This window comes from Festucalex cinctus, chromosome 13 (assembly GCF_051991245.1).
Source record: "Festucalex cinctus isolate MCC-2025b chromosome 13, RoL_Fcin_1.0, whole genome shotgun sequence".
Classification (NCBI taxonomy): domain Eukaryota; kingdom Metazoa; phylum Chordata; class Actinopteri; order Syngnathiformes; family Syngnathidae; genus Festucalex; species Festucalex cinctus.
The window spans coordinates 17,790,977-17,849,744 of NC_135423.1; the positions used below are offsets into that span (position 1 = coordinate 17,790,977).

The following is a 58,768-nucleotide window of genomic DNA, read 5'->3' on the forward strand; positions in this document are numbered from 1 at the left end:
TACAAAATGAAATGGAGCTCAGCTCAAGCTCCCGAATGTCGGGCCACTCTCCCGAACTTCCAAACTACACTAGTGCAACAAGAAATGAGTAATGGTAAACTAACTAACTAACTAACTGTTGAGAAGACATTTGTATTTGTTTAAAAAAATGCACTAAATTACTCACTCTGAAGAAGACACCAGTTTTAATATGTTTTTATTTTTTTTCAGTGATGGTATGAAAATAAACTATTTTGTCATTGAAAAAACATCAGTTTATGTCTTGAGTAGATTTATCGTGGACTTATTTCCTGACCAATATATATCGTCATATCGCGAGATAAGTCATATCTCGAGATAATCGTTACCGTGAGCCGCGTATCGTATCGTGAGGTGAGGTACCCAGCAGTTCTCACCCCTGCCAGTGACTACTTTCATTATTGTAAGCAGAAGCTCTCGCTTACCCACTTTCAACTCGCAATGCAGGCAAGTCATTCTTCCCCATGTCATGTACAATCACGGTGTCATGGCAAAATTAAATCACGATGTAGCAACAAACTAGAAAGCATTACCAAAACCAATACAACAAATAGACCACTAACTCGCAGAATAATTATCACAGAACTTGCATTTTAAACACCCTTTCAATCACCAGTGTCACAAAGCATGCTGGGAGCCCCTCCAAGCTGTCAGCGACGCTACACATGGTAGCATGCCATTAAAGGTATGCTAAAACATACGCTAGCACATGCTAGCGCTAGTTTTTAAAAAAGCAGAGAGCAATAACGATGTACTCACGTTGCTTTTGATCAATCACAAATCCCTCAAAGTCCTCGTCTTCTGTATCCAAAACAAACTGGGCAAGTTCTCCATCAAATACACCAGGCTGAGGCTCCGTCTCATTGTAAGTCAGTGTCGTTGACGTGCGCTCCTCGTTGAACGTCACCGTCCCCTCTCTCGCTCTCTCTCCCCACGCTCGCTGATCACGTCTTCTTCGCATATTAGTGTCAATCAAACAATTAAGTGGCTCGTTAAGCTCTAAAACAAGCAAAAAACAAAAAAACAAAGAGGACACATGCTCACTGAACATGCACACTTTAACCTAATGGCAGAAGTTCCCCCCTTCTTTTCCTGTATCCTTCCGCCAATGGCCTTATTCACAGTACAGAAAATAGATCCCCAAAGATATCAATGTGAAAATAAATCAATATGTCGATGGGAAATCCTCCCACACAGAAAGAGAAAAAGATCAAATATTGGTTCGCTTCCAGTGTTAATGTAATTAATTTTATGACTATAAATGCTTGTTACGGTTCAGGATGAAAAATTCATATATTAGCCGCATCATTGTATAAGCTGCAGGGTTGAAAGCGTGTGAAAAAAGTCGCGGCTTATAGTCCGGCAATTACGGTATCAACTTTACGTTCATGTTGTGAATTAAGCGCATACAGAAAACATTTTGTCAAAATTTTGGAAATTGTTATGAACTTATGTTCATTGAGATATTGAATAAATCTTTAAAATTTTCGAAGGGGTGTACAGTACTCATGTATTCTGAGCACTGTATATACTGTATGCAAAAAGGGCCCATGTATTAATCCTTGTTTTCATCCCACCACCATCACTTGACAATATTTCAGTGAATAAAATGAGAAAATTGAGCCCGAGGAGCCACTGGGGTGGGAGACATCAATCAATATGGATCATTTGGCGCTGATCCATCATTTAGAATGTGTGGCCTTGGATTGTGGTCTACACTTTGAGAATAATTCAGAAAACAAATGACATTTATCAGATCATTGTGGAAAAATCGCTTGTCAAGTCTATAGGATGTTGCATATACTGTATATGATTGATCAAAAATAATTAGTATGCAGTTGGAATATGCCTGTGTGTGGTCATTGATCAAAACCAGTATAGTCATTTGAGTGAAACAGGCCCAGGCTCTAGTTATTTTGCTTTGGGGTTTCATTGTTCCTTTGGCCTCACAATCATGCGTCGTTGTCACTTAATTGCTGGAGGTTGCAGTGTCACGACAGCCTTCCAAGCGGAGAAGCACGCCGCCGCCTCCCAACCCTCACACAGTCATCTCCTCTTACAAGCAATCAGACGCCTTGCCCCCGAATGCACCCTCATCATTTCTTTCACACAGGATACTATTGGCTCTTTGATGAGCTCATTACTGCAAAGAGTCACCAAAGTTCACATTGCATTGTGGGATCTTCTGCGTGTGAATGTGCAGCTATGCATTTAAATATGCAGAAAGTTAGCGTTTAGTTACAAATTACAAAATCTGTTTGTGGATTGTTTTTTGGCTTCACATTTGAGGCTGTTATATTAATAGAGGCCATTGCCCTCTTTGATGAATCTTTGGTCGATAACTGGACACCGAGCGATGTGGCCGATCACGACTGAAGTGGACCATTTCAAAAATATCAGTTCGTGACTCTTCGCTGCACAGCCAGAGAATGAGCAAACGCATTTACCGGCATTTTGGGGTTCCACAACTATCCATCCATCCATTTTCTTGACCGCTTGTTCCTCACAAGGGTCGCGAGGGGTGCTGGCGCCTATCTCAGGGCACACAGAGACGAACAACCATCCACACTCACAAGCACACCTAGGGACAATTCGGAGCGCCCAATTAACCTGCCATGCATGTCTTTGGAATGGGGGAGAAGACCCAAGCAACCTCCACCCAGGAAGGCCGGAGCCTGGACTCGAACCCGAGTCCTCAGAACTGGGAGGCGGACGTGCTAACCACTCGACCGCCGTGCCGCCCGGTTCCATAACTAGTACACTATATTTGATTTATGTTTTAAATTGAACCACAAAAACATGGTGCGATTGTCAAGAAAGAAACGTTTCCAAAAAGAGAAGAAATGAGTGACTAAAGGAAAAAAAATGTGGATGATTTGGCAAGCTGTTGGCAATGAACATTATTCGTTAAGTGCACTTATGCACAACAGCCAGTGATTGATCGCCATATGTTATTCAAGGTATTAGTTTAATTGCTCACAACACTGGAGGCTAGTTTACTTCATATTGTGTCTTTCTTTTTTTTTTTAAGATGAAAATTTACTGCTATAAAAACAAGACAAACCTGCTGTTTTATACTGAATTCATTGTCAGAAAAAACACAAAATGAAAGCGAAAACAAATTATTACTCTCCTGTACGACTTGTTTGATTGTTCTCAAATGATATAGTCCCTGAGGTAGGACAGTAATTAGCTTTCAGACAGTATGCGTAGCCTTTACCATTTGTAATCAAGCACTAACTTTGTATGCCACTCAAGTGTGCAATACTGTGTAATTAAACAAGGGAAGTCAGAGCACAGACTTCCACAAGGGCCAATAATGTTAGCTAGTGGTAGATTCCGCTCACCTGGTGTGAAGGGTATATAATACAGTAAATAAGACAAATGGTTCAGGAGAAAAAAGTGTACATGACTTTCACCCATGATGGCAGTTTCCTGTGGGAAAAGGACAAGATATTTGTTGTTTTGTATCAGTTTTCACCATGGTAAGACAAACTTGGATACAAAAATTCCCACAGGCACTCCTACAGCTTGTAAAAAGCCTTCCCAGAAAAACAGAAGCGATTATAGTTCTAATTCCATATTTCCTCCTTTGTGATAGGCCAACGTCATCATATTATATTGCAGACCTGCAGTGGTTCCCAAACTTTATTTAGGTTTTCATAACATGACCATACATACTGTAGATATTGATGGAGATATTGCCTCGATATTGTCAACAAACGGCTATTAGCAGCTTCAATCACGATAAATTTCCAACTTTCCTGACAGCTACTTCAAGAACACCAGACTTGTTTTAGCCATACACTTTCCACAACATTTAAAATTCCAATCTTTATTTGGTTTTCCTTTCTGAGATGTCTCCAGGGACAGTTTATTTATGCTGTACAAGTGCCTAAAAAAGATTTATTGCTAATAGTAGCAGACTGCCGTGGAGTGATGTGCGGTTATGGCCAATTAGGCTGGGTGTAGATTTATGACCAAGACAGTCGTCTCTCTTGCTCTGTCCTATCTCCTCCCAGTGCGCTCACATCTCTTGTGATATTTTGGAAACGCCCACACCGCGTTGACATTCTTTTTTTTATTAGACCTGCAGGACCAATCTGTCACTCTGATGCTCTTGGCAGAAAAATAGATGATAATGTGCATATATTGAGATCTAGTGCAAGGGAAATATGCCATTAAAAGGAGCTCATTGTCACGTATTGATTTAAACAACATATTTCATGTTGTTGTTATAATTGAACTACACACAATAGTACTAAGCAGTGTTTCCAATATTTTAGTTATTAATTTTTAATTAGTTATTAATTATTGTATTTTTTTTTTATCTAAATAATCCCCTATGCAGTATAATATTGATAGTATACTGAGGGACACATTATCTGTATGTCTGCACACTTTTCTTGTCTGACATGGCAAAACTTTTTTTCCTCCACATATTTTACATGCTTTGAACATGCCCTCTGGTGTGTGTGTTTTCCAGGCTTTTTACAAACACGTATAAATACTCATGGTATACCTGAAATGACGTTGTACTTCTTCTGCTCCTCGCATGACCATATAAGTCCGCACACTGCAGATCATGGATGTTTTAAATGTCGTATACTCATAAACAGTGACATTTTTACGACTTATATCTCTTTTAAAAGCATAACAGTACTGTCATATGCGTTTTAACACATGTAATATATCTTTCAAGTACTTGGTAATAACTTGCGTGCAACAAAAATCATATCACAACTGAAATTCGGTTTCTAATTATAGAGAATGTAGCTATAAACAGACATGCTTATTGCCCAGCCACTTGTTGCTTGGCAGAGTTCCTAGTGCTCATAACTACTCCGTTGGCCAATGAAATTATTGTCCCAAGCTAGCCACACCCACCACGCTGATGACAAACCAGGGACTGATGAAAGGGTCAATTCCCGGAACCTCCCCAGTTGACACCTCTTCAATTTGCCTGTTTTTTTTTTATTATTCCATTAGTGCTTTATGATGTCGAAAGAGGCCCACATCTGCTGTTTATTCCACAAATATTACATTTGTGGAATAAGAGTTATGAAGAAAAACCCAATCGTTTTTATCCTTTTCAGGGCGTGGCCATTTTGCTACTTGCCGTCGACTGAAGATGACATCACAGTTGCTCAGGACTCAGGCAACGACCAATCACAGCTCACCTGTTTTCTGACGCTGAGCTGTGATTGGTTGTTACCCGAGACCTGAACAACTATGATGTCATTTTACTCGACAGCAAATGGCAAAATGGCCGCGTTCTGATATTGATAAAAACTGCTGGATTTTGCTTCCTTATCTAATATTCTGCTAACGCAACATTAACCAGAATACTAGGGATAGACCGATCGGCCCGTCCGATTATCGGTGCCGATATTTAGCATTTTAACAAATATCGGCATCTGCCTTATTACCAATCTGAAGGCCGATAACGCTGGTATCTCTCACTGAGCGCCAAATGCTCGCGAACGTAGCAAAATGTAAGTTTTTTTTGTCAGGATTTTAAAAATGTTGACAGTTTTTTTTTTTTTGACATAACTGGGAGATATTTTAAAAATAAAATTAGTGTAATAATAATAAAATTAAGAAATTATGTTGAAATTTTGGAAAACTATCTCCAGTAGAAAACTTGAGGGAACTATTTAGTTGCTTAGTTTGTAACTTTGTGTAACATGTTTATGACTCTGGAAGCTACCTGCATTTTTTGTTATAATTTTTACAAAGCTGTAAATTCTTTGTAGCCATGTTTAAGATTAAAAGAAAAAAAACATTTAAAACATTTCAAATTTTGGCGATATTTTCTCTTTTACTGAAAATGAATATCGGGTTATCAGTCTCCTTATACTAATAATCGGTATCTGCATAGGCCTTGAAAAAAAACATCAGTTTATCACTACAGAATACCATATTGAGAATAGCGGGGCTGCATAGAACATATTGTCAAGATGTTTTTGCAAATTCCTTTATATATGTATAAATATGGTCCAAAATTTAGTGTGGAATTACGGGATCTAAAAAATGGGTGTGCCCCCCAAATTTTAAAGTACCATAACTCAAAAACTGCTCGAGCTAGGATGCTCAAACTTCACAATCAATATTTTGACATCATTAGGCACTAATGGAATAAAAATCAGGCAAATTGAAGAGGTGTCACTGGGGAGGGTGTGTGAATTGGAATGACTCTATATCTTGCCCCAAGGCGTGCAAATTTTATGGAACCAAGGCACATTTTACATGAGTAAATCAAATGGCAGACCAAAAAAATAATTAACAAGAAAGGGTGATCTCATCTCAGTGTACTAAAAAGACTTAGTATAATATTGGGTCCCATTTACTTGAACACAAAGCTATTTTGTTATACGAATTGTAACAGGTGGATACACGGCTAAATTGTACATTCTGCCCATTATTGTTATTAAAATCTGATGTCATCCCATCCAAGTCAGACGTTCCTATTGAATGAGACCACCAATGGCCAGAGGTGCCCTCCCGCTCTAATTCCATGATAGCACAGTTACTGAGCTATTGCCCAGTCTGCACTCGCAATAGATGGCCGACTGCCAGCCCAAGCCAGCTAGCAGGCTTATCTTCTCTGGGACATTATTTATTCCATTGTAGTGTTGGCTTTATTAAAAGCCTGTGTTATTACTGATGGATGGCTGCTTGATTGCAAAGTGCAAGCTTCCAGATAAGGAAAGGGAAAAGACTGTTACTGTGAGAGAGAATAGGCGCGATATAGTATGAGGTGTGTCGAGTTCACGCCGCTTCAAAAAGTCAAATGATTTAGTACCTTGAGGAAATTACCACGAGTTGTGTGCACGTGCGTGTGCGCGCATGACGCATCACGTCTCGTTCCTACTCCTCGGCGCTCGCTCGTCCCTTTGGGGCTCGTAATGAGCAGACGTGCTCTGCCAGTTGAGGTCAAGGTCGTGCTTGTGATTAGTGCCAAACACGAGCATCATCCTGTTCTCTGACATGAGGCAACAAGCGTGCACAATGACTTCCAGTTTATTCGCTATCTGCCCGGACAACCATTTTTACACATGCACAATATGAATTGGAATTACATTCGGATATTGGTCAGTAAAATAACACAGTAAAAATAAAAAAAATAATAATTTGGCTTTAAAAAAATCCATGAACCTCATCAGCAGAGATTGAGTCTGCCCAGTTGTCATGGTGACTGATGCGCTTGCATATGCCCGCTGGAGCTGGAACAATTTCACCCATTGCACTTTAAGGATTTCTCCTCCATGTCAGAGTTTGACGTCGGCTCTGGATATGCGCTAGCTTCTCAAATCCCGTTTGGGGATCCTTTTTGTATTCTTCTCACAGCCGAAATACTGCTGCTTTGCTCGGGCCTTCTGCGTTATTCAAATGGTTGGAGGATTTTTTTTTAATTTATTTTTTATTATTTAGAATGCAAAAGTATTAATCGTGCACATTCCCCTCACAAGTAGATGAGGGGTGGCTTCATGCAAAGGTCTACCAGTCTGATATACATTTCTGAATTACCAAATTTGCTCAAATGACCTTCATGTTATCATTAATGTGATGAATTGATGTGAAGACACGATCATGTTTATGATTTCTCATAATTACGAAACAGATAATCATGCAATATTTCTATAATTTTGCAAATGTTTACATCTTCAAATGATCACTTCTACAACATTCCTAGGAAATTACAATGTCCCATCACTAGTCTGCAGGCTGTTCATGTGGTGCTTGTGGGCGACGTCTGTGCTTTGTACTTATTGAGAACATTTCTGAGGTTACATAGTTCAAATCTCCTGCTGCAACAAACACGGTGTCTGGGTGTGCATTCTTGTGTTAATCTATGATGTCTTGCCGGCTTGAGGTTGGATGTGACCAACCTGCATGAACACAACACTGAAATAACTCCCTTGTTAGGTAGGTAGCCTAAATTTGTACAATCCTTCAATGGCCGTCGAGAAGTACTTTCATCTGTCTTGTTGTAATTGGGACCCCAAACATGAATGCCTTTTTGTGCTGTTGATTAATGTACATTTTCATAAAAAAAAGAGCGATAAAATGTCGTGCCAGCGGGCACAACATGATTAGTCCACGTCTGTTCTACGTAGTTTAACATCAATCAGGCATTGCGACTTACTACGAATTGAAACATTTATTATTCAATTATTTAAACATAACATGGTACACGTTTCTTAATGTATAGTATATTCCATATTTAGTTGAAATTTTTTAAAATAAAGTTACACCATTATATTCCCCATTTTAGTACATCTAAGGAGATTCAAATGTTTACAGTATCATATATAAGATTAGCAAATTAAGGTTATACAACAACAAACGAAATCCAAGACACTTCCTCCTGGACCTCCAACATGGTGGACAAAGCACACCGATCACGTGATCGTAAAGTGACTTGACGCGCATCTGCAGGTGTCTGGAAAGACGACGTTCGGGTGTCGCCGCTGATTGGCGGCAGCTTGAAGTCAGTGCAGCGCCCCCCCCCCCCCCCCCCCCCCCCCAGAACACCACCACCACCTCCGCTTCCTCGCTACATAGTCGGCCGCATTCCGATCGACGGTCGCGGGGACGAGTCGACGCAGGAGTGGAACATGTGCGAACCATGAGAGGATGCTTGCTCCGCAGACGGGAGCGCCACTGTCGCAGAGGGGAAGGGACGAAGACGAAGGGCCAGCGCGGAAAGGGAGCGCATCTGCCGTGATTTATTTTAGGGACACGGGGGGATTCTCCTTCAGAGTGCTGGGGGGGGGGAAGACTCGAGCTGCGACATTTGTTTGTTTCCCGAATAGGAACGTGTCGAAATTTTCTGGCGTGAGTCGACATGTGATGGATTTTTGTGGACGTTTTACTTCTTTTTGGGGAGATACTCTGGACGATATGACGTATGCGTATTAAAAAATAGGACGTCCACCATACTCAAGCGAGCTTCTTATGAGTAAATATTGAAATTGTTGCTCGAGCGGCTCCAGTGTCTTTTTGGAATCTCTCGAGAGTTTTGGAGGAGTAAAAGGGGGCTTTTTTTTGTGAGCGACCCCCGAACCTCTTACGTAAATGTTTGCGTGCAGTTAGGTTGCCGGTTGAATCCCCCCCACCCCTTCACCCCCTCGCTGAATCAGACACTCATCCTGTGCACACAGCGACTTACCTGAGCATACACAGCATGCATACATAATAGCACAGACAGACATTAACACCCCCCCACCCCCACCCCAATCCCCTCCACCAACTGATGAATCCGCGTTATATAGGTGGACGCGGCACGGACCCGGCTGTCGCATCCTCCTCCTTCGCCTCCTCTTCATCCTCACCGCTATCTTCAGCATTCTCTTCCTCGCCACCATGTCCTCGTCGTCGCGAAAGATCTCCTCGGAGTCTTTCAGCAGCTCGGTGGGCTCCGATTGCGGGCTAGAAAGCCCCGGTGGGGATGGCGGGGACGGCGGGCTGGAGGCGGCCGAGGAGCTCCGAGGATGTCCCTTCTCCTCCTTCCACAAACCGCTCCTGTGGAACGGCCGCAGCCCCGCCGAGAGGCTCGCGTGCCCGGCGGGTGAGGAGCAGCCAGGAGTCGGCGGGCCACACAAGAGGGTGACCAGGAGGAGGAGGGTGAACCTGGACTCGCTTGGCGAGAGCCTCAGGCGGCTGACATCCCCCACGGTAAGACCTTCATTAGATGGCATATTAACATTGTATGAAGCATTGACTTTGGCCTATACTGTATTGTGTGCAGTGCCTCAAAAGTTCAAGACATGCATATATTTTTTTTTTTCCACTGGGGGGAATCCCTTTTGTAAATCCTTCACAAATTCAGGATATTTGTAGCAGTAGGCGAGATCTCAACAAGATGCAGTCTTAAATCGGCGTTAATTCAAAGTCATTCCAAAGATATATTTAAATATATTTTTAACAAACTTTTTTGGGGGGTTTATATGTACGGAATCGGCTATTGTGGTCATCAACATGGGCCACTAACATGGTGAATGCAGCCCCCAAGGACTAAGGTCTAAAATTGTACACTAGTTATGGGACATTATGATTTCCTAGGACTGTTGGAGAAGCAAAGCGACAATTTGAAAGTGTAAACACTTGCAAAGCTGTGTGTAAATTTGTTGCATAATCTGTTACCTACTGTTGGTAACTTATGTGTTACTGTAATTGAAACTAATTATATATATATATATATATATATATATATATATATATATATATATATATATATATATATATATATATATATATATATATATATATATATATATATATATATATAAAGAGTATGAAGGTATTTTGAGCAAAAGAATTTTTAAAGTGCTTTTCAAAACTGGCAGCACCTTGTAAATTCTCACCAAGAAGAAGTAGCTCTCAGTTTAAAAAAAAAAAAAAAGAAAAGTTGGTGAGTCCTGCCTTTAGCATGTGGCCGATTATGCCACTCAAGTTTTTTTTTTTTTATCCATCCATCCATTTTCTCGACCATTGCCAGCCAATCGCAGCACTTCCAACATGCTTCCACAAAGTATACAATGACCAAATAAAATTATGAAACTTTGAAACTATTTACTAAGTTTTGCTATAATTTGAACTGCTGGTTTGATACCACAGAGCTTTATGTTTTACAAATGCACACCAAGGCAGTCTGTTTTTCAAAATTCCAAGTGAAAGTTTTGTAGGCTGAAATGCAGACATTTTTAGCTGTTCTTTTTCATAGTCCTCCATTTTCTATACCCTTATCTTCACTATTGTGACGATATTGCAACAAATTGTGATTATTTGTCTCCCAATTGATTTTCGATATGCCTACGCCAAGTATTGATATTTATAGTTAATGTACAGCCGCTATAACGGCTCCATTGTTCACTACTTATTGAGCAATTACTTGGCGGGCCGCTAGGGGGAGGACCTCAAAAGAATGGCGGGGAAATGTACGGAAGTCTTCAGTTGAAGAAGACTCATGAGTTTACTTTTACTTGTGTAAGACATTTTTATCTGTCCAGCAAATGACTGTGTTGCCTACGTTTCTATGAAAAATGTGTATTATATCTTCAATTTTTAAGTTTTAAAACATATTTTATCTTTCAACTTTTTGAAGCACACAATTTCTGAGGAATATTAATATTGATGGAATTTGATTTAATATTTAAGTAATCTTAATTTACTTTTGCAATTTTACACAAAAAAATCGTCAGTTTATAAAACGAAATAATTGACTGTGACTGACTGACGTTGCATGACAATAGTGTTTAAGAAAGAAACATTTGTTCATAGAAATTTGTCTCTGTTAAGAAGACATTTGTATTTGTCTTAAAAAATGCACTAAATTACTCACTGTTAAGAACATGCCAGTTTTAATATTGGTACAATACTAAACTATTTTCGCATTGAAAAAACATCAGTTTATGTCTTGATTAGTTTTATCGTAGATTATTGTGGACTTATTCCCTGACCAATATATCGATAATCGCAAATGTAATTTATTATTACCTACCATGCAGTACCCATCCCCGAGGCTCACCTCTGCATTTGGTACCTGGGCTTCAATCAGGACTCAACATCCCACCGCTGTCAAGTTGCAATAATCAACACCATTAATGTGATAGAGGCACACAACCGTGTCATAAATCGTGCCTTCTCCACAGCTTCTTTTCCCACAACCCAAGATATGGCATTTTTTTTTTTTAGGCTCCCTTCATTCCTCACCTCAGGTAACCTGAATCATCTGGCAGATTATATAATAATGTGCTTGACCTGCATTTTTGTACAATGTCTTTTTAAGTTTGCGATTATTTTTCTGTGTGATTATTGTACAGTAGTGGAAATCTATTTCTGTCCTTGCATGTACAGCCTAAGCTAACACAAAATAAATATTTGACTCCGATGTACCTTTTGTAGGATCAAAAACTTGCAGGTGTAAGTGCTGAGGCTTGCAAAGCATTACATACAGCATGCGAGTGGAAACCATTTGGAACTAACTACTAAGTATACGTCACTGTTTTGTGAAGGCATAGCAGAGGACAATTTGTTTGTAATACATAGCTGTAATTAATACTCATTACAAGAGATTTCCACAAGCAGTATAAATGTCATACAAATGAGCAGTTTGACATTCAGTGTTCCATATTGTCAAGGACATCTACACACTTAACAAGGTAGACTAGCTTAGAGAGATTGTTCAAAGCTCTTGTCATTATTCTGTTTGTAGTGTTATTAATTTCTCAATTAGCGTTTTATGAAGCTAAAAACAAAACAAAACAGAGAGACAAGATGCAAGTATCAGTTTCACTTGGTTGGCTTATAATTGGAAACCCAATGTAATGAAACCCAATGACAACTGTCACATTCTGTACTATGGTACTGCACCACATGGTGGCGCCTCTTTGTTTTATCATGCTGATGGGTCACTTTTTCTTTTTGCCTTTTTAGAGTTTTCCTTTTTTTTCTTCTTCTTTTTTTTGCTGTGGAATTGACCAGTCGTGCACCGAACTGTACACTTTATCGTAATGTGTTATAGCACAGAGAACTTCTATTTTTTGTTGTCTTTTAATAAAGCGAGTGCATGTGAACCTTCAGCCTATTTTTGCTCCCTGCTTGGCTATCCAGGAGAGCCTGTCCATGGCTATACTTGGGCCAAACCAATCATGCATTACACAATACATGAAACACGTGGTCTAAAAGAACAAAGTGTTAACCACATTTGCCTCATCATTCATGAACTCAATTATTGTATTGTATTTAGTTAAATGATATCATCCTGTTTATTATTATTATTATTATTATTATTATTATCTTGGCAACAAGGCTACCATTGGAGCCTTGTTGCCTGGTCACAGTCCTGCAATTAGTGAAACGGTACAATTACCATTACTGGTTTTCTAAAATTAGTACATTTCATTGAATGAAAAAAGTATTTGATTCACAAACAAAACAATTGATTACTTGATGGAGAAATGCTTGCTATGTCTTATAGTTTTTCAAAGTTTTCGTTTGAGTTGATGTCTCGAGACCGATTAGGCCGCTCCATGATCTTTTGCTTTTTCTTGAGCCGCTCATTTGTTGCCTTAAAGGGGCTGTCTGCCGGATTCACTCAGGAAAATGCACTTTTTAAATACAGGATGTACACACTTTAACTTTCTCTCAGTCTACACATCTGTGTTTTTGTTAATCTTTGGTCACTCCCGCGGCAATTTGAAAGCACGCACAGATTTTTTTTTCTTCACTCACTCATTCACACACGTAAGCTTCTGTGAGTGAGTGAGTGAGTGAGTGAAAAAAAAATAATAATCCGTGCGTGCTTTCAAATTGCCGCGGGAGTGACGTCACGCAGCTGACACGTTCGCCCGGCCCCGTTTGCGACACGCCACCCCCCCGCTCTGCGATTGGCTGGAGGGTTGTAAACACTGTCTTTCTACTGAAATGTCCCGCTGTTTACAAAACAAACACAAAATGGCAAAATACAGGCTGGGGAGGTGGGGGTTTAGGACGAAATTACCACAAAAGATTAACAAAAACACAGATGTGTAGACTAAGACAAAGTTAAAGTGTGTACATCCTGTATTTAAAAAGTGCATTTCCTGAGTCAATCCGGCAGACAGCCCCTTTAACTGGATGATTTGGGTCAGTGACATATACCAGACGACCCAGCTAGATCCATCTTCACTTTTCTGGCTGAGGAGAGGAGGGTTTAATTGAAAATTTTTACAGTGCTGTTCACGTCCTGCGCAATTTGTAGAAACTTGATGACTTGACTTGGGATTACCACATCTGCGGCCATATAAATGGCTATATAAATAAATAAACTTGATTTGACTTTGTGTAATACGAGGATTTTGCCTTCTTCCTCCAAAAAGAGCAGGTCGAATCAATGCAAAATATCTCAATTTTGTTCCCATCTGACCATAGCACTTTCTCCCAAGCGTTCTCTGAGTCATTTGGTAGCTCACTGGCAATCTTAAGGTAGGCCTGTTAAGGTAGGCAATCTTAAGGCCTGTTTGTTTGCCTTCATGTGGGCTTTACTAGATTTCACTCCATTTCGGCGCAGTATGTCTTTACTTGATGACTGAGGTCCCAATTGCCTTCAGGTCATTAATAAGTTCCTGCCTTGTACTTTGAGGCTGCTCCCATGTCTCTCACGATCATCCTCACCCCACAAGGCAAGATCCTGCATGCGGGCGCTGTAGCTTTCTAGTAAAACCTTTTGCAAATTAATGTGATCTTCGACGGGGAATTGAATAACTTTAATCATCCGTCCAAATTAAAATAACTGAATGATCATCCTCGGATACGACGGCCACGTATAAATATATATTTTTTTAGAGGGTGGGAACAATTTTCCGATAAAATAACTGTCAAATTTGCCAAATTTGCGGCTTTTATTATTATTATTTTTGCACAGTAGCTAGCTAGCTAGATTACAGATAGATAGATGGATAGATAGATATGGTAAAATGAAGCTTCATGAAACACTTGTGATATTTTTGACTCCTCTAAGTGGCATTTTGGGTTTAAAGATAAAAATTATGATAGTTAAGTAGGCAAACACTATGAAGCCAATTTTCCACTCATTTCCTTACCTTAGCTTTTTGTCGGAAATGCTACTAAATTCGTAGGTCCAAATTGCACATGCTATATCAGTGTGTGGCTCATAAGCAGGCAATTTCACTTACTCACTTGTGTGTTTTTATCTTTTTTTGTTCCCTTTCACACACCATTGCTGCTTGCATACTCAATAGCTGTGTGCAGCAGTAGTGTCTGTTGTTGACTGCAATGGACCGTGACAGAAAGAACAGAGCATGCTCTCTATGCCTGTCTTCACTCCCTGACCACGCTGACCCAGAAGCAATGACACACACACGTGCGCGCGCACACACACACTTACATGTGAGCAAACATTCATTTTCTCTGTCTCCCCTCTTCGTTTCATCAGCTTACTGATCCATGACACCGATCAAGGCCTCAGCACGTTGGCCACAAATGCGGAAGAGTGTGAAACAAGTGTGTGAGTTATAGTGATGCATACAGTGTTGTGTCATGTTCTGAACCAGGACTCTCACAGGTTTAATCCATGGCTCATTAAAAAAAAAAAAGTTATGACATTGTGTTGATACTTGCCACCCATTTAGCAACTTTTACAAAAACCAAGACAAATTATTTATCTGTACAGCATTAATGATCTCATGCTGATGTTTTTCTCAACCAAGCTAGAAAGCGCATGTTGGCTAATCTGATCCATTACTCAGCTTCTGACTGTAAACACTCCATGCGGTCATTAATTCATACCGTTAAAAACTCTTCTTTATGGTGTTGGTCAGTTATTGAAATCAAGTCTGTAATATCTATTGCACCATAGCAGCACAAATGAAAGAAACATAATTTTCCCCACATTATACGTGTGGTAACAGTTAGCATCTGCTGATTCAGCCACCATGTACAAAGTGCAACATTGGCTACTATTGATTCTTCTTTTGGTAGCCTGGAGCATGGTGATCTTTTTTTCCTTTTTTTTTTCCTTCTTCTCGATGTGCCAGCTGGTACACAACAGCTGTCAATCATCGTTAAAGTGTGGCGTTTGCAGTTTACTGAAAGTGGCAAATGTGTTTTCTATCATGCCAAAATGGCTGTGCCTATTTTAACGTCAGGATCTCTCTTAACAGTGCAGTGAAGTCAATGTTTTAAGTCTAAGAATCATGGGAAATTTAGCATTACTAGCCTAATGAAAGCAGAACTTTTCTGCAGTGTGGAACCAATGCGAGGTAAACGGCACAGCCAGCTTCTAATAGCTGTTGGGACCAAGCGAAAAGTTTGGATAATTGTGAGTGCATTTATTGTTTAGCTCCGTTGAACTGTCAACCAAGATAGCATTTAGCATTAGCTAAAATAATAACACAATAACCGGAAACCATATAGATTATTAGCAATTCCATTTATTATAAATAGTTTCTGGTGTGAATTTATTGTGTATTTCATTTTCAGAGAAATTGCAGTGTCCTGGTTTTGAATATGGGAAAATCTGGTCGCCCTAATTGCGAATATTACATTGTACAATGTCCAAACAATCACTTGGCAGCCACAAAAAGACATAAAAATCCAGTGGATGACCCTTATAGCTTTAGAGTTGTATATAAAAAAAGATGGATTCCAAATTGTACTACTACAATTTAGAGGTTGTGTTGTAGTGTAATGGCAACTTTATGTACAGCAGTGTAGTGAGTGCAGGAGGGGAAAGGGTAATGATGGGATTTTACCCCCCACTTGGCCTCTTCTCCACCCAATGTAAAGAGACTGAGCAAACAGAGAGAAATGTAGAACCAGATAAAGAAAATGGGAACTTGACTTCTGTTAATCCTATTTTTAAGGAAAGCTCTTTCCCTGTCAAATGTCTTCATTACACACACTTGTCAGTTTTGGCCTGGTTCTATAAACGTGCGCATGTTCTAGAACTAACTCAGTTGGGACCCTTTATTGGTGTACTACCAAGCAAATGTGTGAGCCAGACCCATAATGTGCAAGGGTTATCACGTACATTAAACAGGCAAGTGATGATGATATACAGTAATTTACTTATGTTTGATAACAATAAAACATTTTTTTTTTTACCAGCTGCCTTTGTTGTTTCTTTTTTCCTCTACTGCCCCATTGCTCACTTGTCCCCTTCTGCCGTTGCTTCATCTGTTTCTATACACACGCACACTTACACACACGCGTATGAAATCACTCCTGTAAATGTCCGTAGTGGGCGGAGGCCTCTGAATGACCTCTCCAGCTGGCACACTGTGTTCTAGTATTGTCACTATAGCCTCGCATTTGAGCTGCATCACACATAATCACATTGGGACCCGCCTTCTCGGGCCTTTTCTGTCAGATGTGCAAACTACGCTAGCTGTGTGGACGCACACGCTAGCCCGAAGTGATTAGTAGTTAGTTAGAGGAATTGCAAGAAAAAAATGTTTTGTACCCAAACTGTGTCATCATGGGCCTATCTGTGTTCACTTTACGACTTTTTATGCCTAGTGTATACGGTTCTATTAATGTTGTTGTTGTTTTTTTTAAACATGGTTTTATACTTGGGGTGTAATATGACCGGGATGCATTCAGGAATCCGAATGACCTCCTGATGAAACGTTTGTTCTTCTTTCAGACACAGACTGTTCAAGAGGCTCTGCAGAGAACTCTGAAGTTTTACAGACAACAAGAGATCAGGTAGATTGTTCCTTTTGTCTTGTCTGTGTCACCACGATCCTATTACAAACACAAAAAAACACAACAATTTTTCACATGTCATCTACATGTCAGCTCTCTTGCACGCTATACGTCAGGGTTCCCCAACTAAATTGGCAAGAGGTCCACTAACTAGATCAGCCCCATTGACCGGGGGCCGGCCATGAAAAAAAACAACAAAAAACAACCGCAAAAATTTCATTTTCTGCTTTTTTATTCAACTGTAAACATGTCAATTAATTGACAAAAACTTATTTAACAATATTAAATTGCTAAATCTTTCAAGGAAGGGTCTCCATCACTAGTTATGAAAACAACATTTTTTTACATTATTTCCTTTCTTTTTCAGCATTTCCTTTATGGCCAAATATATGTCCTCTCCTCTTGTATGTGTTTTCAAAGCTGTAATACCCCAAATGTCCTCTCTAAATGTTTTAGTCTCCCCCTAATAGAATCGGACACCAAAAGCTGAGGATTGTCACTTAACATCAGTTGATTGATATCTGGTGGTGCACATCCTCCGAGAGCAGCTCTGCTCATTGTTGTTGTGGATGACAAGGGAATTTGATGGACCTGAAGTTGCTTTCCTTTCTCTTCAAATAGCGTGTCTGCCATTGCTTCCAAACATTCCTCGACCACTCCGTAGTCAGTAAAAGGATTTTTGTGTTGCGCCCAAAATCCACTCCACGTGTAGTGAGCACTTGTAGGCAGGTACGCGGGGCTCGCAGCGCTCGTTACCGGTAAAATTAAAGCATACACCTCATTCTATTCACTTTTCAGTGTCTACTTTTCTGACTTTTGACAATGTCATACTTCATCACGTTTGTCGTGAGAATGCGTGTATGTGTACCCTGAAAACAACAAATCTGGACCGCGGTCCGCCATTTTTTTTACCCCTGTCCACTATGGTAAAAGTTATTGGGCGCATATGACAAAATGATGAACACTTGTTAAATAGGCACAGTCTTGTGACAATCTGTGCAGCGATTGCAAACACAGTTGTAAAAATCCAGACTGGTACTGATGTGCTAAGTCTGCTGTAAAAAAATGCTAACTTTGATATCATGGAGGAGAAAGACGGATGCAAAGATTTTTGGTCTTTTATTCTTTCGGATACAAACTAGCTCTGATTAAATGGACAGTACCTTTGTTGGTTGCATTCAAGATGGACATTCCATTTTTCCTCTCAACAATCAATTAAACTCATCACGTTCACAATCAGTTAATCAACTCACTAATTAAGTAATAACTAATAACATCTCGGATGTCGTTGCTTATTTCTAGTCAATGTTTGTCTTTGGGTTTCCTTCAGGTGTCCAGATTCTGGTAAGGAGGACCAGCAAAGGGAAAGTAAAGACGAGAAGTGCCCATTTCTAGAAAATTCTGGTTCAGAAGAGGATGTCCTTCAAATCCTACAATACATGGCCACCATACTGGGTAAGACGCATGTAAATCTCTGTGTATGTTTGGCAAAAGAAACACCACGGTCTATTTACTAATAATAACAACAAAATTGAAATATAATTAATATAAAATTAAATCAATATGAATCTGGCAATGCAATACTCATTGAATCTTTAAAGCAGTATTTAGTTTATGAATGTTCTTTCTTTTACACGTTTCATTGATTTTTCAGGTTTGATTGATATCAAGTACTAATCTGCGCTAATAGTTTGACATAGTTGTCATGAATTTTAGTGGACTTTAAGCCAGCAAATTGTCAGGTGGGCCGGGTGCATGTCAAAGGCCATTGGTACCGGCATATCCAACGTGGAGCAGAGAGATCAACCGATTTCCCAAACAAGTGCATGGAGGCTTGCGACGACCCAGAAATCCGGATATGTCAGTGTTTACGCTCGAGTGCAGCTGTGCAGTCTACGAATAGTCCTGAGTGTTTAATGGTATTAAGCAGTCCGTAGAAATGTGACAGGATTAGTTAATGACATCCATATTCATCATTTCCACATAGCTTTGATATTTGATTGCATTTCAGATTGACTTTCTTTGGTTGATTTGCTTTCATTTATGCAAAATAAAGCTGTCCCAGGAAACAGTAAACACTTATGTGCTCAACCTAATTAATGCAGAAGGACAGCAAAATAAAATGCAGGATGGCTGAAAGGTCAGTGTTGTATTTTTTATTTATTTTTTTATCAAATATGTGGTTGGATGAGTTTGTTGTGGAAGAATTTGGGAGCCATGACTTAAATTCCAACAAACCTATTTGGCTCAAAAAATAGAACACAGCTTGTAAGCAAGGCCCCTTCGCTCATCTTTATTGAACTCTGACCTCACAGATGTTCTTCCAGATGAGTGGGAAAAACACCTCTAATCTTTAACTGAGCGCATGGTTCGAGTTTTCTTTTCTTTGGTATTTTGCTTGACCAGCACAGAGAGAATATGGTGTTTTGCATCATTGTGGGATGGAACGCAGCCGACTACCGGTCAATCGAAGCTGCTCCACATATTCCCATAAAGATCAGGGCACATTGCGGAAGCAGAAATTGACCCGCTGGGTACGTTATACAGGTATACTGTAAGATCGTCCACACATGTGACATTCGGAGACCGACTTGCAGCCACGTCCACTGGAACAATGAGAGACGCGTAATGTGATCCCAAACCGACATCACAGAGCACAATAGGGCCCTTAGTTGCAGAGAGTGTATCAAATCCCTTTTCAAATAACCAACCCTGACTGACTCTTTGTGTTTTGTGTCTTGTCTCTCTCAGGAGTACCATTCTTCGAGCTGCGTGAGCATTTTGGCGAGGAGTTCTTTGGCCTGTGCTTTGAAGAAAATGAACGCGTGCTCAGGGCCGTAGGTGGCAACCTCCAGGACTTTTTTAACGGCTTCGATGCCATTTTGGAACATATTCGCACCTCCACGGGTCGCCGTGCCTCATCGGAAAGTCCTTCCTTTCAGTGCAAGGATCCCTACGAGGAAGAGAAGGGCAGAGGAATATTGAACGAAGCATCAGAGCAAGGAGCACAAAATGGCCGAGGGAAGTTGTTGCTCCTACATTGTTTTAATCCTGCCCCTGTGGTGGGGTTGATCATGCCTGGGCTTATCAGAGCAGTTTCCAGACGGATCTTTCATTCCGAAGTGGAAGTAGAAGAAGTGTCCCCTCTGACTCCTTTATTGCCCAAAGACGACGCACCTCACAGCTTTGGTGATTCTGCCACACCAACTCCAACCGCTTCCCCATCCGCCTCCCCATCCTCCTCGCCCTCTCCACCCTCAACTTTCCCAACCACTGCTCCCACAGTTTGCGTCTCCTTCCAAATTCAGGAAACATGTCTCCAAAATGCCGTCCCCGTGTGTCCCAAGAAAGCCCCCTTTTCACTTTCAACCAACCCCAGCGATTTACGCATCGGCCTGGCCACATTTTGCCGTGCCTTTCCATTTCACCTCGTGCTCGGCCCTCGGATGGAACTTCTGCAGCTTGGCGAGGGATTGAGGAGGCAGGCTCGCATCGAGCCTCTTCGGAGTCTCTCGTTCAGGGACTGTTTTGAGATCGTCTCACCCAAGATGGAGCCTTCATTCCAGGGGATCCTTCTGAGGCTTGCATCCCCTTTTACCATTCGTACAAGACCCGACACCACACAACTGGGAACCAAGGAAAAGGTAAGATAATATATATATATATATATATATATATTAGGGGTGTGAATTGCCTAGTACCTGACGATTCGATTCGTATCACGATTCACAGGTCACGATTCGATTCGATACCGATTAATCCCGATACGAATTTATAAGTCGATTGTTGCGATTTTTTTTCATTCAAATTTAGAAAATACTAATCAGTAAGCTTGTAGAGTGTAAGATTTATATGAAAATGTATTATTTATTTATCTGAAATTTCAGTCTAATAGAGGTTGTAATCTGTTTCATGTTTGAACAGCATTAAAATAAAATATTAAGGCTAAATGTTCCGTTCATATAACATTCTTCCATGCTCAAGGTGTGAATCCTAACCCGAAGTCAGACGTTTTGTTGAATATTTTTCAATTAAAAATGGAAGTTTAAAAATCGATTCACACACACACACACACACACAAAAAAAAAGGCAATGATGATAAGACGTTGAATCGGTAAGACTACCGAATGAACAATTCTGAGCTTTAAAAAATAAAAAATAAAATAAATAAATAAATAAAAAGATTTTTTTTTTAATCGATTCGAGAATCGCGCGATGTAGTATCGCGATATATCGCCGAATCGATTTTTTAACACCCCTAATATATATATATATATATATATATATATATATATATATATATATATATATATATATATATATATATGTATATGTATATGTATATATATATATATATATATATATATATGTATATGTATATGTATTTTTTTTTGGCTTAACTCTAATCCAACTTGCAATAGTCAAGTTTCCATCCAATTACTGAAAATGCGCAAAACGGACATGCCCGTTTCCATCTGTTCTTCTTTTGCGAATATTGAGATGGGACGCCACCTTTGTAGATGGCAGCATACACCATAGAGATGTGATCCACCAGTAATTGGGGACGGGTCTCGAATAAGCCTCGGCTTCTACCCGTCAGCCCTTCTTTCGGATGTCAATGTTGCAAATGATGTGATTGATGTAAGCTGTAATGTGTCCGAAAGGAAAAAATGAACAAACCAAATTTTAAAGAATACCAGGAACCGACTGCGCCGTGCGATAACATCGTATTGCTTTTGTAATTCTTGATAAACCATAGCGTTTCTTTGCTGTTTTCCATCTAAAGTAGCATTAATATTTGCTTCTTTAATTAATGCTAAAAGATTACTGTTTCATTGTCCCCCAAAACATACCTTACTTTATCATCCGACATTGCTTTGGGACTACAAATGTACGTGTGATGTAATACCCGGTCAAAACGTGTGACATGTATCCGGTTCTGCGAGCGGTCATTCGTTAAACCTGTTTCCATAGCCAAAATGCACATTTTCCTTTTTTCAATATGCTTCAAAATCCACTCCCTCTAAGCGTAAAACTTTTTTTTTTTTTTTTGTGGATTTGGGCCTTTTTCAAATTTCTAGTCTTTCCATTCAGTTTTATTTGCACATTTCTTGAAAACGGGTGGATGGTAACCCACTTTTATGGGATTCCATTTTATCATTACTTCCTCGAAAGATAGAAAACACAGTCTTGTAAACAAGAGACAGTTCATGACATGAACAAAAAGTTCAAGAGTAGTACTGTAGTATACAATTTTTGTTGCAACAGGTGCCTTGACGACGTCAGCTGCTTTATTCCCTACCAATTGGCTCCTCCTCTCCAGTTGAGGTCCAGAATGTAAAAATCTTGAAACAGTTTGGCTTTAGCCACAGGTGATTCTAATCACCAGGTAGAGACAAGCTTGTTTACTAGAAGTACCTGTGGTTAAAGCTAATCTATGGCAGGTTTTTTTTTTACTTTTTGGACCTGGATTCCCCAATCCTAGTTATTGAACATAGCCATCTATGAGTTTTTTTTTTAGTTCCAGCTGCATGGTCATTTTATTTTGCCTTCTGAGACTGATGTTTGCATTGTCATGCAAATCGTGATGTCACAATGTCAGAAGCAAGTGCAATTTGGATCACTTACAATACAGTCTAGAACTTCCTTTGACATACTTCCACGTTGGCAAAGATACTTGAAGTATGGCTGGTACTGAACTATTGGAAAGTAATCTAGCTACATACGCTCTAGTTTTTAATTGGAGGTACGAAGCCTGCATACATGTTAGTGAGATGAAAATGTCACACAAATACAAAACACAACACTTATCTGTGTGTTGATTGCATCTTAGACAAGAATAATTTCATGTGACACAAAGACCTTAATAAGTATTACATCTGAACAAAAGAGAGATAATGGCATTGATAAAAACTTTCTCTAGGTTTATCATAATAGTATTGTCTATAAAAGACTAACTGTGATATTATATGCCACCACAGACACGAGCAGCACTTTTCCCAAAGGAAAAGGCAACTATTGAGCTCTATAATGAAAGTCATTCGATTGCGTATTGCACCCGCAGGACTGTTGTGGGTGGACTGAGGTCTGCATTGGCTTGAACTCGCCCCAAATGAATCAATCCGTATTGTATGCTATATCCGGTTCTGTATTGAGTGGATCAGTCAGCCACAACAACAAACGCCCTCGTGGTGAGGAGAAATGACACGCAGATTGATCTGTGGTGTGTTTTCGTGTGGGCATGCGGGTATAATTTCACAGTACAAATGCAGGAACACATTTCAACAAGTGTTTCTAACCTTGGTTCTGCGTATATCCCGAGAGGCTGGGTCTGACACTTATTCCAAAAACAAAACAAAACAAGAACTTCGTGATTTGGGTGATAGTTTCTCGAGAATAAACACATTTTGATAATGCTAAGCGAATGTGTAAATAGTCATATTGTCAGTCAAGGATGGCTTAATTAAATATTTTTTAATTAATTCCATTAAGTCTTCACATTGTACAATAAAATGGATTCAGTGAGGTACCCGCAGCTCTCATCAGATGATTGGCAGACCAAAAATGAGTTTTCTTCCCTCTCTTCCATACACCACATGGATACTGCCAAGGTTTAAGCTTCAATCAGTCAACTGTGATCAGCTGTATGCTTGTTTACGACCCTACATTGTGTCTCTTTTGCTTTGCTAAATGCTTCTTGTATGAGCAAGGCAATAAAGAAGAATACAGAGAAGAAAGAGAGGGATAGGTTGACATTTTCACGAGAAAGGGCAGCAAGAGAAGGCGACAGGCCAAGGTAAAGAGTCCGACACTCCGCCAGTGCTGCGCTCTGTGTGTGCGTGTCTGTGTGTGTGTTCAGTTTGACTCCTTTCCTTTTGTCACCCAGGGACATTGATTGTGCAAGAGGCATTCAAAGCACCACTGTAAAGGTCAAATCCCACCTCTCTGCCCTTACTTGGTGTCTACCAGTAAACACAAGGTGGGCTGGGGTGGGGGATGATACGGAGGTCAAATACATGCCACAGCACTGTAATGGTACAACAGCATGGCACAGAGTTGTGTCGTTTTGTCAAAGATTATAAGATTTGTTAAGAGATTCCTAAAAGATTGGGTCTACTGTACAATATGTTGCTGTACAATATGTTGCATTGTATAGTCTCTGTGTTCATTTTGGCTCATCGCACCAGAGACGGAGCCACGCTTTCTTCTCGGCATCATTGTTTTAATTCAGATGTCAATCATTGTCACATGTCACGTCACTGACATGTGGCTGATTCATAAAACAATCATTAAACTCAGAAATGGATTTTTCGTCTGTCTGAAAGTTTCCGTGCATTTGATGGTCTGTAATTTGTGATGTCGCCACGTCATGCTACTGTGATTCATGTTTTGAATTGCTGCAAAATCATTGGCTGAAATTCGCCACTTGTTGACTCTTATGGCAGAAACCCCGCACGTTTGCGTGTGTCCAGTGGAGGCCTGCGCAGTTGAATTGATCCCGTCCTCAATTGATTGGCAGCTGTTGTAATGGACAAGCCAGGCTAGGCCAAGCGGGGCAGAGTTGGGCCAGGCCGTTCTGGAACCTGAAATGGAGAAGTGCCAGTGGAGGAAGCTTGCTTATGCTCTGAGGCTGCTTGAGGCTGTTTTACTACATCCAGCACGCGGTGTCTTGAATCTATGCAGGGTACATGGAAATCCCAAGACAATCAAGGTGTTCCAGAGCAAAATGTGCTTCCCATTGTCAGAAAGTTTGGTCTTAGCAGGTCATGGATCCTCCAGTAGAATAATTATGCAAAGCAAAGACACAAAGCTAGGGAAAAAAAAAAAAAAAAAAAAACAGGCTATGAACAACAGCAGACAAAACTAAAGAGCTCTAAATTAAACCCAATGAACATCTGTTAATTGATCAGTTAATTAATTTCCCAAAAATAATTAAAAATGAATGCCTGACAAACAGTCTAGCCCTGTGACATTGGTGTATTAAACCATCACCTGAATCTTTCGAAAAAACAACATAAAACCCTCGGTAAATGCAAAATTTGATTTATCTCCAATAGTCATCATCTGACAAGATAAAAGCTTTTGTATATTTTTATGTGTGTGGTTGTCAGATATGAGAGAGGCTCCCGCTTGATTATTTGTCGCTCACTGCTTGTTCATGCAAATAAGAGTCTGTTGACATGCCAGTGTCTGTTCACAAAAGATGATCCATTACCTCCAAATATCGTCTTTCACCATCTTGATTTTCTGCCTTGTTTTGCATTTTCATTGTGGCTTCTTCCCATGATCCTCTTCTGACCTTACCGGACTTCATTCAACCTTTCCATTTCCTACCATTACCACCTTAATATTTCTGGTCTTTCAGTAGATGCGACGCTGTACACTGTACATTATCAAGGTAATATGTTTCAGAAATTTGGCAGTCAGAGACTATACTTTGAAGAGTTGCTTGTGTATTGTTATCCGTGGTTAGGGGCAGCAATGCCTTCTCTGTTGGACGAAACACTAACAGGAGCACTGACCTACATTTGCAACTAAATTCTAATATTAGTTTCATTAAATTGTGTTGCTAGTCACTCACAACGGTCTATTCCCTTCATTTTCATGCACTGGTTTGAGAAGTGCATGTGGAGTTTGTATTTTTTGGCCAATAATATTTCAGCCTCTATCTGTTACCATATCAATCAAACCTGACCAAGATATTCAGAATTAGAAGTGTTGTCCATTGTAACTTAAACTGTTTATTTCTGTAACCAGTCAGAATTTAAATTCACCTTAGAGACCCTCAATAGCGTTCACATTTTTCCATTCTCTAATTGTTTGGCGAGACCAAAACTTGTCACAGTTGAACTTGACAAGCAAAACGTGTCTGTAGCGATCTGCTCACATTAATTAATTTTATAATAATCATCTCAGGTGAGCATAATGCATTTTGTTATTGTTTTGCTAATGGATGTTTTGCAAGTCATTAATTATACTGAAACAGAATTATTGGTGTACTAGTGTACATAGCACAGTTGTGTGCTTTTATATGGTGGTGGTAATCCATCCATCCATCCATTTTCTTGACCGCTTATTCCTCACAAGGGTCGCGGGGGCTGCTGGCGCCTATCTCAGCTGGCTCTGGGCAGTAGGCGGGGGACACCCTGGACTGGTTGCCAACCAATCGCAGAGTGGTGGTAACTATATGACAAATTTATTTTTGCTTTATAGGGACATTAAAGAAAATGTAGTCACAGTGCGCACAATAGAATGGCACGGCAAGAGCACTTTTGAGGGGTATTTATCAGGTTTGGGAAAGAGCTCTTCATCTTTTATAACTGATGTTTTTTTTGTTTCTTTGCCCAGAGTTGTAAAGTCTTCATCCAGAAAACATTTGCTAACTCATTCAGATATTTGTATTATCGCTATCTGACCATTTTTCACATTGACCAGATTTACTTTGTTTTCTTAGCCATCCTTCATCCCCCTGCTTGTATATTTCCTCCCTCTGTGTGTGATGTAAGCACAAGCAAGATAGACTGCTGAGTTAAACAGATGCTCAGGCAGACCAACACAAATCCTCCAGAGATGTGTGCAGATGAGTGTGTCACTGTCTGTACAGTATGTGTGTTTGCGACAAAGAAACAAATAAGGTCACTGAGTAAATGGTGCAGAGATGTCATATATCCAACATGTTTGGACACTTTAAATAGCATATATATCTGCACTGGCTAGTACAGAAACAAAAAAGTGGCTCTGTAGTGTGATTCTTGACGTGGAGTATTTTATGTGATTGTAAAAGCTTTTCAGTAATAATTTCAGGCATGTGTACTTATTTAAAATATACAAATGTTTAAATGTCACACCACATTTCCGTCTCTAATTGGGTCATCAAGCCAATGAAAGCATCAGACACATGCTCTAGAAGCCCTGTTGTGATGGGAATATAAATAAATATCTGCCATGCTGTGCTTATTCATTGAGCCAAACCAAACAGAGCGAGCCAGTAGGTCTGAACTTTTCTCTGATCATATTGAATAAAATTTGAATGACACGCTGAAAGCATTTGTAATTGTTTAAAGCACATTTGTCCACCACTGTCCTACTTAGTACTCATAAGAAGATTTACAATTACGACTTTACATTGTGAGACAGACATGGAAATGTCACACACTGTATGGTGTCACAAAAGGTCCAGCGCTCCACTTCTTCAAACTGACTTTGGTGAGTCGGGTGGTTGCTCTAGCATGGTCGCGTCTTCTCATGCACCGAACGAAGCAAACGCTGCAGGATCTCTTTGTAGACCTGCTGGTTGATCATTTGGCCCACACTGAAGGGAAAAACTTGTAGTTTGGGCTTGAGTCTGATATGATGAGCGAGTGTTGGAAGTAGGTGATGAGATATGCAGCAACTGGCGTTTCATAGATAAAGTTTTTTGACGCATACTCAATGAAGGCTAATTTAGAGATGAATATAGAGTACAATGGTGAGTCCTGAAGGTAGCATTTCTTATAAAGTGGATGGCAGAATTCTGAAGAACATCAAGCTTCTGCCGTAAACCCTTGCATGCAGATCTATTGGCGACATCACCATAGTCAAACATGGAAAAGATTGTCATTTGTGCAAGTGGTTTTCTAGCAGAGGCAATAACTCATATTAGTTCAGGGGCCACATGGAGGAACATGAATGCAAATGGAACGCCACAACACTTTGCCCGTATGAGTTCAGCACATAGATAATAGATGAACCTTCTACAGAATTTGCTATTTTATTAATTCAGAAATGGAGAAAAACGAAGGGGTTAAGAATTGATCCCTGAGGAACACCTATAATGACAGGGACAGCTCTCTGTGAGGTCGTTAGAAAACCAAGAGAAGGAGTTCCCTGTGACGCACCATGTCAGTCTGCTTAAATCTATAGAAATTGCAGCACAAAGCATCTTAAACTCTTAGGCAGAATTTTGTCATTAAGGACAACACACCCATAGCTAGTTCTGAAGACAGATTGAACACTAGAAGGAACACTATGACCCCATTTTGTGGCAGCCTATGTGGCTGTCAGCAAATGTGTCTTCTTTATAGAGAAGCACCGTCTGCCACACTTTATTAATGTGTTCATTCACCTGTATGACCGAATACGCCGAGTCTCTCATCAAGCATTATCTCACCTCACATTAATCAACCGCCATATTCCGGGATATGCACTTGGAACTTGAACCCTGTGGGGTCTGCGTCCATATATTGATGCATATGTTTTCTATGTTGGTGTTTCTTGGCGACGAGACGTTTCCCTGCGTGTTTGTGTGTAGCGAAATACGGCGTTGTGTGTGTAATGCAGACTGTATGTATTATGCAGACAGAGGAGAGCCTTGTGCTATAAATAAAACAGGGCTGCAGTGTGCTCACCGGCGGAATAATCTATCTGACACTATGGAGAGAGACAGAGAGAGGATGGAGGAGACGCTTCGAGAGAGAGTGTGCGTAAGAAGCAGGTGAAGATAGAAAGAGTAAACAGAAGGAATAAACAGGGGTGGAGGCTGGTCAAAAGAAATCATGCGGAGCGGAAGGCTATGGGTCACGGTACTGTAGTTCACACCTTGCCTTTGCCACTGTTTGTATTCAAAGGAGGGATAATGTCTGTCTTCATCTCCCGAGGTGATCGACCACCATGCCGTTATTAATCTGGGAAGATGTGACGCTTTGTCCAGAAACCAAGCTTGGAACATTATATATCCAAGTGACACATTGAGAGTCACGTGTTAACAAGCACTTGCCATATAGTTGTACTTTGAGGACATTTATATGGGCATATGTCTCGATAAGTAGGACACCAGTTCACCCACTTTTTAAAAGCTTTTTCCACCCCATACAAGCCGACATGCATTATGCATTAAGCCTTACTTAACCACACAGATCCTATTGCTATAATTATCTTTGTTGTACAACATTTGGCCTCTGACTGTGCACAAAAATGCAAAACCTTCACATCGTGAAATTACAGGTTGTGCAATTTGAACAAACTGCTTTCTCCCTTTTACATCAATTTTCATTCCTTTGTCACAATGGCCAGGTCATGGAGTTGAAGGGTCAGATGATCCATGTGCCAGAGTCGTGCTCGCTGATGTTTCTGGGCTCGCCGCGTGTTGACAAGTTGGAAGAGCTGATGGGCCGGGGCCTCCACCTGTCAGACATCCCCATGCACGATGCCACGCGTGACGTCATCTTGGTGGGGGAGCAGGCCAAAGCTCAGGATGGCCTCAAAAAGAGGATGGACAAACTCAAGGTAGAATGCCAGCCAGTCATGCTGCACTTAACAATTTGCTCAAAAAACAATACAATATTTTAATTTGAACATTTATGACTGGAACATTTTGTAGTTAGTAGTTTAAACACCTTAGTTGGTCATAATGGGAACTCTTACAAGATTCTGGCCAATAGATATCAGACAGGATTCGGGTTCGAATTTCCCACCTTCTGTCATCACATTGTGTATGTGAAGAAGGGAAAATGCTCTTTCATTTTTTGGCCACAGGTGGCAGTAGCAATTCAAAATTCAACTTTCTGCTTTCAGTGGCTTTCCGTTTTCATTCAGGAAAATGCACTATATAAATAAATACAGGATGTATACCCTTGAACTGCTTCTCAATCTACACCTCTGGGCTTCTGTTAATGTGTGGTGGTGATTTTAAATCCATGCGTGCTGTCAAGTTGCCGCGGGAGTGACGTCATGCATCCGACAAATTCGCCCGGCCCCGTCTGCCGACAGTGAGTGGCATGCCCCACGCCACCCCCCGGGGCAAACAACTGTCTGTCCTCAGAAACGTCCCACTGTTGACAAAACAAACACAAAATAGCAAAATACAGGCTGGGGGCGGGCGGGGGTTTAGGAAAAAAAAAATCACCATCACACATTAACAGAAACCCAGAGGTCTAGATTGAGAAGGAGTTCTTGGGTATACGTCCTGTATTTATATAGTGCATTTTCCTGAGTGAAAACGGAAGACCCTGCCTTTAAAGTGAAAGTCAACTTTAAACATTTCTTGACAATAATATGTTATATATGACCTCACTAGTCTAAACATGAAATTCTGATTAATATTACATTTGTGGAATATGAGTTACGAAGCAAAATCAAGCCGATTTTATCAATCTCAAGGGGCGGCCATTTTGCCACTTACTGTTGACTGAAGTTGACATGAGTGTTGTTCAGGGCTCAGGCAACGACCAATCACAGCGCACCTGTTTTCTGAAGCTGCGCTGTGATTGGTTGTTACTTGTTACCTGAGGCCTGAGCAACATTGATGTCATCTTCAGTCGACAGGAAGTGGCAAAATGGCCGCCCCCTGGAATGGATAAAAACGGCTGGATTTTACGAAAATTGTATTATACACCCATCCATCCATCCATTTTCTTGACCTCTTATTCCTCACAAGGGTCGCGGGGGGTGCTGGCACCTATCTCAGCTGGCTCTGGGCAGAGGATGGGGGACATCCTGGACTGGTTGCCAGCCAATCGCAGGGCACACAGAGACAAACAACCATCCACACACACAAGCACACCTAGGGACAATTCGGAGTGCCCAATCAACCTGCTATGCATGTCTTTGGGAGGTGGGAGGAGACCGGAGTACCTGGAGAAGACCCACGCGGGCATGGGGAGAACATGCAAACTCCACCCAGGAAGGCCGGAGCCTGGACTCGAACCGGAGTCCTCAGATCTGGGAGGCAGACGTGCTAACCACTAGCCACCATGCCGCGTGTTTAAGACATCACAATTAAATTATTTTTTCAAAAATCGTTCACAACCCTTGATGCATGATGACATGGATTACTGCTTGCCCGTAAGAGACTAAACTCAGTTTGCAGAGTGCTTCCCATATCAGTATAGAATCGTTGGGGTTCCACTCATGCACCTCTCTCGAGCAACTATGGTAAATGTGTCGCATCACTTCCATTGATGAGTCAAATCTCAACATTGCCAGACTGGCTGGATTGAGCCGAGCTCCTGGGACTTGCTCTTCTAATTTGCTTTCAAAGCACCCATGAGCAAGTCACTGGGTCCTGACCCAATCCATGCATCTGCTGTGTGCATCATCTCTTGCTGCTATACGCCCCCGGGCCGCTCTCATAAATAGATATGCTTCACTCAAGTTGCCAGGATGAACAGCGGTAGCACACTACATCAGACACACTCAGAGGAACTCGCCCACAGACATAATAATCGCATGCAGACACACAGCAGATACATTCACGTCTTTTTTTGTTTGTTTGTTTTAATCTGGTGCACCACAACGCCCCAAACAAACCCTCTTCATCTCTTTCCTCCTCATTTAGGCCACGTTAGAGCGCACTCACCAGGCTTTGGAGGAGGAAAAGAGAAGAACCGTGGACCTCCTCTATTCCATCTTTCCGGGCGACGTGGCGCAGAAACTGTGGCAGGGTCAACCGGTGCCCGCTCGCAAGTTCGATGACGTCACCATGCTGTTCTCCGACATCGTGGGCTTCACCGCCGTGTGCGCGCAGTGCACGCCGATGCAGGTCATCTCCATGCTGAACGAGCTCTACACTCGCTTTGACTACCAGTGCGGGATTCTCGATGTTTATAAGGTTGGTAGACAAACAAAAACGGTCTCATAGGAGGTGGACAGTGTTTGTTTGGGTGAGACATAAAAACAGCAGCCTCTTTCACGCAGAGGTCCCACATAATTGGTGCATCACAGATAAAAAGACGATCATGGCAACCCACAATCAGATAATTATGTGTGACAGCTTCAGCACCAGCATCTCGTGCTTATGATTGCTTCTTACAGCAGGGGAGGATGAAAGACTGTCAGAGTCAACTTCGGACTTCTATCTTGGCATTGTGGAATATTCCAAGATGGCAAATTAATCCCCACATCCTGTGTTGTTGTTCTTTCTACAACACAGTGACAGAAAAGTTGGAAAAATGCCTGATTTTACTGTCATTGTGAAAGTGGCTTCTTGGGTATTTTTCTGGACTCTGAAGGCAACTGTATAGGAAAAGCAGAGCTTGATCATAAAGTTAAAATACTGGCTTGACCCTTCATAATGTCACATCCAAAAATATGTTTTTGTCTTTTGTCTGTGCAATTTCTACCATTGAAGCAATTAGATTGTGTCTTATCTGCGGTTTCCTGCAACAATGCTAATGTATCCTCACAAATGAGGTATCAAAAGAAGCATCTCGACTCGACTCAGATTTTTTTTTTTTCATATAATTTTGCGTTACCATGGAAACAAAATCCCCCCAAAAAGCACACCAAATAAAGCCCATTCAAGTGAATGGAGAGGAAGGAAAAAATTGACAAATCAAGTACCTTTTTCCAAGCCACACTGTATGCACAAAACGACCCCAAGAGATGTGATTTTCATCTCATTTTGTTGACACGCTTCCCATCTTTAGCTCGGTGCCAATTTATTTTTCTAGAAACGTACAATTGCCCTCCTGTGCACATTTAAAGTGTTGGAAATCAAAAAAAAAAGAAAAAAACAGATATAACATTGGTGTTTTGTGTCAGAGTGCTGCTTGCCCTGCGATTGGCTGGCAACCAGTTCAGGGTGTAACCCGCCTATTGCCCGAAGCCAGCTGGGATAGGCTCCAGCACCCCCGCGACCCTTGTGAGGAGAAAGCGGTTCAAAAAATGGATGGGTGGATAGAGTGCTGCTCGTTTAATTTAGAGTGGGACTTGGCTCAGAAATCTTTCTAAAAATCTCATATTAACTCGTCATTGTAGCCACAATATTCCAAAACCCATCATATTAGGACATTTTGTAGTCCCAGGGGTATTCTTTCAGAAAAAAAACAAACAACACTTTTCAAGTTAAGTCAAATCAAGTTTATTTATATAGCCCTTAATCACACAAAAGTCTCAAAGGGCTTCACATGCCTACAGTTGACAAATACCAACGACAACCCCTGATCAAACCACAAAAGGGCAAAGAAAAACTCAAAGAAAAAAAAAAAAAACATCGAGGGAAAAAAAAAAGTTCTTTTATGATATTTCATTAATCTCAGAGGATCTTTAAAGTGGAAGTCAAATTTTCTTTGTTTGCAATAGCTGAGCAATTTTAGGCATTGAGCATATTGTAAAGGATATTTTTGACTTGACTTCCCCTTGAATTTCTGTGAGAAAAAGTATTTATGTGTACAGGGAAGAAGCATGTGTGCGTATAAAATGGGACGCAAACCCAGGTGGACACTTTGAGGCAGCCGTATATTGGCATTGTTATGGTTACTGTCCAAATGACTTACCTGCTAGAATGCTTAAATGAGAGCAGTTTGTCTCGTTGTTTTCTCCTTTTCACTCCAATTTTTTTTTGTTTCTTGTTGTATTCTCGTGGTGTTCACCATCCTGTTTGTTCAAGCCACACAAGCTGCACTTAAAGACAAAAAACACGATGGGGCAGTAGCTCAAACATGGAGCGACTAAAATTTATTTCTATTGCCATCATGAACAGCTCAACTATGTGAGTAACCAAAAGGGGATAACCAAACCTTGCCCCATTGTCAGTATTCCTCTAAATGAAATCCAAAAGTCAATTTTTGCCCAGAGCATGTAAAAAATGTTTGTTCCAATAAAAGATTACTTCATTTTCCCCACAGATAGAGACCATAGGTGACGCCTACTGTGTAGCAGGAGGTCTTCACAAGAAGGTCGACAGTCACGCAAAGCCCATCGCACACATGGCTCTGAAGATGATGGAGCTTTCTGAAGAAGTGCTCACACCTGATGGAAAGCCAATTAAGGTGAGTTTGGTTCAGGCTAAATGTGAAGACAAGAACACTTCCTCGCCATGGTTACGAATACTTTTACAACTTAAACACTGAAATGAGCACATAATGAAAAATGTTATACCAATCAACCAACCAACCGGTACGTGCATGCTTTGTTTATGTATGAATAAAAAACCACAATCAGATTAAGAGCAGGTTAAAGTACAGCACGTCCTGTTTGTGTACGTGGCTTGAATGAGATTAAAGTATCTAATCCTATTTTCAATTTGTGATTAGATGGCCAGATGTTCATGAATGTGTGTTAATTTGTGAATGTGTGTGGCAAACTCCTAAGCACGGCCTGGCCTATGTTGTGACAAGGCTCCTTCAGTCTTCGCTCTTCTTCTAAACTACCTTTTTGACAAAACTCCAAACAGCCTTGAACCAAAAGAAAAGCAAGGATTGATTTTCGTGATAGTGTGCCTTCTTTGTGACAGAATAACAAGGCCTTTCATGCTAATCTGATACTTTTTGGACTGAGTGAGTGATAAGGAAAAATACAAAGTTCTTGTAAAAATGTCAACTACACTATTGTTAAGAAACCACCTCCTCTGAATGTTGTATTTATATGATGCTTCTGCTGGAAACCAATTTGATCGAAACGATGACACCGAAACATTAGTGTGCGAGAGAAGCTGCAACATAATTGCTGATTAACAGACAGCACAGAGGTTCTCTGTGCTTTCCATTTGTCTCAAAATAGAAAGGCCTTGCCAAGCGCTTTTGGCCTGCATGCTCACTCTTCCAATTTCTCCCTCTGCCTCTTGCTGTCTCCCTACCTCCTTCCATTTTAACTACCTCACTCATGCCTCGGTAGAGTCTTGCTTTTTTGTCACAGAGCTTATTTTCTGCCTGTTTTTCTTTGACACCCCCCCCCACCTCCTCTTGTGCTTGCCATTGTCCAATTCCCCTCCTGTTGGTCCAAAAAGGGCCGTTATGACCATAACACTTGATAAATGCTGTTCAGTGAGAGCACTCAACTCCAGCCAACGTTGCACTGTTATGCAAACTAGCATCAGAGCTTAGAGGGAGAAAAAAAATGATAGAGTGTGATAGAGATTAGGAAAGAAGTGTATCTACATGGAACGACACAGAGGCCTAAATTGCATACTGTATCCGATTTATAGTGCAAGCGTATAAGTATCTGAGTAACTGTTAGTGTAATTCTTCTGACTGTGTTTTATTGGTCTACGTATACGCATATATATATATATATATATATATATATATATATATATATATATATATATATATATATATATATATATATATATATATATATATATATCCATCCATCCATCCATCCATCCATCCATTTTCTTGACCGCTTATTCCTCACAAGGGTCGCGGGGGTTGCTGGCGCCTATCTCAGCTGGCTCTGGGCAGTAGGCAGGGGACACCCTGGACTGGTTGACAACCAATCGCAGGGCACACAGAGACGAACAACCTTCCACACTCACACGCACACCTAGGGACAATTTGGAGCGCCCAATTAACCTGCCATGCATGTCTTTGGAATGTGGGAGGAGACCGGAGTACCCGGAGAAGACCCACGCGGGCACGGGGAGAACATGCAAACTCCACCCAGGAGGGTCAGAGCCTGGACTCGAACCGGAGACCTCAGAAGCGGACGTGCTAACCACTCGACTACCGTGCCGCTATATATATATATATATATATATATATATATATATATATATATATATATATACATACATATATATATACATACATATATATATATAAATATATATATGTATATAAGTAAAAAAAAAAAAAAAATATATATATATATATATATATATATATATATATATATATATATATATATATTTTTTTTTTTTTTACTTCCATAAATCAACCACAATTGCCCTTTAATCTCCGCCCACTTGCATGCTGATGAGTTTGATTTCTCCCCCTATCTATATTGTCTCCCGGTCTATCTCTCGCTGTCCTTTCTGCCTCACTACCCCCATCCCCTGCTGTTGCCATGACTACCTTGCACTGTGCTGGCATGCAGACAGTAGCGTGGGTTTCCACGGTGATGAGATGCTCTAGTAGATCAGTTGGAATGTACGGGCTTCCACCGCATGCCATGTCTGTTCAACTTCACCATATGTGAGTGAGTCCTCAAAAGGAAGATGTTAAGATGTTTACATTTATAGCGAATGTCCAGTAAATGGCGAAATTACCTATTTTGGCGACAGTGGGCTGTTGAAGGTTGAATGACTTAAAGTTTGCAAAATTTGGAGGAGCTTTGCTGTCACTTCATTTGTGAATTTTTCAACTCCACTGTACAAAACAGTTGATTCAGCCAATCAAACCACTTGTGTGTCTTTCTTGTTGTCTCCTAGCTGAGGATCGGCATCCACACAGGCTCGGTACTGGCTGGGGTGGTTGGAGTTCAAATGCCAAGGTATTGCCTATTTGGGAACAATGTGACGCTGGCCAGCAAGTTTGAATCGGGGAGTCATCCGAGGTGTATCAACGTCAGCCCTACAACCTACCAGTAAGTGCCATGCTCAGACTGTTGACATGTTGTTGTTTTTTTTTTGTTTTTTTTTGCAGGCTTTATGCAACATTTTGTTATACTTAAATCATTTCACAATACAGTATTTCACTTTATTGAAAAGCATTTTGCTTCAGTATAAACACTGTAGCAAGTTTAGTCTTATTAAAAAAAAAAAAACTGGGTAAAAAAAATAAAAATAAAAACATAATAAAAATAAATAAATAAAACTAATAAAACAAATAAATAATTAAAAATAATAAAAAATTAAATTAAAAAAATTAAGCAATACTGCGATTGGCTGGCAACCAGTTCAGGGTGTACCCCGCCTACTCCCTGAAGCCAGCTGGGATAGGCTCCAACACCCCCCGCGACCCTTGTGAGGAAAAGCGGTTAAGAAAATGGATGGATGAATGGATGGATGAAATAACGATTATTCAAACTTTTTTTTTTTTTGGTACAACACAAACAGAAAATGTCTAAGCATTTAAAAATATTCAGACCAATTAAAAAATAGTTCCTTTTGGACCAAACAGAATTTATTTATTCATTTATTTATTTATTTTGAAGTTGGAATGCAGCTTGTGCATTGTGCAGTTGGACGATCATTTATTTTTTGGGACAAAAGAAAATGTTTACACATTTAAAAATATTAAGACCAATTAAAAAAAAAATAGAAACACCATAATTATGTAAGTTACTTTTGGACCAAACAGAATTAATAATAATATGTATTTATAATAATAATAATAATAATTATTATTATTATAATATATATATATATATATATATATATATATATATATATATATATATATATATATATATATATATATGTGGGGGTGTGTGTGTGTTGGCAAAAACTTGAAGTTGGAGTGCAGCATGTGCACTGCGCAGTAGGATAATTATTTTGTTTCTTTGGTACAAAACAAGAAAATGTTTAAACGTTAAAAAAAAAACAAAAAAAAACAATATTTTAAAATTCTTTGAAACACTAGAATTATGCAAGGTGGAAATGCATACATTTAAATAACTCAAAATTTAGTATTAACTCATTCACTGCCAGTCATTATAGAAAATTTTTACATTTCCAATACTCACGTGATATTACATTCAATAATTATATATAAACCGAATCTACCAAATAACAGAATAGACTCCCTACTTTTTGTCCCGTCCCGTTCTTTTATAATTGACAGCAGAAAAATGTAGGTTTGCCAAAATACAGCCATTTCTCCCATGGACTCTGAAACTGTGTTTATTTCCTATAAAATGGGGCAATGATGTCATCTACCGGTGGTTGGGCATCAGTAAAGTTGTTTCCAAGTTTGATATTTACAGTGGAGCATGCTCAGATTCGCCCCCATTTAGCACCGCTCTAAAAAATACAATTGACAAGTATACTTGTCAAAGGCAGTGAATGAGTTTAATAATCTTTTCTTTTTTTTTACGATTATGCTGATTTTGTAATTGTGGAGTGTATTTTGTATTTGTGTAATTGAATTTTGATTAATTGCACAGCCCTACTATATAGTTGTTGTTCCCCCACCAGAACTCTGAATTGCATGAATGACAGGGTGGACTTTAGAGAATCTGACATGTTTCTGTCCAAGCTCTTGATGTGTGAATCTCGTCCTTCCCCAGGCTACTGAAAGACGACCGATCGTTCTCCTTCGTCCCTCGTTCGCAACTGGAGCTCCCTGACAATTTCCCCAAAGAGATTCCAGGAACCTGCTACTTCCTGGAGGCGGGAACGTCTCACAGCCACGCGTCACTGACCAGCTCTCGCTCCGCCCCCCCGACCTCAATGAGGAAAGTGTCCTACAGCATCGGGACCATGTTTCTTAGAGAAACAAGTTTGTAGGTGGCACAAAGCATACGGGAGACCCGAGTGAGACACGTGGAGCCGACAGGACGCCCGATTACACACGTTGTGGATATGCAAATGACAACCTGGGCTCACTGTGGGATGGAAAAACATACAAGAAATGATTTTCATCCCCCATGATTCCTACATGGGATTAATTAGCGGAGAAAAGCGAACGCGTTTAACTCGAAGCCACTCATGGCATCAAGCTCTCCTCTGCACTCTTTCATGACACAAGAACTTTCCCGGTCTTGAAGTCAGAATGCTTTGAGAAGAACAGGATGGGTCGGTTCAGTGATGATGATGTAACCATGAAGGAAGTGCTGTGGACCCAAAAGAACCACGAGTGAAGAACAACACACCTCCTTCCATCCCTTCCAATTGGCAAAATTCATGTCCTGCGTTCCATGAACATTGAAACATTAATGTGCAGTACAATGGCACCCCTTCTCCCTGAGGAACAGTTGCAAGGGGCAGAGGAGAGACAGGTGGGAAGCAACAGTTCAGAAAAAAATTAACAATAGAAAAAAACAAACCATAATGCCAAAAAATGCTAGAACTAGAGCCTTTTTTCTGCTTGTAACTCACAGCAAACTGCAATCTACAACAATCCAGCCATTTCATTGCAGGTAATATGTTCAAAAGTGTCCGTTTTTGAAAGCGATTCTCAGCTCAGTGCCTTTTCTGCTCAAATCAGGACAAAAAAAAGAAGAAAACACGCAGGATGGATTGATTTCAGATATCTGAGGGGGAAAAAGCCGCACATTGACACGCTTGTCCTCAACGATTTTTCCCCAGACATTTTGGTGTTTCCACCACAGGCCATGAGGGAGCCACATAAATACTGAACGTCACCGCGACCGGCTAGCTAGTGGCGACAATTTATTTGAATCGTGAGAGGGGGGGGAAAAAAGTGCACTTCATATGTTCCAAATATTTCAAATTGCATTTATTCATTGAGTCCAGTTCTACCAATAATGCACATGATGCAGTTTAGCGCATATACATGTATAGTCGCAGCATATGCAACACAGCTGACATTTGCATCAATTGCTTTTTCAACTCTATTAGGATTCTCTTCATTTTTCCTGCTACATACTTGAAATCTCAGGCCTTCCAAATGTGTCAGTGTAGCTCACTAACAGATAATTAACTGAAATCATTTTAGATGGTCATCTTTTGTCAATTGCATTTGTGATGACATTATTATAGGTTCTTTAACATGCATATGTAACAGCATTGGTGAATTCACAATGCATATTTAGATTTTTTTTTTTTTTTTAAATAGCTGACCTTGTACCTTGATGAGCAACATGACGACAACTTTGGGAAGTTGAATGACATCATCGCAGACCTCCATTATGGCACAACTTCGACCATCGAAACAACAGTTTAGAACTGGTTTAGAACATTCTCCCATCATATTCAAATTGCCTTGAAAAGAGTAAAATTATTCACACTCTAAATCTGTCAAGAATCTTCTGTAAACAACACAGCTACTGAAGTTTTTCATCGTCCATGCATCCACTAGGATTCTGTTTTGTTTTGTCTTACACATCCTGGGCTGTTTCTTTAAACTGCAGAGTGCATATTGTGGCGCAGATGCACACAGGCAATAAAAGTTCTCTACTGTAGAAGTTGGGTCAAGTCAGGAAGGTATGGTAGCCAACTGTAACCAAACTACATTTTGTTTTTGTTTCAATAAAATATGTTAATTGATCACAGTTGAATAGGTTGCACAATATATGCTAAAATTGAGTTTTGACAATTTCCTTCTGTATTTCATCATCATACTAAAAAGATTCCCATTTATTAAAAGTTTGCTTTGCGCTGTTATCCACGTGCCCTGACGTATCCAGGGAAACATCTCAGTTTGATTGATGGATCTCTGGATGAATTACATTGTATTATTATTATTATTATTATTATTATTGTTTTGTACCATGGCTGAACATGAACCACGTGTGTTGGACGCTGGTGTGTACCAGAAAATGGTTCCATGAAAGCTGTATGACTGACATTAAGGGCACATTTTCTTGTCTTAACATATGTAAATAAAACACCAAGTGTGTTTAACAAGGAACAGAAAGATTCTGGCTGTTATTATTTTGACCTCAATTGACAAAGAAAGTGTCACGAAGGTCACACATTTTAAGGATGCACTGTATAGGCTTTTCTTTTTTTTTTTCTTTTTTTTTTTTCTTTTTTTTTTTTAACAAATTATTGGTCAATCTGAAGTGTTGAAAATGGCCCGCCGGCTTGACATTGCAATGTTAATCTTTGAACAAACAAAAAAGTGCTGATTTTGGAGGTACAAGGTTTGGCCTGGTGCCAGAACTGTATTTTCAAAACAATTCTCAGGTTATACCGTTACCCCCTGGTTTTTTCCCCCTATTTTTTTGCTCCTTTGTAAAATATTGCGGCGTGCCCTGCTATCTTGTACGCCATGTTTTGCTAAATTGGCATTTGTTGAAAATAGCCTCATGCACAACAATGCTAACATTTTCCAAAACATTCACCCTGGGGCCTTTTCCCAAGTGTTTTTTATTTTTGGGAGCCAAAGTCTTGTGGGATAAACAAGTTTCCAAAACAGCATTTTTTTTTTTTTTTATACATTTGTTATTCCTGCAGTCTGTAGTGGAACACAATCATTCACACCTATGGACTATTTAGAGCAATAGTTACCAACCTTTTTGAAGCCAAAATTATCATAGCCTGTGCTCTAAAAAATAAAAACTCATGCAAACATCCACTGTGAAATAACTAGCCATGAACGTGTTACATGACATATAAACATATTTCCATATGCGCATGAATATGAACCTCTTCATCAGTTCAGCGTGACATCAGAAGAAGTTCAAGCTCAGTTGTTAGCGTCATTGTTCAATGTAGACCCATAAAAATGTTACATGGCTACAAGATAACAATCAGAAGGTTGCTGTACTTTTGTTTTTATTACTTTTTAAACAGCATTTGACCTTTACAGTACAGGCTAAGAGAAGACGAAACTTCTCCCTAAAGACCCCAACCAATTAAAAAAAAAAAAAAAAAGCAACAATTTCAAAACAAAATACAATCCTGTTAATCCCTCAAGTTTTCACCGTTGTTTCGTGCAGCCCTTTATTTATGCCCCCTCAACCCTTTTATGCAAATACGTCCCCATTACACTAATTGGCAATGTGAGGTTTGAATATTTTACATGAATGGCCTCCACTGCACAGGCCAATGACTATGGGTTGTGGCATAACATTGCACGCTCTAATGTGCTAATGGCAATTACACACACAATAACATGCGCACACACACGCAAACAGGTATAAACGGGCGAACAAAGGTCACGTCATTTACACACGGTGGCTGTCATATTAGCCAAATGAAGCAGGGTTGAATAATGGTAGCTCTGACAGGAGAAAACATCTTGACAGTGTGCCGAGAGGTGTGTGAAAAGTGTATGTGTGTGTGTGGGACCGCTCTACATGGCCATGAATTATGCAGTCCTTGCTCGTGGCCGCATGCGGAGAGGAGACACTTTGTGATCATGGATGTGATGTGTGATCATCGAAGAATGTCATTGTATAAGTCATATTTAGCCACGGATAAACAGTTCATCCTTTAAAGGCGTCCAACCGTCTGGGAAGAATTTCTGTGGGAAACGTGGCCCATCAGATGTTGGACCGGAGAGAGCCGTTGACTCACAATATAGGTTCAAGTTCGCCCGTCTGTCCAAAATATCTTTGAAAAATGACAAATCAAGAGGAGGATCTGGATCTAGTTCAATCCCTGATTGATATCCATATTTGGTCAGTGTCACATAGACTTACTTAAATAGTACCATGTGACTTCTCCCAGCCAACTTAAAATGAAATGGAATGCAGTTAAACGTACTGGTGACTCTTGCCCATAATCAGCTGGGATAGGCTCCAGCTCACCATGGCCTGACGAGTATTAATAGAAAAGACAAGTAACATAGAACATTTTAGAAAACCTTTTGAGACACAATGTAAATAAGTCACTATTTCTTAGTGCCTCACAGGAGGCATTTCCAAAATTGAGCGGCAGAGCTGTGAAGTGCTCTCAATCCAAAGGTTGATGTTGTGTATTGATGACGTGAAGCTGAGATGCAAGTAAACAAGTTACTGAAAAAAAATTATATTTTTATTTTTTTAAAGGCTTGTAGTGAACTCCAATTTTCTGGGGTTGACCATTTTCATATCATTTCTTTTTGGCTGTTTGGAGGTCAACATTTTAAAGATACTGGGCTCTATTTTCGTGCCCAGTGCAAGTGTGCCCAGGCAGTGCTATAATGGGACGTCATTTGTAAGGCAGCTCACGCTGGAAGTAATGGCAACATTTTTGTCACATTTAGCTTCAAACAGTATTTAAAAAAAATAGTGTGAATATTGAACAATCAATTTTCTGCATAATTACAACAATATTCATCACTTTAAATCAGGGGCGGGCGTGAGGTCCGAAGTCCTGCAGGTTTTGGAGATTTCCTTCTTCCAACACAAGTTGATTCCAATCAACAGGATCGTTATCAGGCTTATGCAGAGCTTGCTGACGAGCTGATCATATATCAGCTGTGCTGGAGAAGGGAAACATCCCAAACCTGCAGGACTCAGGCCCTCAAGGATATATATATATATATATATATATATATATATATATATATATATATATATATATATATATATATATATATATATATATATATATATATGTTCGGCTCACGAACTTAATTGGTTCCCAGAGAGTGTGTGTAAGCCGAAAAGTTCTTCTTCCGAACATTTATTTCCCATAAGAAACCATTAAAATGAGAATAATCCGTTCCCAGGTCCCTATAAAACATAATTTTCTACTAAATAAGCCTTAAAACTACACAAAAATCTACCTTATTTTATTTATAACAAATGTGCTATTGTATTGTAATTAAAGAAATAAATTGTACTGTATAATAAAGTCGTTTTATTTTACTTTGTGATGGTAGTTCTTAAGGATAGTAGCAATGGTAGACTTACTTCATTCGCGAGCGTTTCACAGGGTAGAGTGTTTATGGAACGGTTGCCGCTCATTCGCACTTTCGTGCTCACCGGAGCGGAGGAGGCGTGTCCCTTGGTGAACAAGGAAGTGGAGCACTTTAGCGAGTCAACAAAAAGTGAGCACCGCCAACTACTTTCACCTCTTTCCTGGGACTAAACAGCCGTGGCACGATTTTCTCCTTTTTTGAGGTACGTGATGGCACTTTCGCTTTTCTTAGTGGCGCGAACTCCATTGACTACAATGCAAACGCGCCGCCGAATCGCCGTCCCTCGCTGGTAAGCATTAGGCTTAACACTAGCCTGTGGTGGGGTCTTTTTCGGTCCCATAATAGCAAAAGTACACTCAAAATGTCTATCAAACACAAACCGCGTCCGCACTAAAAGAAAGGGGGTGACGAACTGGGACGCCGTGAGCGTGCGTCAGCTTCTTGTGGCCGCCACTGTGGTGCTGTTCGACCGCGTGGTTTGGTTCGTCCGCCGAAAAGTAGTTCGTCAGCAGAGACTAAATTCTCGCGAATTTAATGTTCGTGAGGCGAAAAGTTCGTGAGCTAAAGCGTTCGTCAGCCGAGGTATCACTGTATAAGCAAATTTAACATTCTGAGAGCCAAGAAGTAGAAAAATGAAGGCTTGAGCTCAGAATGGGTTCTGTATCAATCAATCAATCAATCAATCAATCAATCAATCAATCAATCAATCAATCTGTATGTGCTAAACAATTCAAACATCCATAATACAATAAAAAGAACCCCCCCCCCAAAAAAAAAAAAACAACAACAACAACAACAAAACGTGCAAGGCACAGAGAAACCATGTAAGGAAAGGCACCCAAGACAACAAAACAAAAAATGTTTAAAAATAAAAGCTAAAAGTAGAGAGAATAAAAGGCAAAAACAAAGCTTAAAAAAAACAAAAAAACAACATGATTGGTTGCTTGATGGTTTGTTGTTGACTTCAAGTGTCCACGTGATACCATACACGTGAGGCGTGACCATCTCTCGGTGAAAACGATGCTGCCCAAACTGCGAGCGCAGACGAGTTGATGTCTGACGAGCGATAATCCGCATGTCCTCCCTGGCTCTGATATTTTCCATCAGTGCAGAAGAGATGAGCAGGATTGAGGATTAGAGCTGATCCATGCAAATTAAAAGCTTGTGGAGGAGACCTTGCACGACCGTGTGAGGACGCCCTTTGTGTGTGCTTGACATCACTCATTAAAAACAGCCTCTTTTCAGCTGTTTGGTTTTATTTTTGTCTCAATACATACAGTTGCCTTCTATTCATCTTAACAGTTAAAATAAGTGTTGTTTTTTTTGTTTTTGTTTTTTTCTTTTTCCCTCGAGGTCTCCCATAGCAAAATCCTGCGTAATCTCAGATCAGAATATGATATCTGCAGGGCAAATGTTTTGAACTGCAGGATTACCCAAAACACACTGCAAGCATCACTGCTGCATTTGGGTTTGGCTTTATAATCTGACTTGATTGACGGACGGCAGGCTTATTTTGTGAGAGATTTTCAACACATATGCCCAGTGTACTGTGAGAGCTCTTGACGTGCCTCTCATTTGCATGACAACTCGTTTATGTAAATAAACATGGCTCCTTCAAACCTCTGCGTACTCACTGTCGACAAACATCTGAAGAAGAAACTGTGTGCCTGCTCTCGCACTTCCTGGAACATCCTTTAACTTCATTACAACGCTCCCATTAGATACTCATTCAGAATGGTATTGCGCTATAATCGAATCATGCTGCATTAATTATGAGATGAATCTATTATTAGTGCAAACAGCATACATGTGATGTGTTTATACTTGCACTGTAGTATTTTTCTTGTTTATGGAGAGGGTGTGAATGACATGTAGGCAATTATAGTTTAATTAACAAACCTCTGTCAGGGCGATGTCACAGAATTGGGTCTCAAGGAACAAGTAGGCTTTGGAACGAGGAGCTTCAGGGTACAAAGAAGGGGGAGAAAAGTCCAGTGTCTCAAAACAATGAATGTGATGACCAAAAGTAAATATTTTGTCTTGAATTACGAAGCAATGTCTATAACTATGTTTGTATGAAGTCAATAACACTTCCAAAACCCAATATCGATAAAAATATTGGTTTTGAAAGGTCATGTAAACACGCACAATAACCTGAATATGCTCTTGTGCAAATTTTTTAAATTCTAAATAAGATTAACCCTTTTCTAACCCGAATATTTGGTCATATAATTGCGGTTGGTGAACGCAACATTGGTTTGTGGGTTCTATCCATGCTCTAGAACCTTCCCAAGAACCTTCTTTTGTATACAGGAACTATGTGTGGCAGCCATCTTACGTTGCCACTCACTAAGCTCGCCTAACTTGAATACAATGATTTTTCTATGGCGTTTTCACATTATTTCCTGTCAGGTTTACATCTGTTAAACACGACACAAAAATGAGAGAAGACACTCAGTTCAAGGTTCGCGAGGAGAGAGGAGAGGAACTGACTGATACAATTCACTACTGCACTCTCTGAAGAGTCCTCTCCTCACCCTCTCTTTTTATTTGGTTTCCCTGCGGTCACGCCCCTAGTTACATGGGTGTTCCAACCCTAAAAATGTAAATGCAAGGCATAGTTGGAACACTTGTACATGTTTGTCTATGTGTTGTGCATGTGAGTGGAAGATTGCTGAGTACGCGTGGTCAAGTTTGCAATTATTTCTTAACAGAAAACAGGTGGCCTCAGCAGACTGGCTCTAACCATTCTGCTGTGCTGGATGTTCTGGTTCTTCAGCTTCTTGAGTCATCTTCATATAGCTATGCTATATGTGAATATGAGTGGGAGCAGAGCAAAGTATTCTTCATTGCAAGCAGAAGCAATTCTTCATTGTATGATAATTTATTATTTGCAATTATTCCTATATTTTCTGTCTCTACGGTGAAACGCTACATATGTCCGGAATGACAAATTTGCCATGGTTTTGATCGGCATACGCATAGGCTACTCTGTCTGCTTCTAGACATGCCTAGCGACATTTGACCAGTCCAGGCTGTACACTGCCCTAAATTAGCTGAGAGAGACTTCAGCTGACCCGTGACCCTAATGGGGAGACAAGGTATTCATCCCTATCCACTTCACTGGCTGATTACATTCCTCATAGTAAATAGATTATGGACATGCTAAAACTACTGGCAATCAACTGATTAATGTTGACTTCACAAACTTTAGTAAATGAGACTTCTCGCGAAACTTCCAAAGACTTAGAGCAACATGTAAACTTGTTTGAGTCTCACTTTTGTAATTTTGCTCTTAGCTACGCATAGATTAGTGATTTTAAAAATAACAAAATGCAATGATTTATTATTATATTACCCTAAGGCATACCCTAACTTTTTGTCCAAAGTCAGATGGGATAGGCTCAAACTCACCCGTGACCCTGGTGAGGATAAGCGGAACATCATATGGATGAGTGGAAAATAAAGTATAGGAATGTTCAGCCTTCGATCTATTCTGGTTCCGCACTCTTTATCTCTCCCTCGGCACAAACTCATCCCTGTACACAGTGGCACGCACACCCCCATACACGCATACACATACGTACACGCACACACAGGGCTTTCATACTGCACAAGATTGTAAACTTAAAATTTAAATATGCTCTGGCAGTAAACATTCCCCCGGCCTGTTTGACTTCTGACTTTTGTGAACTCTTCTTCGTTCAGCTGCAAAAACAATCTATCAGCACTTTGCTTGTGTATCTCACCACACGCCTGAGAAGAAAGTGATGGGAATATATTGGTGTTTTGATAATTTTTCAACCTTTAGCGGTAAATCAAGCGAAGAATGCGTTTCGTATGTTTGCATGCGGAAGAAAGTTTGTCAACAGAACACTGGCCTGCATAGAGACGCTGTAATCTTAACCATGTTTTGATAACCGCTAGTCTGACATGTAGATGAAAATGTGTCATTAAAGCAGTGAGAAAAATTGCTTCCAATTACAGGACTTCCTGATAAGAGCCACAGAGACAAACAACTTGATGTCATGTGCAATATTTTCCATTACTGTAAGCCACATTCCTTCTCAGTGTGGCCAAATCTTGGATCAAAAGTTTCAAGGTCTTAAAACTTTTCAATTCACTTTTTTTTGAGTCATCTTTGTGGCACTATGTACTTTTTCTTCTTCATGTGAATGATATTACAACTATTTCGAAATTGTGAAAATTCATTTTGTTTGCAGACGACACCACTTTATTTTATGCCGGGAAAAATATATATAATGTATTTGTCACGCCGCCACCAGGCGTGGCGGCTCATGCTTTTATTTTTGTGTCTCTGTTTCCCGTTTTACTCTGAAATCCTAACTCTCCTCTCACCCCAGGTCACTTGCCCTTCCTGCCGCTCACTCATTACCGGTCCCCGCCCATGATTATCACCACCTGCCACCAATCAACCCACACAATAAAAGCCACCTGCATTCTCCCCTCCGTTGCCGAAGTGTCACCGTCAGTGCATGGAAGCGTCCACAGTCCTTATGTCCTCGTTCATGTTGCCTAGCGTTGTTGCCTTGTTTTTGTGCCTTTTCCTCCCTTTTGGAGCGCCTTTAGTTACCCCTTTTGCCTTGTGCCCTTTTTCCTCCCTAGCGGAGCGCTTTCTGTTGTCCCCAGTACCTTTTGCCTGTTTTTTCCTCCCTAGTGGAGCGCTTTTTGTTCTCCACTTTTTCCCCTCCCTGTTCTCCTCTCAGTTTGAGAGGAGACCACTGTTGGCCGGAAATAAACCTGCTGCCTTGGTGGCCTACCTTACGCCTGCGTCTGAGTCCTACTTGACCCCGCCTTGTCAGTACACTTCGGCCAGCATGGACCCAGCAGGCATGGTCGAGGCCGCACTGCAGAGCCAGGAGGCCCGGCTCAACAACCAGGACTGGACCCGAACGCCAAGCCATGAACAATTATATTGACGACTCCTTGAAGGCCGGCCTCATCCGACCGTCTTCCTCACCTGCAGGCGCAGGTTTTTTCTTCGTGAGTAAAAAGGATGGATCCCTACGCCCATGCATTGATTACAGTCCCCTGAATGACATCACTGTTAAGAACCGGTACCCCTTGCCATTGATGTCCTCTGTGTTTGACCAGCTGCAACAAGCTAGAATCTTCACGAAGCTCGATCTCCGCAACGCCTATCACCTCATCCGGATCCGCGAGGGAGATGAATGGAAGACTGGTTTTAACACTCCCCGGGGACATTACGAGTACCTGGTCATGCCTTTCGGCCTCACGAACGCTCCCGCAGTCTTCCAGGCCATGATTAACGAAGTACTCAAAGATTTCATCGACCACTTTGTGTATGTCTACCTGGATGATATCCTAATCTACTCTCCTGACCAAGCAAGCCATCGAAGCCACGTGGACCGAGTCTTGCAACGCCTGCTGGATCACCAGCTTTACGTGAAGGCAGAAAAGAGCCTGTTCCACGTCAACTCCATCTCCTTCTTGGGATTCGTCGTGTCACCCGGAAAAGTGGAGATGGAAGCGGACAAGGTCAGCGCCGTGCGGGATTGGCCCACGCCGGACTCACGAAAGAAGGTACAACAATTCCTCGGATTCGCCAACTTCTACCGGCGATTTATCAGAAACTTCAGCACCATTGCTGCCCCCCTGCACGCCTTGACCTCCCCGCAAGTTCGATTTAGGTGGAACACGGAAGCTGAAGGGGCATTCAAGGACTTAAAAGCTCGCTTCACTAATGCCCCTATCCTCAGAGTCCCTGACCCCAAGCGCCAGTTCGTGGTGGAGGTGGACGCCTCGAGTATTGGTATTGGGGCAGTCCTGTCCCAGCGTTGTCAAGAGGACGGCAAGACACATCCCTGCGCTTTCCTCTCACGAAAATTATCAAAAGCGGAACGCAACTACTCGGTCGGTGATCGGGAGCTCCTAGCTGTGAAGGTGGCTCTCGAAGAATGGAGACACTGGCTGGAAGGCGCCGAACTCCCCTTCGTGATTTGGACCGACCACCGAAATCTGGAATACTTACGCCAGGCCAAAAGACTCAACCCTCGACAGGCCAGATGGTCTTTGTTTTTTAACCGCTTCGTTTTCTCTCTGACCTACAGACCCGGCAGTAAGAACATCAAGGCTGACGCTTTATCAAGAATTCACGAGTCCGAACCACTGGAAGCCGAGCCTGAGACCATTCTGCCCCGGGACTGCATAGTCGGGGCCATGAGGTGGCAAATTGAGGACGACGTCAAAGAGGCACTACGGAACGTCACTCCCCCCACGTCATGCCCACCACGCCGACTCTTTGTGCCTGAGGAACTGAGGGCCCAGGTAATACACTGGGCCCATACTTCACGATTATTTTGCCACCCTGGAGTTCGCAGGACCGTGTATGCTGTCGCCCGGAGATTTTGGTGGCCGGCAATGGAGACCACAATCAAGGACTACGTAGCTGCTTGTCCTACCTGTGCCCGCAACAAGACGTCAAACCAGTCCCGGATGGGTCTACTCCAGCCACTACAAATTCCATCCAGACCATGGGCGGAAATTTCAGTGGATTTTGTGACCGGACTACCACCATCCCATGGTAAAACCACAATCCTCACAGTCGTCGACAGATTCTCTAAGATGGTTCGTTTCATCCCATTAACCAAGCTCCCATCCGCCAAGACCACAGCCGACATCATGATCCACCACATATTCAGGTTTTATGGTTTCCCCTTACACATCGTTTCCGACCGTGGACCACAGTTCGTCTCTCGATTTTGGACTCAATTTTGCAAAGCCCTAGGTGCCAAAGCCAACCTGACTTCTGGGTACCATCCTGAGGCCAATGGGCAGGCAGAACGGCTGAACCAGCAGCTCGAAACCGGTCTCCGATGCCTCGTCTCCCAGAACCCGACAACCTGGAGCAAGTATCTAGTATGGGTCGAGCTCGCGCACAACTCTTTGCCCACATCTGCCACAGGTCTCACCCCGTTCAAGTGTGTCCATGGCTACGATCCCCCATTCTTCGCCGAACTGGAAGAGGAGGTAACGGTCCCCTCGGTCAAAGCCATGATCCGTCGGTGCCACAAGGTCTGGTCGGCGGCCCGGACGGCGCTTCAACGCCAGGGAGACCGGGTAAAGAGGGCCGCTGACCGGAAGAGGAGACCGGCTCCAGAATACCGTCCAGGCCAGCGAGTTTGGCTATCAGCCAAACATCTCAGGCTCAAGGTACCATGTCCAAAGTTGGCCCCGCGATTTGTGGGGCCTTTTCCAGTAACCAAGTCCATAGGACCTGCCGCCGTTCGACTCCGTCTGCCACGATCCCTCAGAGTTCATCCTACATTCCACGTCAGCCAAGTCAAGCCTGTTCATGAAAGCACACTGGTGCCCTCCGAACCCGACCCACCCCCCCCGGAGATGATTGAAGGCGGCCCCGTTTACAAGGTTAGAAAACTTTTGGATGTTCGTAATCGGGGCCGCGGAAGACAATACCTGGTGGACTGGGAGGGATACGGCCCGGAGGAAAGGCAATGGGTCCCCTCCCGGTTCATCGTGGATCCCTCATTAATTGATGAATTTTATGAAGATCACCCTGACATTCCTGGGCCGTCAAGAGCCGGCCGTTGAGGGGGGGGTACTGTCACGCCGCCACCAGGCGTGGCGGCTCATGCTTTTATTTTTGTGTCTCTGTTTCCCGTTTTACTCTGAAATCCTAACTCTCCTCTCACCCCAGGTCACTTGCCCTTCCTGCCGCTCACTCATTACCGGTCCCCGCCCATGATTATCACCACCTGCCACCAATCAACCCACACAATAAAAGCCACCTGCATTCTCCCCTCCGTTGCCGAAGTGTCACCGTCAGTGCATGGAAGCGTCCACAGTCCTTATGTCCTCGTTCATGTTGCCTAGCGTTGTTGCCTTGTTTTTGTGCCTTTTCCTCCCTTTTGGAGCGCCTTTAGTTACCCCTTTTGCCTTGTGCCCTTTTTCCTCCCTAGCGGAGCGCTTTCTGTTGTCCCCAGTACCTTTTGCCTGTTTTTTCCTCCCTAGTGGAGCGCTTTTTGTTCTCCACTTTTTCCCCTCCCTGTTCTCCTCTCAGTTTGAGAGGAGACCACTGTTGGCCGGAAATAAACCTGCTGCCTTGGTGGCCTACCTTACGCCTGCGTCTGAGTCCTACTTGACCCCGCCTTGTCAGTATTACAAGTAATAGAGATAGAGTCTAAGAATGTTAGGAAGTGGTTCAATGCCAATAGACTGTTTATAAATATTAGTAAAGCTAGATTTATGATTTTCAGCAACACTGACTGCATAAAGTATAGAAATACAAAGGACTAATGAAATAAAGTTTCTAGGTATAATTGATGAATATTTAACATGGAAAGCGCATATAGAACCTGTCAAATCTAAAGTATCCCAAACCGTAGCCATTTTACACAAGTTTAAAGAATCATTGAACAAGAATGCTTTGTTATCATTATATAATTCATTGATTGTTCCATACCTGACCTAACGCATTGAAGTGTGGGGATTCGCCTGCAAAACCTACACCGTTCGACACGAATAGCACGTATTTGGATGTGGATACAGAGACCACACTAATCCAATATTTATACAACTAAAAACTTTAAAATTCAATAAATTGACGGAGTTTAACCACCTTCAAATAATGTATAAAGCCCATCATGAAATTTTACCAATTAACATACAAATAAAATTAAAAAATTATAAAAAAAAATAATAATGGGAAAGTGAGTATAAATTAAGAGAACAGAACAGATATTTTTTCCAAACCTAAATGCAGAACAAAACAAAACTGTTGTGATTGTGCTCTCAGGCTGTGTTTTTGTTTTTTCTATTAGACTCTGATTGCGGCATGGGGTGTGTCCTCCTGCACTGCACCTGTTTCCCATCCTCAATCAAGCCTTCTTAAGGACTGTGACTGCTGACACTCCTCGTCGGAGTATTGACCTTGCTACGTCTTCGCCTTGTGCATTATTCTGACCTCGTGTGAATTCGTTTGTACGTATAGCCTCGTCTCTTGTTTCCTGTTAGTTTCGTGAGTCCTTTTGATTCATAGTTTTTTGTTGTTTCCTAAGCTTTTATGCTAGCGTGTTTGTTATTCTCGCGTTGAGCCGTTTCTGCTCCGTAGTTTTATGTTTACTCAGCTTTACGCTTGAGAGTTGGTATTCACATGTTTTCTACGTCATCCGCTTTTGTACAGCGTGTTGTGTTTTGTTTTTTCGTGCAGCACGGTTTTGTAGCCCTCGGGTATATTTTTGTTACTACCTTACCTTGCAGCTTTTGCAAGCGTTTTCTGTTAACTGTTTTTCTCCTGGCTTCGTTCAGCGCTTTTTGTTCCTATCTTTGTCAAATAAACTATTCAATTGTCTCTCTGTGTTTCTGCATTTTTGGGATCCGCCTTACGGTTCCATCGGAACCCCATAACAAAACAAAAATAATGTATTTCAACTCAAGGTGTCAGTTTGTGGAACTCTGCATTTTAAAACTAAATAAGTTCGGTCCATTTTTATTTTTAAAAAATGTATAAAAGCTCGATTACTGTATACTACTATATATATATATATAGCACAAGTTCATGCTCAAAGCATCTTGACTGCTTACTGTCATTTATTTTGTGTTGATTATTTATTTTTATCAGTGGCAGATATTACTTCTTTTTGTCCCCTTTCATTTCTTTTTTAAAGAATGAAATAATTTTGAATTGAAAAAATTTAATACTTACAAATCATTATGAAACCGAGAGCAACTTCTTAGTTACTGACAAATGCGAAGGGCTACCAGTCAAAGGAAAAAATAAATAAATAAAAAAAGAGGCTTTTTTTGTTGTTGTCTTTTATACATTTTTTTTTTATTATCCCAACTGAGGAACGAATAAGCGATTAAGAAAATAGATGGACCCACAGTTTGTACTAAACAACCTGAACAGAGATGCATTTTCCAATTGTGTCCACCTATATTGCAATGATTTATTTCTGATTATATGGTTATTAACATATCCCCCCAGATCACTGTCACTCTGGCCAAAAAAAAAAAAAAACAAGCGCAAAGGGGTTCATCTTTTACATGCTCACCAAAATTAAGTTAGACTATCTCATCTTTCCGAAGTGAATGTTTTACTCACTGTGGTGTTGCATTCGCTCCCGCAGGACATTCATTTGGTCAAAGCAAATCAATAAGTGGGGCTGCAGTGTGCTCAGTGATGGATAGCCATTTAATAATGGCGTGTATTGATGTTCGTGTGCGGAAGGAAAGGTGCTCGTATTTCTCCTGCACAATTTGAACTAAGCACAAGATCGAGTCGTATATTTTACCATTTTTGTAATTATGTGCTGAAATTCAACTAACACTCTGTTGTACATTTTTTACGTTACTTCACTTAGAGAACCTGCAGCCCTTTTTGGTTATAAATGTGGGTGGTTTATTTATTGTACTCGTATATTTCCTCCATCTTGTGTCTTAATCCTCAAAATATTTGGTCCTTGTGTGACTCTCCATTTTGCCCTTTCCCACCCTATTCCTCCATCCCATCTTCTAGACGATGGATCCCTCTGCCTCCGCCGGCAGCGCTGGATTACCTCAGTGCACATGCGCACACATATGCACGCACACATGGTCTCTGTCACACACTCATCATTTTTTCTTTTGCATTAGTGCAGCTGGCTGGACGTAGATGCCCCAGTTTCATATGGAAAAAAGGGCCATGACTGTGCATGTGTTTGTCTTAAGGTGTCGGTTCTGATTGGCTGTGATTGGCAAAGGCAGTATTCTATACATACTTGGATCAGCCCTATTTGCAAGTATCAAATTAATTCAATGACCATATTTGACTTCTCTATCTTTAATGGGCGGTTTCCAAACTTCCAACCATTTGTAGTATTGTATATCGCTCAGTCACTTGTGACAGACAATAGATGTTGCTTCTATAATTTCCATCTTTATTCTTATATTGGGCCTATAATGTTGTTTAGTAAAATGTTAGTGGCCATGTGGTCATAGATGTCAAGTTCACTTGACTTAAACCGATTTGTTTTGAACTTAACTACTACATATGTCACAGTGAAGTGCTGATCTCCATCCCAGTTGGAGGTTGCGGGTTTACTGGTATTTTTTTTGTTTATTTTTAACTGTTGTAATGCAACATGTATTGCTAATGTTTACGGTGACACTCCATACAGTAGATAGATATATTATATAGCCTACATCAGTGGTGTCCAAGCTACGGCCCGGGGGCCATTTGCGGCCCGCCGTCCATTTTTCAGTGGCCCGCGACATATGCTAAAAATGTCATTTGACTCAGTTCAAATAAAATAAACAAAACAAAAATGCTTGGAGATGGTTAAAGTAGGGAGGGTATTGAAAAACAGATGCCATTATAGGTTATTTTAGGTAACTAAAACTAAAATTCAAAAAACAATATTGTTACCGAAGTAAAATAAAAACGAAAATGCTTTTTAAAAAATGAAAACTATCTGAAACTACATTTTATGTTTACAAAACTAACTAAAACTATAGCAAACATGTCCTTCGTTTTAGTCTTTGGCAATTACTTTAATGCATTTGGGGATGATTTTAAATGTGATTTTTAGTGGATTTATTTTGATATAAACCGGAATAATGACGTTTGAAAGTATGTCACACAGAAGTGATGTCATCTAGCAACAGCCAATAGAAAAACACCTTCAGATGACGTCGCTCCCATGGTGATTTTTAAATATTGTGCACAAGTAATACTCTTTTTTTTTTAAACTAATACTAATACTGAAACTAAACTAAAACGAAGCATTTTTTTTTTAAAGAACTTGACTAATGAAAACTAACTAAAATGAAAAATTCCAAAACTATAACAACCCTACTGCCATATTACAAATAAATTGGTTTCTATACTGTAGCATTTTTCTAAATATGCAAAAGTACAAATAAATTATTTGTACAATTTTTAGGACTAAACACAATTTCTCTTCATAACATGATGTGGCCCTTGCGTCCTTCTGATTTTCTGTATGTGGCCCTCAAATGAAAAAGTTTGGACACCCCTGGCCTACATGATACGAAGAAGAAGAAGAAGAAGAAGAAGAAGAAGAAGAAGAAGAAGAAGAAGAAGAAGACGACGAAGAAATTGGACGTGTTTCTTTTAACTGAATTGTACAGCATTTTTTCCATTCATCAAAACACAGTGCTGTTTAATAGAAATTATGTGAACATGTGGCTATATTTCAAATTGCTGTTATGCTAGTAATATCATAGTGTATGTGTGTGCGCGCGTGTGTTTTGATTATGCCAAATGCGGCGTGACATTCTAATCACTGCACAGCGAATGTTTCAGAAGCAGGAGAAACAAACAGTGACGGCTGATAGCATACACATGCACATACACATACAGATAGACCAGGCCAAAATAATGAAGTGGAGCTGCGTGGTGGATGATTGTAGTTGTAATTGTGTTATGTTGGGACTGCTGCTTTATTACTCGGATGGGAAATGACGGAAAGGGGATATTTTGGATCAGTGAAAAATTAACTGAGACATCTAGATTAAAGTGTAAACAAGCCGAGTGAGCAACAGAGCTTTAGAATTGCCATGTGAAATCCATTTCAGTCCAGTCAGTGGGTGTCGCAGTATTTAACAAGGGAAAACGTCACTGGGAAAAAAACATTCTGCATCCCACTTCATCAAAGAAGCCCTAAACATATAAAGTTTCAGTTTAGGAAATTATGTGCATCATTGTGAATGTTTTCCCGCTAAACAGATGTAACTCCATGTTCTCCTCACGACAGTCAATCAAGAGGCTGTCAAGTGTTGTAACACACAATTGAAATGAAATGAAATTGAAAACAAAATAATTACAAATGTGTGACTTTTAATTATTACCTGTTGTATGATTCAGTGGGATTTATTCACATTGAATTTTGACCTTGTTTCTTGGTAACCAAAATCTAATCAGCTGCTGAGAAAAAACGAAAAGTCAGTCGGTGTTGACAATCACAAATGTTAAACATGTTCAATATTATGATTGTATATCTATGTACAGTGTGTTGTGAACACCAAGGTAGGCCAATCCATGTAAAGTGTAAATGGAACAAAAACAAGTATAAACTGACTTGAAGTTAGCGTTGTTCCTGGATGAATATATAGAGAGGTCTTCATTGTTCAACTATGACGATAAATGAACATTAACAAATTGTCAAAGAGCACACAATGTTGTCCATCTACCCGAGGGTGGATTTGCCCCCCCTCTACTCTTGTCGTCATATAGAAAAAAAAGATTCATCTGGTCTGATAAGCCGTGTAAACCTGAGGCTACTAAATATGTTCTCTACCAAGTGTGACTATAGCCTGACCTCGCTGCAAGATTTAAGATGGCCGAGAGGCAAACTAATTCAGGCCAGCTGGAGGCAATGACTGCACGTGTGTGCGTGTGTGATTTCAACCTCTATTTCTTTCACGACAGTAAAGAGGAGTGCATTTGCATACTTAGCTACTAGTACTCATGTACTATAAATAGAAACACAATTATCTCGGTCTGCAGACGATTTCGGGGCTGTGGCTGTAATCCCCATTTCAGTACAGCCTCTGACCTGGATGATTGTCTGAACATAGAAAAAAAAAAAAGGCTGAAAATTGGCTGAGTGTGAAGATTTTAGGGCGATTAAGATCGACAATAATTAGCAATACAAATGTGTTTGTTTTGTTAGACCTTTACAGCTTATTATTGAGGTTGTAGGTTGTATGATGTATAGGCTAACTGTTAGCTTGTATGATACAGTAGCTATGTTATGAGTGCCAAGTCTTCTTGCCATTTTCATTGTGGTAAATATGGGTCCATTTCTATTATCTGAGCCTTTAGGTACTGTGATGTCATTCTCAATCACGGCATGCTAAGAGCTGCGTGTAATGATTTGGTTTTGATGGTTACCTCATTTAGCTAAATGACACAATCAAAATCTTGAGTCATCAGGGAGACCGACTCCTTTTCAGTGCAGACCATAAAATAAAGCAAATGCATTAAATTATTTTCCTTCACCCACTCAATCATGTAGGAAATGATTGCTTTTATTTTATAGGGGGAGGAGTGTGTAAAATTATATCCACCACACCGTCTAATTACAATCCCTAAGAGGGTTCAGAGAAATTACTGACCTCTCTGTGAGAGGCAGCATGAAAGAGTAGCAAACAAAAAAGTTGTAGGGCTGCAAACGATTCTTGCCGCTTTGATTGTGGTAAATATCGTTCCATTTCACATCAAAATCACAAAAACCTTTGCTTGATGAACGACACATAACCAAACCCAGAAAACAGGTGAGCCCTGATGGTCATTATTACCTGAGCGTTTAGGCCAGTGATGTCATTTACCGTCAACAGCAAGTGACAAAATGGCCGCCTCCTGAAATGGAAACAAAAGAGTGGATTGTTCTACTTAATTCACACAAATGCAGTGTCGAATGTTGTGTTTAGACTTAAAGGGCGCATTGAACACATTGTAAAGAACTTTTTTTATTTGACTTCCCTTTTAAACAGAAGTACAGATATGTAAAAATAAATAAATACATAAAATAAATATATATTTTTTTAATTATTATTATTTTTTTTGTAAAAAGCCACTACTGAAAATAAGATACTGCTGCCATAAACTACTTCTCACAGGCTCTTGTACAAACTTTTTTTTATTTACTTGCGTACTGCTCAAGTGATGGATTATTTTAAATGAGCTAATGACAACTATCCATTCATCCATCCATCCATTTTATTAACCGCTTATTCCTCACAAGGGTCACGGGGGGTGCTGGAGCCTATCCCAGCTGCCTACAGGCAGTAGGCGGGGTACACCCTGAACTAGTTGGCAGTCAATTGCAGGCTAATGACTATATAACTATATAACTATAATGATTAAATTCGAAAGCAGTGGCTCGCGACCACGGAGGTCTGAAAAAATAAAAAAAAAATTAAAAAAAATCTGAGGTCACAATTTTTTTTGCACCTCAAAGGACAATAGCAAGCCACATAACTATGGCTACATGCTAGGGCGGAGCAATATGACCAAAAAATAAAATCTCAATATTTTCAGTCATTCAGTGCGATTACAATTTTACTTGATTTTAATCTAATAAATGCAACAAACATGTATTTAAAGGTTTCATTTATTCAAACATAATGTATACTGATTCTAAATCACTTATACCATAAACTTTTTTAAAAATTACAACTTACATCTGGATGTAACAGAACACAAGAACAACAGCTTTTAATAATCCAGAAGACAAAATTGGATTTCACAATTTCGCAAATTTTCAATGATTCAATGTGCAAAATGACGATTAGTCTAATTAATTGAATTTATTGCCCAGCCCTTCTACATGCTACTCTTGTCAGTAAAGAGC

At 40.6% G+C, this 58,768-nt stretch overlaps 1 protein-coding gene across 1 annotated transcript; it reads left to right on the forward strand.

Moving 5' to 3' along the window:
* Nucleotides 1-8,552: 8,552 nt before the first annotated feature.
* Nucleotides 8,553-40,466, forward strand: gucy1a2 (guanylate cyclase 1, soluble, alpha 2). Its single transcript, XM_077541386.1, has 9 exons — nucleotides 8,553-9,699; nucleotides 17,171-17,232; nucleotides 18,563-18,687; nucleotides 19,984-20,876; nucleotides 29,284-29,496; nucleotides 31,547-31,819; nucleotides 33,837-33,980; nucleotides 36,362-36,516; nucleotides 38,161-40,466. Exons 1-9 carry the CDS (start codon nucleotides 9,388-9,390, stop codon nucleotides 38,378-38,380), a joined length of 2,397 nt encoding a protein of 798 aa, XP_077397512.1. The 5' UTR covers nucleotides 8,553-9,387; the 3' UTR covers nucleotides 38,381-40,466.
* The last annotated feature ends 18,302 nt before the right edge of the window (nucleotides 40,467-58,768 follow it).

What these genes read in the sequence shown, in the direction of transcription:
- gucy1a2 (XM_077541386.1), top strand. Translation starts at nt 9,388, where the DNA reads ATGTCCTCGTCGTCGCGAAAGATCTCCTCGGAGTCTTTCAGCAGCTCG. An exon ending in GGCGGCTGACATCCCCCACG is followed by an intron (nt 9,700 to 17,170) that starts GTAAGACCTTCA and finishes TTCTTCTTTCAG; the next exon opens with ACACAGACTGTTCAAGAGGC. An exon ending in AGAGGATGGACAAACTCAAG is followed by an intron (nt 29,497 to 31,546) that starts GTAGAATGCCAG and finishes CTCCTCATTTAG; the next exon opens with GCCACGTTAGAGCGCACTCA.